General features: G+C 39.6%; 4 protein-coding genes and 1 pseudogene across 8 annotated transcripts in view; 2 read left to right on the top strand and 3 right to left on the bottom strand.

Annotated features, from left to right (window-relative positions):
* Window positions 1-3,240, bottom strand: part of LOC131349250 (CD209 antigen-like protein C) — a 7,284-nt gene extending 4,044 nt beyond the window's left edge. The window contains exon 1 of the mRNA XM_058384781.1: window positions 3,044-3,240. Within this exon, the coding sequence (XP_058240764.1) occupies window positions 3,044-3,188 (145 nt within the window). The 5' untranslated portion in view covers window positions 3,189-3,240. The remainder of the gene's footprint in view (window positions 1-3,043) is intronic.
* A 9,457-nt stretch (window positions 3,241-12,697) lies between these two features.
* Window positions 12,698-14,595, top strand: LOC131349241 (CD209 antigen-like protein C). Its single transcript, XM_058384769.1, has 5 exons — window positions 12,698-12,941; window positions 13,124-13,396; window positions 14,039-14,163; window positions 14,245-14,348; window positions 14,439-14,595. Exons 1-5 carry the CDS (start codon window positions 12,770-12,772, stop codon window positions 14,578-14,580), a joined length of 816 nt encoding a protein of 271 aa, XP_058240752.1. The 5' UTR covers window positions 12,698-12,769; the 3' UTR covers window positions 14,581-14,595.
* A 3,653-nt stretch (window positions 14,596-18,248) lies between these two features.
* On the bottom strand, window positions 18,249-21,943 carry LOC131349252 (CD209 antigen-like protein C). Of its 2 annotated transcripts, XM_058384784.1 has the most exons (5): window positions 21,673-21,942; window positions 20,033-20,251; window positions 19,133-19,275; window positions 18,880-18,986; window positions 18,249-18,610 (listed from the first exon to the last, which is right to left on the bottom strand). In XM_058384784.1, the coding sequence occupies exons 1-5, from the start codon at window positions 21,779-21,781 to the stop codon at window positions 18,469-18,471; spliced, it is 720 nt and encodes a 239-aa protein (XP_058240767.1). In that variant the 5' UTR covers window positions 21,782-21,942; the 3' UTR covers window positions 18,249-18,468. The 2 variants fall into 2 exon arrangements, with proteins under 2 accessions (XP_058240767.1, XP_058240768.1); XM_058384785.1 differs by lacking the exon at window positions 18,880-18,986 and having other exon boundaries at window positions 18,475-18,610; window positions 21,673-21,943.
* A 485-nt stretch (window positions 21,944-22,428) lies between these two features.
* On the bottom strand, window positions 22,429-41,799 carry LOC131348873 (centromere-associated protein E-like; annotated as a pseudogene).
* A 20,407-nt stretch (window positions 41,800-62,206) lies between these two features.
* Window positions 62,207-68,722, top strand: LOC131349255 (C-type lectin domain family 4 member M-like). 4 transcript variants are annotated; one of them, XR_009204052.1, is made up of 5 exons: window positions 62,207-62,701; window positions 65,676-67,049; window positions 67,684-67,821; window positions 67,942-68,048; window positions 68,321-68,722. XR_009204052.1 is itself a non-coding variant. In XM_058384788.1 (4 exons), the coding sequence occupies exons 1-4, from the start codon at window positions 62,636-62,638 to the stop codon at window positions 68,388-68,390; spliced, it is 381 nt and encodes a 126-aa protein (XP_058240771.1). In that variant the 5' UTR covers window positions 62,207-62,635; the 3' UTR covers window positions 68,391-68,722. The 4 variants fall into 4 exon arrangements, 1 of the variants encoding a protein (XP_058240771.1); XR_009204051.1 differs by having other exon boundaries at window positions 64,365-67,049; XR_009204050.1 differs by having other exon boundaries at window positions 62,207-67,049.
* The last annotated feature ends 3,367 nt before the right edge of the window (window positions 68,723-72,089 follow it).

Genomic DNA, 72,089 nt, shown 5'->3' with positions numbered 1-72,089 from the left:
TTGGATTTTTGCTCTCGGGAATGTTCAGTGTATGTCCTGCCTTTTATGTTTAGCACTTGCATGGATTATAGCCCATTAACTTTGCAACTTGGTTTCACTGCATACTGAACTCTTACAAATGCAATATTGTAAGGAAATTTGTTATGTACTTATGGATTTTTGCCCCAAGGATGGAATACTGTGTGCAAATTCAGCTACTACTATGGATTTAGGACTATTGTGCATGGATCGGAGATTGACTTAATATGCCGTCTGCCACCCATTGCTAGCTGGAACTGTTGTTTCCCATTTTGCCCTTATTAAACTCCCTTACCTAACTCCTGCCTGGCATTCTGCACTTGGGTCCCTTCTATCTACCCTGAAACAATGCCTATTTCTGTTTTATTAATGTTAAAAATACAGGGTGCCACAAATGTGATCTGTATATTACTTTAGGCTGTGAAATGGACACTCTCTGAAGACACTTTGATAAATTCCATATTACAGTTCTGTGTAAAATGATATGTTTTAGTGGCTGGTTTGTTGGTATATTTATTTAGTTTGTGTGAGTTTTAAGCCCATAATATTCATAATCAAAATCCTAATGGTTTCATGGCAAGTTTTCTCTAGATAGTAAGCATGATAAACAGAAAAGCTGTACAGTTCTGTCCCAGTTTATTTAATGCATTTTACTTTGGAAAATGTGTTTTATCTATTTATATTTACTTAGTTTCTTAAGGATGTGTCAACAAAGTGGGCTGAAAAAATCAGCTAGATTGGAGATCAAACCTAGTGGAGTGACTGAAATGATGACCCATGATAGACTGCATGAATCTACATTCTGTGAAAGACAAAAAACCAGCCTCACTTCCTATGAGTCTGTGTATTTTTGTTAATGACTGTTGGTGGTACTGTTGTTTTGTAACTAATATAATCCACAATAAGACATTTGTTAAAATCAACAAAATTAATGTAGATACTAAGAAGAAAACCTTTTTTGTTTTATTATATACACTACTCACAAAAAGTTAAGGATATTTGGCTTTTGGGTCAAATTTATGGAAAATGTAAAAAGTTGCTACATGCTACAGTGATATTATATCACTAAAGTAGGGCATTTAAGTAGAAGCATGCAATGGTGATTCAGGTCTGGAGAAAGTGCAGGCCACTCCATTTGAGGTACCCCAGCCTCCAGCAGCCGTTCCCTAATGATGCGACCTCGATGAGCTGGAGCATTGTCGTCCATGAAGATGAAATTAGGTCTGTGTTGTTCATGCAGGGCCACAATGACTGGATTAATGATGTTATTCAGGTAGTATTGGCTTGTCACTGTACCATTCACACGGTAATGGGCAGTTCTGTATTGAGTAGACACACCTGCCCAGACTGTAACACCACCACCAGTGGCTAATGCATAGCGCTCCCCTTGACGTCTCCAACATCGTTGGCGGCCATCAGTTCTGCTCAGTGTGAATCGACTTTCATCAGAGAACAGCACTGAGGCCCACTGGTCCATCGTCCAGCGTAAATGCTCCCTGGCCCATGCAAGACGATGACGCCTGTGCCCGGTGATGTGGTCAGGTACCCTTGCAGGTCGTCTAGTACGCAGACCACGCTGATGTAAACGGGTTTCGAATGGTCTGACGTGACACTTGGGTGCCTCTCACCTCCCTTAAATGTGCCTGGAGTTGAGTGGCATTCATCATCCGGTTCGGCAGGGCACTGTTCACAATGAAGTGGTCATCAACGTGGGATGTGGCCAAAGGACGTCCACTTCTATGCCTTTCTGTGACTCTTCCAGTCTCTCTGTATCTCTGTCACAATCTGCTGATGACACTCTGTGACACTCTAAGCTCATTGGCCACTTCCCTCTGAGAACATCCTGTTTGAAGCCTCGCAATGGCGAGGTACTGTTAATCAATTGTTAGGTGTGGTCTTGGTCTCATGATGTCAAAATGTGAACAGTATGATGAAGAGGACTGTTTAAATACCAATTCTAATTGAACCAGGACATTTATTGGTCGATTCATGGATCAAACACCAGTTGTGAATTTTGCTGTTAAGCACCTTGTTAGAGAACAACAAGTTCTGCAAAAAGTACTGAAACACTGAACAGTTGGACATGTGCATTCAAAAGTGTAGAGAAGGTCAAATTAATTTCACTTGTAAAGGTTATAGTGCATTTTAGGTGCATCCTGAAATTTCACCCGAAAGCCGAATATCCTTAACTTTTTGTGAGTAGTGTATGTGTTCGGGATTGAGGTGTTGGTGTTGAATCTATAATTAACATAGGTGTTGAGCTAATTTGAGTTGCTCAGGAGCTCCTGGTTACACAACTCCAACTGACTGTATATAGCTGTAGGACATTATTCATTATTGCACTCTCTGGTGTTTATGGTAATTAACACTCTCCTGTGTTTTTAATAATTTATAATCACACCTTCTGGTGTAACCCAAATGAGAATGAGGTTCCCTTTTGAGTCTGATTCCTATCAAGGTTTCTTCCTCTTACTATCTCAGGGAGTTTTTCCTTGTCACAGTTGCCTCAGGCTTGCTCATTAGCGATAAATTTAAATATAAGTCTAATATTAATCTTGAACTTTTTGGACCATATTTTTTATGTTCTGTAAAGCTGATTTGAGACAATGTCCAGTGTTAAAAGCGCTATACAAATAAAATTGTATTATGCCAATATATGATCAGATGTACTCTATTCATTGTTGATGAACAGACAATTACAGGATTTAGAGTAGATTAGAGAATTCGATGGGTCTGAACAAAGAACACGTTACCAGAACATTTCCTGGAGTAGCTGAGTTGTGACACATAGAATTGTAGTGCATAAAGTATTGCAGTAAAAACAGCAATATTGAGAAAAACATGTGATGTGCTTATACCTGATCACAGAAGCTTGTTTCACTGAACTTCCACTATATTAACTATAACTGTAAACAGATTTGGGATTTACCCTGAAATATTTCAAGACAGATCCAAATACTTATTATACTTAGTTAAGTTAACACACAGCTAATTAAATAATTAGCAAATACTGTAAAATTGTTACCTGAGGTCATAGTTCCTTTATGACTTCTGGTCACCCAAGTCTCCAGAACATCTTCATTCATATAGATAGCTTCGTATGAGTCTTCTGAGTCAGCTGATTTGTTATCTGCTGAAATTCTTGAGTTTGCATAAACATTTAAAGTCATCTCTGTTTTTAATTTCTCTGATCAGCCTAGGGTAATGCACAGTCTCCGCTCCGCTCCGTGTGCATGTTCTGTTGTTAAATATATGACTATGTCTATGCTCAGTTTTCAGGACAGGAAGTTAAGTTGAAAGCCACATAAACCAGGTAACAGTTCAATCAGACGCCCATCTCTGTGCATGCTCACTTTTGTGTCTTTGTATATTTAGACTGTGATGTGCATGTGGTAAAGGTTTGAGAATAGGATTTCATTTCTCTTTACAGATTCTGTATGTGTGTTTGTGAATGTTCTGTCTGGCATCCCTAGATTGTGGCTGTTATGTGTTATCTTCTCCTTTCTTTCTGTTAAACTTCTTTAACCCAGTGATGGTCACGTTCATGCTACAGTTTATATTGTTGATGCATTTTATTGTAAATTTCTGAAGTTTAGTATGCACCTCTACGTCACTCTCATAATGTCAGTGACCCAGTTAAAATGGTTTTGAAAAATGGCCTGAAACCCACAGGAAGCAGGTGATAGTGGTAAGTGGTATGTAGTGGTAAGTTTAAAGAATATGATTTCTTTTGTTAGATGCCACTCCTCCAAAACACACACAGATGTATTTCACATCACTCAGACAAACACACAATTCACAAACACAATTTTTTTGTATTCAGTGACAAGCAGAAAACCAGTGAGACCAGAAGACAATACAAGTAGTGCTACCATGTAAGATTTGAATTGACTGCTGGGGGTGCAATAGTGCTGTAACACAGGTGCACATTTGTTTATTTGTTGTTTGTTTGCTTATTTTTGGAGTTGGGGCATGTTAGGGGTTAGTTAAGTGTTCATGGAAGAGGTTGGTCTTTATGTGCTATGTTACCTGCTGCAATGTCACTTAGCCAACCATTAACTCCTGAATACACTTACCAGACTTGCCCCTGATTAGTTTGCACAACTTTATGCAGTGGGGCTGCCAACTTAGAAAACCCTTCCATGAAGCACCAATAGTAGGTAACAAAACCCAAAAAGGTTCACAACTCTGATACCGTTCAAGGGCGGGGCCTCTGAGCCACAGCCTCGACCATAACTGTGTCTGTTGCTCTGCCCTGGGATGAAATTACATGGCCCAAATACCGTACCTCTTGTCGAAAAAATGTGCACTTTCCCAATTTTACCTTTGGCCTGCATTTTGTAGTCAAACACCATTTTCAGTCTCTGCAGATGTTCTTGTACTAAGGAGGAAAACACAATAATATCATCCAGATATAATAAACACACACACACACATACATAGTCATTCATCATATCATTCTACTCACATAACACTGAAAGTGGATGCTTTACTTATTTTTACAGTATTTATCGTTTTTAGATGGATTCAAAGGTGCCGCTACAGTATATTTGTTTTATTCATTTTAATTGTAACACTTGAGAGCAGGTCAGGAGAATTCACCCCAAATTGGTTACCAGTCCAGTGCTTACTGACTTCTGATGAAAAGACAGGTGTTTATTTTTCTGTACACTCAGTGGATGATTATTGTGTGTATGTTAAAATTAGCTGAAAAACATTTTTGAGATTATGAATTTAGAACATATAAAAGCTGGCCTCAGAATGATCAGATTCATTTATTTAAGTGGATTAAAGTTCAATAAAATGTTGATATATTCATTCATTCATTCATTCATTTTATATGTAACACTTAGGAGCAGATCAGGAGAATTCATCCCAAATAGGTCCAGTGCAGTTTAAAACTAAGACTAAAAGACTTTGCTGACTGACTTCTGAATAAACTTCTTTTCAAAATATCCTTACATAGTGTTGTATAAAATATTTTACTTCACAAAGTGTAACAACAAAGAAAACTGAATTTTATTACACATCACAAATATTAACCAAAAGAAAAGAAAAGAAAAGTAAAGAAAAGAAAAGAAAAGAAAAAGAAGAAGTGCCAAGTAGTAGTTCTGATTTGTTAAAAAAGGAGGAAGGAGAGAGAAATGAGGAATAAAAGTCAATATTCCTCACAATTCTCATAGATTTTTCTATGATTAATTAATTCTTTTAAAGTTACCTGTGTGTAGGTCACACATGTACACATTTGCTGGGGAATACAAAGCACTTCTAAAAGTCCATTTCTGGATAAAGTTGCCTTGAAATTTTGAATATATTAAATTTAATATATTCAGGGGCGTAATTTCCACTGGGGACACTTTTCAAAATCCTGTTTGTTATGATTTTTGTTGGTTGATTCAGTAAATTAGCTCAGGTCAGGATAATCAAATTTTCATGAAGATTCTGTATAGCATGAAAACGAGTTGACTTTAAACCGCGCATTTTCTGTCAGCAATGTATGACAAGCAGACTCTGGATGCTAGTTTAATGTTAGACTCCATATGATCATAACTCAGTGGTTTTCATATCAGAGGACAGATGAGGTGGAGAGTTAGGATACGTGGAGAGATGGGATTGAATGGATAGATGGGGGACAACGTTTTTTATATTTTTTTATGTTTGTGTGACAATCGTGCATCCTGTGTACCACATAAGCAGTGTATCTATTGTGTTATCCTCTATGAAGAGAGGAGTAGATTTGGTGATCATTAACAGCACAGAGGAACAGGTGAGAGAAGAGAGAGAGAGAGAGAGAGAGAGAGAGAGAAAGACACACACAGAGAAAGACACACACACAGAGAAAGACACACACACAGAGAAAGACACAGAGAAAGATAATAAATGAGTATCTACATTCATATTGTTCTGTTACCATTGCAGGAGTTCATCAGTAAATATTTTGGCGGTACTGAAGCTTGGATTGGTCTGACTGACATTGACACAGAGGGGGAATTTAAATGGGTGGACGGCTCACCACTAACCACTAAGTAACTCATCAGTGAACTGAAATTTACCCATGATGCAGTTTTTCTCGCAGTCTGAGGCTTCACATGTGAAATAACAGACATTCCGACTCTCTTCTGGTGGTATGGAGAACCCAATGATCTTAATAATGAGGACTGTGCTATAACAGGTTATAGATGGGCTTATTCTGACATGTTGACCTGGGCTGATTATCCCTGTGAATTCTCTGAAGTTGGGATTTGTGATATTTAACTGAACAGTTTGGAGTCCAGTGGTTAAAATTAAAGGTTTTAAAATGATAATAGTTCTTTGCATGATTTTTTAATACTATCCCTGCACACAGATTTTGTAAGTTAAAAAAAATCCCGAGACAAAATCTGTAACAGAAAGTGTTTCATGTTTATGCTGGATGAAATCTGACTATGAATGCTGAATATTTTATGTGAATGAGTTTTAATTTTCACTGATCAAGTTTAGATTATTTTCATTTATCAGGCTGTCATTATGCAGAAAGAAATGTGTTATTTGAGGAATGGATCTACATTTATTGGAAAATGAAAAATACAATAAAGGGTCACAAATGTCATGAATGTTATGAATTTACTTGATAGTCTGTAATCTTTGAATTGTTTATTCATATTGTATGCTTGTGAGAATGTAGGCATCAGTAATTGCCTGAAATCAACATGTCTTGAGGAAAAAAAAGATAGTAACAGGGATTTGTCTCCACCATTTAATATAAAATCCATTTTTGTTTTTCAGTTCTTTCCTATCTATCTCAAATTCAATACTTTTATGGAAATGTCTTTATTTTCTGTCATAGAACCTGTTCAGATTCAAAAGTAAAAAAAAATATATATATATTTAAATCTCAACTCCGTCACACAGTGACATGTTTTTAATCATCCTCAGCTAAACATGACGTGTCATAAACAGGAAATATTACATCCACAATTGAGACTTGTTTAGACACAGAGAAGCAATTAACTTCTGTCTTTTTAAGTATTGTTATTTTAAGGGGTTGATCAATAAACACAATATAAATTGATTCACAATAATAAAAGTGACATAAGTGATTTATCTGTTATATTTGTATTTTATTTGGAGGTTTGAGGAGTTGTACTTGGAACCCTATGCCACAGAGGAAAAATATGGAGCACCAAGAAGTAAGCATTAACAATACAGGATGGGCTCATTCACATCCACTGTCAGTTTTAAATCTATATGAAAATTATTACAGCTTTTACAGTGCATGGCGTTATATTTCTTTTACACTTCATAGGGCCAATATTTGATCCATCAGTTATTTAGGTCTTCATATTGCTTCTGTATATTATATAATATTTTTCTGTAACCATATGTAAAGTATTTTCAATTCCCCATGACTAGGTTCCATTTATATTTTCAGCAAACACTGTGAAACAGTTCCCTGCATTCTGTGCTTAACTTCCTCTAATAAAACTAACGCAAATCAACTCACTATCCATCTTTCTTAGGACATAGGCTCTTCATTCATTCATCATTCATAACCACTTTGTTATGGTCAGGGTTGTAAATGACTCAAAAGAAGATTTTACCCAAAGAAGACTGGGATTGAGGCAGGAATACACCCTGTATGGGACCACAGATTATCACAGGGCTCCATACACACACTTTCACACCTAGTGGTGGGAAAAACTGGAAAGGACAAGAGAAGGACAATGAGCCTAAGCTCAGGATTGAGCCTAGAGGTGTGAGATGGAAACATTACCCTCTGTGTCAATGCTCCAAAGTTGAGTTAAAGTGTTTTATTCCTTCTATTCCACATCAAGTCTACCAACAAATAGATATGTTAATTTTCTTTAGTGGTGGGCAGTAACAAAGTAAATGTAATTCAGTACTGTACTTAAGTATCTTTTTCCAGTACCTGTACTTTACTAAAGTATAACATTTTTTTTAGAATTCACTTTCAATGCACTACATTTTGAAGTACTGTAACATATCGTACTTTCTATTCCACTACATTATTCCACATCTCTCGTTACTTGTATTTTAAAAAAAAAAAAAAAGAAGAAGCAGTTGTCCAATTACAGTACAGCAAACCGAGGTAGAGCGTGTGCATTATTTTTGAACCAACGTAACATCATTTTGGTTGCATTAAAATGCAACAAGCGCAAACGGTTCAGTAAAGCATTAAAACTGCAGCATTACAGCCTGAAATATGAAAGAAAACCCTGTCCCCATCCCACCACCTGCACAGTCATGGCCCTTGGCCTTACCTGCAGGATTTGTTTTAAGTTCTAGAACAGAAGAAAGACTCTTTCATATTCAGATACCTGCTCTGCCTCAGTAACATATGATTTCATCTTACTAGAATTCAACATCATGTTTGCGAAAACATATAGATGAGGGCGTCCTGTTATAATCATAGAGACTTTTTAATATGAATCTAATGTTAGCTCGTAGCACTGAAGTATTTTCTTGTCTATGTCAATAAATATCATGTCATTATATTAACTATGTTGTGCATGGCAAATTACACTTTATTTAGCTAAGTAAGCTAACGTAATCAGTAACTCATGAGCAGCAGTCTATATTAATGTCACTGATGTTATACAGCAACCCAATAACCCAATAATTTTTATTGTTAATATTTGAGCAGTCATCAAGTATAATTTATTTTTCCTATTTTTTTTATGTAAAGTTAGGGATAAAATAAAATAAGGATAAAATAGTTTAACAATTGAATTTAATAAATTATTTGTATATCTAGTTATTTAGTTTTTTTCCCCTCGCCTTTTTCTTTTTCTCTTCTTTTGTAAAGCTGCTTTGAGACAATGTCCATTGTAAATAATATTACTGCACAAATACTGTAATTGCCCATCACACACCAAAGCATTAGTTACTAAATACTGAAATATTGACTGCTGAATTTGAACTTTTTTTCCTCTGAATCTGTAGAGCAGAAGTTTCTGTTAAAGAGAATCTGCTTAGATTCTTGCTTGTCATTTGTTTAAAACTGATTCCCAGGAAACAGGAGTGTCCAGCACACATTAGTTATTCTGTATGAGTTACCAAGTCAGACTGTCCCACTGTAGAATTTCCTATTTTCTTCTACCGTGATGTATATATTTTCATTTTTAAGCACTTTATATAGGAAACAATTTACAAGCTACAGACCCTGTCTTTACATAAGGGTCCTTTTTCTTGTGTAGTGTCCATGCACAAATACCTGTGCCCTGTAAACACTGGGACACACACACACACACACACACACACACTGAAGTCTTTTATCAGATTTTTATTTGTTACTACCTTAAGAATAATATAAATCTTAGCAGGAAAACCTAATTGTTCTCAAGTCCTGCTATTTTACAGCCCCATGTTCCCATTGCACTCCTTGACTTAGAATAATATTAACTGACTTCTGTATCATGGTCATTTCTCAAACTTCTCACTTCTTTTGTAATTAACAGGCATGTGTGAGTAGAGTGGAAGATTCTTCTCACATAAAATGAATAGTTAATTATAAAAAATGACATTATAGCTAAATGTATAAATGATAAATGCAGTATTTTAAGTACATTGGGATACAAGTACTTTTGTACTTTAACAAGGGGAAATTCAAATTAGGACTTCTACTTTTACCGGAATAACATTTTAACTATATCTGTACTTTCATTTAATTACAGGAGATGTGTATTTTACACACCACTGTATTTCTTAAAGATTGACACATTACATTTGATCCATCTCTTTCATTTATTTGCAGCGGTTTTTGTGGACCATGTAACATAACATCTGCAAAGGTTCTGTGTTCACATAGATTATAGCAGCACCTATAAACCACTGTTCCCTCACTGGCCTGTTTTTTTTTTATCTCCTTTAAGTCAGTAAGACAGAAACTGCAGCTTGTCAAACTTTATAAGTATGATCACCTTAAATCTAGTACCATTGAATGCTCTCAAATTCTTAAAGCTTTGCATTATTAAACATAGTTAAAATGTGACAGTTCAAATCTCTGGATTTTGGAAGGCTTTCTACCTGCACTGAATTTATTTTGAGGACTTCTAGTGACTGAACTTGGTTTTGCATCAACAGCAAACAGCTGTGTGAAAGTGAGTGGGAGAGTGGGAAAGAGTTCACTTCTCTTTGGCTATAGCCTAGCCATGTGACCTTCCCATAATTCACCTTAACTCCTTCCCTGCCATACAAATGAAATGTGGGTTCTAAAAGGGTCTTGCATCTGGAAGCCAAGTGATTCTTCTGAGAAACATGGTTGATGTTTGAAATGTAATGGTTTGCACAAGTTCAGGGGAAAGTACACATGATGTAAAGTTGTATTAATACCAGGTCCACAATGTTTAAGAACAAATATTAAAAAGTACAATCTGTAATTAAAAAGATGGGGGGATAATGAACTTTTGAATAATATCAGACCAGTGAACTGGATCATGATGTGAACTGGAGTAACTCAATGAGCAAATTGAAAGCATATTTTATTTTGTGATTGATGCAACTCTAAGTTTAAACAATAGATAAATTGAAGTGCATTGATTGAAGCATGACCAATTTGACTGTACTGAATGCACACAGGTGGAAATACCTCATCGATGGTTTCTGAAATAATTTATTTGTTCTATTATTAAACACACAAGGACACTTTGTCCCCCAGCACCTTACAAGACAAAGTTACATACGTGCTTCCTTTTATTTATGATTGCTGTTTTTGTTTTTTTTTTTTTGTTTTTTTCACCGTATACCTGCTCACCTGTTCATGGTACCTTAATGGAAACGCTCTCATTATGTGCAAGTATGATGACTTCACCGTATGGGAGCATCCATCCTGATGTGCTTGCAGATGTGTGCTCACGGAAGAAAAAATCATTCAGGAGACTTGACTTGGCATGTGTATATATTTATACTGCAGGGAGCAAACACTACAAAATTGTGTGTGCTGCTGCTGTGTGCTCTTCTGATTGCCATTACAGTGCTGTGGATCAAATTCAACCACCTAAATTCAGAAAAAGACCAGAAACAAACCAGTTAAAACAATCTTACTATAGAGAGAGAGACCAGTTACAGACCCATACTATTAATATTACTATAAAGAGAAATAAATTATAATAAACGAGGACCAGATACAGACCAGGTATAATAATATGACTATGGAGAGAGACCAGTTACTGTTATAGATTGACAAGTTTGAGAACAGTTGAAACAACATGACAGCATTTATAGAGGTTATAACATAAAACCAGTTATAGAAGAAAACAGTGCTTTATCAACTAGATAAGTGATACAATGCATCAATAATAAGCTTTCTTTTTTAATAGAACATGAGATATAGGTTTTACGCTTTAAATAAAATTTCTACATTTAATTTTAGGTACAGCTCAGCAGAAGTGAACTTATTCACCTCCAAGAAGACAACACACTGTCCCCTCTGGCTCATCCTCACACCTCCTGCTCCACTGGGGCTCCATGATACAGATGGCCAAGGCTGTAGCTCTGCTTCTGGGAATTATAGCAATGGTTCACCAGGACCAAATCCACCTATTAGTGGTATTATTGGTGGCTCCGTACTGGCCAGTCTGAATCTAGTTCTCAAAACTAATGTCTCTCCTGGACAGACTCCTTGGGAGATTCCCATCTGGAAAGAGTTTCTATCTCAAGTGAAGAGTTTCTATCTCAAGGCATTACCACTGCCTGGAGATTTGGAAACTTTGGGTCTTGCCCCTGAGAGCCACCAGCTCACAGATTTTGGTGAGGATGTTCTGACCCAAGGGAACTGTATGCCCTACAAGGGCAGATCTATACACTGTAGTGTGAACAATGCCATTTAAATCCAGTTCACTGCTCACAGCTGGAGTTCCTCCAAGAGCACTTCTCCTGCACACTTAATGTATATTTGGTAGCCAGATACCTATTGATGGAATTTCTGTAGAGAGGCCTACTCTGATTTCTCACTTTACGTGATGCCAGACAGCTTAAGGCTATTCCATAACTGCAGGGAATTTTAAGTGAAAGCTCCGTCCCTTGCTGTAGCTTACACTGTTTGAGGTACAAACAAACAGCCTGCACCTTTTGATCGATGTAGGTGTGACGGAATATAACAAACCAAAAGTTCACTCAGGTACTACAGTGTGAGACCAGTCAATGTCATTATAGCTGAAAACTTTGGTTTCACACAAAATTACCTATTAACTGCCTTATATTCTTTTCAAATTAGTGGATTTTTATTTGTTTAAATAACTTTTTAGGTTTATCTAGATTATCTAGATAGCTTGAATAATTTTCACATTTTCAATATATAGCAATGGAAAACATACTGTGCCACACTTTCATGCTTTATCATTCTGTGAGATTTGAATGGATAGTTCTATCACAATAGGTGAAGTCAAAAGAACTGAAACAATGAACAAACATTTTTTATACTGACTGTTGTTTTTAAGGTTTTCTTATTTTCTTATTTTATTTTTGATGAATCAGTTAATATATTTATAAAATTTTCACTTGTACTATAAGGCCTGTTGTATTCACTCCTTGACTAAAGCACACTTTTTACTTCAGCTTGTGTGTGGCAACTTCCTTAATCGCTAAATGGCACCGTAATAAGGAAACTTTCATAGATTCTCTTTCTCTCTCACACACACACACACACACACATGCACACACACACACACACAGAGTTTCACAGCTGTACAGTCACTTCCTCTCAGATGTAGAGGCAATACATCAGTATTTGTCAGTCTTTTATAGATTAGAGATGTCTGAATGTGTGTATGATAATGAGATCCATATTGAGGGGCTGAACAGAGGAGAGCGAGTGGAAATTATGGTGGATATCTATGAGAGTACAGATGCTGTTCGTGGTCATGGCCTTGATGCACAGACAGAGGATACTGGCAAAAAGAGGAACTTCCAAACTTGTGACACAGGTCTTTAAAATTGTTTCTGATCTGAGTTCTTTTACAACTACTATATTATTTATTAGGATATCAGCAGTAGGAACACTCTGGAGCTTTGGAGCACTTAGTCTTGGTGTAGCAAGCGCTTTGTACGGTAAAAGAATATAGTATCTCTTAACAGTACATTAATGTCTGTGTCCATTCCCTTTCAGATTTCCCTTTCAGCAGATGTTACAGACTTACTGCAGTTTGTGTGCTGCTGCTGTGTGTTCTCTTACTGACTGCCGTCACAGTGCTGTGGATCAAATACAACATCCGGACTACAGAAAACGACCAACTCCAGACTAGATACAACAACCTGACTCTAGAGAAAGATCAGTTACAGACCATTTATAACAATCTGACTCTAGAGAAAGATCAGTTACAGACCATTTACAACAATCTGACTCTAGAGAGAGACCAGTTACAGAGGCTTTCCAAATTGGGTGAGTGATAACAATCTATAAAACTTCCACATATGTGAATAAACTTTTTGTATGCCTCGCCTGGAAAACTGTGAAAGTATCTCATACAGTATTCAAACTGTTGCTTTGTATGCTTTGGTCTGATTTAATGTTCACTCTGTTTTAATGCATCATTTTGTTTAATCTGGAATAATTTGAAGATGTACCTAGACTTCAGCATAAATTGGTTACTGTTTCTACCAAATGAATCCATGCTGCAGAATGGTCACAGACCACAGCTTTTAATGACAAAAACAAGCTGGTAGAAAGTAGCAGGTCATGTTTTATGTTTTAGAGCATTATATATGTTATATATCAAAGCTGACTGTTGCCTGCATGAAGAGTTCAACATTCCACACTGATTTTCCGCATGAACACGCTACTCACACTATTCATACTACACATTGTATGTTATTTGGGACTCGTATGTATGCTTATGTTACTATGTATGTCATGCTTATGTATGAGGTGCTAAATGTTTTGAATTTGTTTGTACAAGCCAAGAAAAAAAGTTATATTGCTACCTAGCTACTGTTCTTTTTAGTGGAGAAGAACAAAAAAATCCTATCTGTTAATAATAACACCTTTAATAGTGTTTTTCGATCTATGCCTTCATTTCTGAAGGATGGAGATTCTTCAGCTCTAGTCTTTACTACATTTCTACTGAAAGCAGAAGATGGGATGAGAGCAGACAGGACTGCATAAAGAGAGGAGCAGACCTGGTGATCATAAACAGCAGTGAAGAACAGGTGAGAGATGATGATGATGATGATGATGATGATGATGAAGATGAGGAGGAGGTGGATTTATAATTGCTCTTGCAATCACAGGAGTTCATGAAACAGTTACACAGCAGTAAGGCTTGGATTGGTCTGAGTGACAGAGACACAGAAGGCGCGTGGAAATGGGTGGATGGTACACCACTGATCACTGCGTAAGAAATCACTGAAATTAAAACTGTTCATCATGCAGTTACTGACTCTGCTCTGGGAAACATGTCTGATCCCCTGATTCTCTCATTTAGGTACTGGGGACTTGGAGAACCCCACAATTCTGGAGATGAGGATTGTGCTGTTACTGGCTATAGGTCAAATTCTGAAAACTGGGCTGATTTTCCTTGTAATACAAAGGCATATTGGATATGTGAGAAGAGAATTTTTAACTAAATAATATATCTATATATATATATATATATATATATATATATATATATAAATATATATATATAACATGTGAATCAAAAAGTGATCTTGAATATAATCTGTCACCGTTTTTTTTTCTCTCTGGCTTCTCTTCTGATTATTTCATGGTAAAGAAACAGCAAAATAAAATATTACTGCATGGATCATTGTAGCCATGAATATGGAACTTTTTTTTTAAAGGTAAAGCTTCACAGACACATAATCCAGCATTATTTTTAATTTGTTACATACATTTTACTTTTCTCTTTCATATGGCTCACTTGTTTAATCCTACTGGTTGGTTGTCTGCTCTGATACTATGCTATCATGACTTTCACAAGATGAATAAAATTTGTACATGAAATTCTGTCTCTATAGTGTTTGTAGCTGTTTTAATTTACACTACTCTGAAGGTCCAACACCTGCATACCTGAGTGGTTTAAAATAGTTTAGTAGGGTGAAGTATAATCTAGCCATGGAGTCACAGTCCAGTGACTTCTGTGCCGGTCCCAAGACCGGATAAATAGAGAGGGTTGCGTCAGGAAGGATATCCGGTGTAAAACATTGCCAAATTTAACCATGCGAATCATCAGTACTCTGAATTTCATACAGGATCAGTCGAGGCCCAGGTTAACAACAACTGCCAATGGCGCCGTTGACCTACAGGGCGCTGGTGGAAATTGGGCTACTGTTGGTCAAAGAAGTAGAGGACGGAGGAGAGTGTACAGACAGAGAGAGAAGAGGAAAGGTAAGAGTGTAGGACTGAGAATAGGAACTCTGAATGTTGGTACTATGACAGGGAAAGGTAGAGAGCTGGCTGATTTGATGGAGAGAAGATTCAAGATTCAAGATTTAAGATTCAAGAAGCTTTATTGTCATTTCAACCACATATAGCTGATGCAGTACATAGTGAAATGAAACAACGTTTCTCCAGGACCTGGTGCTACATAATCATACAACAACAAGTTCAGCAGGAAGGAAGGAAGGTGGATATACTGTGTGTACAGGAGACCAGGTGGAAGGGTAGCAAGGCTGGTAGTATAGGAGCAGGATTCAAGCTGTTTGTTTTATTATGGTGTGGATAGTGAGAGAAATGGGGTAGGTGTGGTCCTGAAGGAGGAGTTTGTGAGGAATGTTCTGGAGGTGAAGAGAGTGTCAGACAGGGTGATGAGTCTGAAGTTAGAGGTTGAAGAGGTGATAGGAGCAGATTTTAATGGACATGTTGGTGAGGGGAAGACAGGTGTTGAGGAGGTGATGGGCAAGTTTGGAGTTAAGGAAAGGAACCTTGAAGGACAGATGGTAGTGGGCTTTGCTAAGAGGATGGACATGGCTGTGGTTAACACTTCAGAAGAGGAAGGAGCATAGAGTGACACAAGAGTGGAGGTAGGAGCACACAGGTAGACTACATCCTATGTAGAAGAGGCAAGCTGAAAGAGATTAGTGACTGTAAAGTGGTAGTGGGAGAGAGTGTAGCCAGACAGCATAGGATGGTGGTGTGTAGGATGACTTTGATGGTCAAAGATAGAGATGGAGAAGAAAACCAAGTGGTGGAAGCTGAAAAAGGAGGAATTTTGTGAGGAATTCAGACAGAAGTTGAGACAGGCTCTGGATGGTCAGGTAGTGCTGCCAGATGACTGGGAAACTACAGCAGAAGTGATCAGGGAGACAGGAAGAAAGGTGCTGGGTGTGTCATCTGGAAGGAAGAAAAAAGATAAGAAGACTTGGTGGTGGAATGAGGAAGTTCAGGATAGTATTCAGAGGAAGAGGTTAGCCAAGAAGAAGTGGGACATGGACAGGACTGAAGAGAATAGACAGGAATACAAGAAGTTACAGCGCAGAGTGAAGAGGGAGGTGTCTAAGGCCAATCAGAAGGCGTATGATGAGTTGTACACTAGGTTAGACACTAGAGAAGGAGAGAAGGACTTGTACAGGTTAGCTAGACAGAGGGATCAAGATGGGAAGGATGTGCAGCAAGTCAGAGTTATTAAGTATAGAGATGGAAAAGTGCTCACAAGTGAGGAGAGTGTACAGAGGAGATGGAAGGAGTACTTTGAAGAGCTGATGAATGAGGAAAATGAGAGGGAAAAAAGAGTAGAAGGAGTGAACTCTGTGGAACAGAAAGTAGATAAGATGAAGTCAGGAAGGCTTTGAAGAGAATGAAAAGTGGAAAGGCAGTTGGTCCTGACGACATCCTGGTGGAGGTCTGGAAGTGTCTAGGAGAGGCAGCAGTGGAATTTTTAAATAGTTTGTTTAACAGGGTTTTAGAGAGTGAGAAGATGCCTGAGGAATGAAGAATAAGTGTATTAGTGCCGATCTTTAAGAATAAGGGTGACGTGCAGAGTTGCGGCAACTATAGTGGGTAAAGTTGATGAGCCATACAATGAAACTATGGGAAAGTGGAAGCTAGGTTAAGGAAGGTAGTGGAAATTTGTGAGCAGCAGTATGGCTTCATGCCCAGAAAGAGCACAAGAGATGCAATTTTTGCTCTGAGAATGTTGATGGAGAAGTATAGGGATGGTCAGAGAGAGTTGCACTGTAGACTTGGAGAAAGCATATGACAGGGTGCCAAGAGAAGAGCTGTGGTACTGTATGAAAAAGTCAGGAGTAGCATAAAAATATGTCAGAGTGGTGCAGGACATGTATGAGAAGAGCAGGACAGTGGTGAGGTGTGCTGTAGGGCAGACAGAGGAGTTCAAAGTGGAGGTGGGACTGCATCAGGGATCGGCTCTGAGCCCTTTCCTGTTTGGTATGTTGATAGACCAGTTGTCAGAGGAGGTCAGACAGGAGTCTCCTTGGAAAAAGATGTTTGCAGATGACATTGTGAGGCCAAAGAGGAGGTATATGGATGTAATAAATGAGGATATGAAGCTAGTGGGTGCAAGTGTTGAGGATGCAGAAGATAGGGATAGGTGGAGAGAGATGAATCGCTGTGGCGACCCCTGAAGGGAAAAGCCGAAAGAAAAAGAAGTAGGGTGAAGTATACAGACTGACCTCCAACATTACAGTTTATATGTTCATTAGGTTTCTATTTTTTGAGAGAACAGAAAACACAAAATCATCATATAAACTGAACAATTGTTGATATTTTTATAATAACTATGTAATTAGTGATAATAGCATGTTGTGTAGTGTTTTATTTATCTTATTTTAATACACAGCAACTGATGCAGAAAAATATGTTTTACCCGTTTGTAGTTACACTTACATGTTGTAACTCTCATACACAAATTCCTAGAAAACTCAAATCCCTAAAAATTTGTTAGGGCAGCATAAAGGGTTTAAAAGGGAATCAGTAAAGGGTTTTTGTGATAGGTTTACACTAAATTAGGTTTACACTAAATTGCTCCTAGGTCCAAGGAAGGGGTTATTTTTTATGTCACTTGTTTTAGGTGAACTTTTTAAGGTTCTTTCCTGAACTTCTAAAACATTGGGACACTGAAAAGCTTTTTTTCAAAATAAGTGACATCTGATGGTTTGTAGGAATTCTTGCAGCAATAATCTCTAGGCATTTGCACAACATGCTGAAATATCTCTTGTCTATAAAAGACTAAACTCCTCTAAAACACTGAATTACTTCTGATCCACTAAAATGGAAATCACTGCTCATTCATGACTAACAAACATACAGTGTAACACCATGGCTTGCTGAAACATTTATTTGTAGAAATTTACATTTTTTGTCAAAAACCAAGTAGAAATAAAATCTTAATTTTAATACAAGATGATATACACAAAGCATTACACAAACAATTCTGCAACTTAAATTCCCAGCTCAAGCATGTCTAAAGCTAGCATTTTTCTAAAAGGTTATGCATGTCTAAAGCATTTTTCAGTTGGTGTCATTGGAAGTCAGCTCTTATTGAAAAAAAGAGCCTAAAAATAACTTTTCTCACAGATCCATAATTCAGTATCTGAGCATTTCCTGTCATTCCAGAGCTTAGTTTTTGGAAAACCCATAATCTCTGCACAGTCCTCATGATCTTCATCATTATTCGGTTCCCCCTCATCCCAGTACCTGAAAAGCAGAAAGTTAGAAACAGATCAGTTTTCAGTTACCTTCACTTCCACACATTTAAATCAACCAATTAGCACGTGTTCAAAAAGATTCTTAACCACCATTGCAAAAATATAGTGATTGTTGTGATGTGAATATAAAAGTGAATGATCTTATTTTAGCATTTAGTTCAAAGTTGTACAGAATGTTTAATCACCACCTGGTACTTCTAAAACTCTTTGTACAAAGGAAAGAGATTTGGGAAAAAACATTAAATACAGGTCTCTTACGCAGTGGTCAGTAGTGTATTATCCACCCATTTCCACACCCCCTCTGTGTCTCTGTCTCTTAGACCAATCCAAGCCCGTTTGCTGCCCAGCTGTTTCGCGATAAACTCCTGTGATTAAGTGAATTATAAATAGTTTAAGTGTATTTCTCTCTCTCTGTGTGAACTGTTGTAACTATAACAGCACAATATGAATACAGAAGCTCACTTCATTCCATCTCTCTCTCTCTCTCTCTCTCTCTCTCTCTCTCTCTCACCTGTTCCTCTTTGCTGTTAATGATCACCAGGTCTGCTCCTCTCTTTCTGCAGTCCTGTCTGCTCTTATCCCAGTTTTTTTCCTCAGTAGAGATGTAGTAAATATGAGAGTTGAAATATTGCCACCCCTTACTGAAAAGTGAATCTGATCAAACAGATTAAGACATTTAGGACTAGAGTTGGGTAAAGTGTTCCAAGTAAATATTTAAGCTGTGCACATCTGTATTCAAACTGTAGATGCAACTACAAACTTGAGCACTGTTCAGAGTTATGCCTGTGGTGTTGTAAATTATTTATGTAAACCAGCAAATGAAGGGCATGATGTTTATCTATTATTAACAAATCAAATTTGTTAATGATGTGTTTGATAGTAACTTATCAGAGTAGATCAAAATTACATTCACTGCCCATTCATGCCCTGAGAGTAGGAGATCATTATGGCATAAGGTTCCCACAGGGTATAAGATTCATTATGTAAGTAAATAAATTGAAGTGGCCATGGAGAAGCAAACAATAGCATCAATAGGAGAAGCAAGCAAATAATATAGTTGAGCTTGCTAATAAATAGTGGGTTATTCAGTGAGTGTGTTGCAGAACTCTTGCAGGTTAAGTAGACTGTGAATAAAATTTGCTCTCACAAATTTGCTCTAGATGGCTGAAAATAAGTGTGAAAGGGTAGAATATCGAAAGCTGCCATGCTGTGCTTCCAGTATGTTAGAGACGAATTGTGAAATCCACTGTCACTAGCTGATTAAAAAAAAAATTAGGTCTGGGATCTAACATGTTGAAGGAAACACTAACAAACCTTTAAACTCATTAACTGTATCATAATCCATGATTCTGTCACTTCCTGTTCATAAATCCTGTTACAAACAATTAACATCTTTAAAGCATGTACTCACCCAAATTATTCAACATCTTCTGAAATCCGTCTTTTTGTTTCTGTAACTGGTCTCTCTCTTTAGTCAGGTTATTGTAACTGATCTGTATCTGGTCTCTCTCTGTAGTCATGGTGTTGTATTTGGTCCATATCACTGTGACAGCAGTCAGCAGGAGAACACACAGCAGCAGCAAACACACTGCAGTCAGTCTGTAACATCTGCCTCTTGTAGTCTTTCCACCTAATGGGGAATGGTCAAAGGGACATGTGTGAACAGAACTAAAAACAAAATTAAAAAATTAATTAATTAATTCAGAAAATGAATGCTGTCTTTCGAACATTTCTCATTTTCTCCACAGGGCAGAGTGTCTCACTCAAGCAGGAAGCCCCTCTCTGTTGTGGGTGGAGGAATTTGTGCAAGCCATGAACCAGGAGATTGGGAATCTGGGAGAGACCTCAAAAGGCCACCATAGACAGAGCCAACATGATGGGCAAGCCCACCAAGCCTTTTATCACCTATTACAAGGCCAATTTGGTTATATTCTCCACGTGCAAGCCCCCAGGAGAGGCCAACAAGGCGCCCTCCAACAAAAAGCTGTCTCCAGAGGCCAGCAGGGCTGCCACCAGCTTCGTAGTAGACTAGCCAGAGATTTGTGTTTACCCAGGTTTATTATCTAGACCTTGTTTTGTGCAAGTTTTTCATGAACAATTGCACACCTGTGTGTAATTAACCTGTTACTATTAATACAGAGTGTGTTTTGCAGCAACAAGAGCCCAAGCTCAGCATCACCCAAAGCTAAAAAGTGTGTTTGTTTGTGTTTTGAGTTGATAATTCCTCTACTAAAGAGGGCTGTGATCTGTTTCCTAGAAACCACACAGTCTTAAAAGTCTAAAACTGCCGTCTTAAAAAAACAGCCCAAAATAGGAAAGGAGAAGTCTTCCGTTTAGAGGAAGTGTTGATTTTGTCTTAGAAATCTGCTGTGCTTGGCTCTAAAGTCTGAACAGAAACGCTGAATATACAAAAAATATATCCTAAGTAGCCACTTTATTGACTCACAAGACTGCTATTTGTTCTTTGTTTAGCTGTGAGGTACATGAAAAATACAACTATAAGTGCATTTTGCATAACAGTGTTTCACACAAAATTTAGCTGATTGATTTTTTTTTTTTTTTTTTTTTACATTCCTACAAATGTTCATTACTTACCAATAAAACATAAAAGTTAATGGCATGGTGGTGAGAGGTGACCTGATGCAAAGCAGAGCTACTTTTACTTCCCCAGTGTTGATTATTTTCCAATAAGGGCAAGTTTTTTATTCCTCTTATACCACAGCAAATTGCCAACAGTTACGGTTTTTATTAATGCTAGTATGTCATATCTGTCATATGTGTATAGTTACATTTGTGAACCATCAGTGAAACTGCTATTAGGAAAATCACAAAAGCCTTTATCAGTTTAAAAAAACATAAGGTAGAACAAGCAACAAAATACACACCTGTGAACTATTGTCAGAGCTACTGTTGTAAAAAAAATTACTGATCACAATCAGCATGTGTAATTTAAAATCAGCCATTGAAGTCAATGTGAGTAGTATGAAATGATACATGATGACACGAGGAACTGTGTGTGTGTGTGTGTGTGTGTGTGTGTGCGCTATGTACCTGATTTCATATTTTCCCAGTTGCTTCTTTTCCAGAGAGTCTCCACTTTGTCCTCTTTCATATAAATGTCTGCATCTGATTGAGTGAGTATGCCACGACTCATCTCCATTCTGCACTCGTCAGCAATCTGGATCTTGTACTGAACACCTTACACAAATCAGTTTTAATTTAAAACTGAATTTGTCCCGACTGCTGTCCAGGTTAAGGTTTTGTTCTCAAGCTGCTGTAGTTGTCCAGTGGTTAGTCAATCAGAAAGTCAACTGCAGGAGATGAAAAATGAGAAGCTCAGGGAGAAAAAAAAAGGAACTAATACTTATAATGTAAGTAACAGAAAACAAGAGTAGTTAAGGAAGTGAATTCTGTCATAGATTATTTAATAACGCATAAGCATTTTTTAATTATTAAGAAAAATATTATGATTGGCACATTAACATGGTATAAAATACGAGAAATAATAAACTACACAGCATTTATTATATAGCTAATATCAACAATGATCTAGTTTATATGATAATGAGGAGATTTTATGGGTGTTTTCTGTTTTCTCAAAAATGGAGAGATAACTTATAAATATTATCTTCATTCACATATGTGGCAGCTTTGTAGATTGTTATCACTCACCCAATTTGGAAAGCCTCTATAACTGGTCTCTCTCTAGAGTTGGGTTGTTGTATCTAGTCTGTAGCTGGTCTCTCTTTACTCAGGCTGTTATAATTGGTCTGTAGCTGGTTGTTTTCATTATCAAGTGGGTTGGGTTTAATCCACAGCACCATGACGGCAGTGAACATAGATCTTCCCCAGGTGAACACAGTCAAGCACATCCCAAAGATTCTCAGTGAGGTTAAGGTCTTTTCTCTGGAGGCCAATCCATGTCTCATTCTCATTGAACCACTCTTTCACAATTTGAGCCAGATGGAATAAGTCCCTGCCATCAGGGAAAGGGAAAAATCCACTGATGGAAAAATCTGGTCAATCAGAATATTCAGGTAGTCAGCTGATTTTTCGGGCACATTTCATTGTTGAACCTAGACCCGACTATCTGAAGCAACCCCAGATCAAAATACTGCGCCATTGCTCCAAAGTCCAATCATTATTTTCCCTAGCAAACTGAAGCCTTTTTCCTAAGGGTTAGGGTTAGGGTTAGTCATCAGTTAATCAGTGCATCAGTTAGGGATGCCCTCTGACATATATGAATCACTATAGTAATTGTTCAATAGAAGTCACTTACCTATTTGTTTACTTAAGTCCAGATGGATATAAGGAAGGAAGTTTATGGAAGTCTGGCTTTCAAAAAAAAAGTCTAATTAAAACATAAAATGTTGTGCTTATCCTTTAAGTCGGAAGTGAAATGTTGAATATACAAGTAAATACTGATCGGCTATTGATCTCATAATATTGATCTCATACAATATTGTTTAAGTAAGGAATAAAGCAAATGAACCTTAATGAATCCATAAATAGTTCAGTATATTGTTGTAGTATAATGCTTTAATGCAATAGTGTTTCATAGATAAAAGGCAAGCAGAAATAAATGAATTGTGGCACGCAGACTTTTTCTTTTTCTTTTTTCTTTTACTTTTTTTCTTTTACTTTTTCTGTTCAGGTGTTTCTTTCCCTGTGATCTTGTAGCATTTTTAAAAAGAATAACAAAAGGATAGGACAGAGAAGAGAGCGAAAAGGAGGGCAAATGTAATGTTGAATAAACTGAGTCATTTTGTCGTTACAGAACAAAACAACTGAGCATATTAAACCACATTAACATTCATGTTTCTACTTCACTGCTGTAAAATCTGTGGCATTTCCTGAAACAAATCTCAGTGGGGAAAATAGGCTCAGAAGGAAAATCAGGCAACATTATGATGGTGAGGATGTTTCACACACAACACTCAGATCTGTACAGATAACAATGTCAATTTTTAATTCACATACAGCAATTCAGATAAAGATTTTCTTCTCACAGATCCAAATAAATGTATAATCACAGGGATAATCAGCCCAGTTCCAGACAGGATCAGTCATGTCACCCGTTAGAACACAGTCCTTATTTCCTGCATAACTGTTAGGTTCAACATGTGCCCAGTACCTGAATGAGAGAATCAAAGGAACTGCTGTGTTTCTCAGTAAGACAGGAAAACATCACCATAAAAACATTTCATTTCAGTGATTTCTTACCCATTGGTCAGCGGTGTATCATCCACCCACTTTCACACTCCCTCTGTGTCTCTGTCATTCAAACCAATCCAAGCTTTTCTGCTGCACAGCAATTTACTGTCAGGGTTGAAGTAAAATATAAGAATAAATAAGAAACTATCCTTCTCTCTCTCTCTCTCTCTCTCTCTCTCTCACCTGTTCCTCCCCCCTGTCTGCTCTCAGACCAAGTCTTCTTTTCTTTAGTGATGTAGTAATAACTGGAGCTGAAATATATCCAACCTGGATCCAAAGCATTTCAATAAAAATGGAGAAGAAAAAATACTGAAGCCTTTAAAAAATTAAATTAAAAATATAGTTAGCCTGGTTAGAAAAGACCTAATCAGTGGGATTATTTTTCTGGAACAATCCTACATATTAAAATCTGACTGTTTCCTGACTGTCTTGGGTTGTTTTGTTTTGTTTTGTTTTTTCTTTACAAATGTGACAGTTATCCAGGTTCCTTCCAACCAGCAGAGGGCGTAATCACAATTTCCATGAACACTTGCTTCATATTAATGCATGTATACAATCACTGATGCAATCACTTTATTGGGAACACTTGCATCTTCATGCAATTATCCAATCAGCCTATCTTGTTGCACCAGTGTGATCTTTTGTTAGCATTTATTATTAACATTCCTGCACTTCTGAGTTCACTTCCATCTCACTCTAGAATATTAGAAGAGCTTTATTATTCTGTCATGATGGTGAATGACAGAAAGTGTATAAAATCTCCACAGCTCTGATTTTTAGAAAGGTTTGGAATGAAACTATTAGGTAACTGAATTATTAAGGTCCTGTATTATGGTAAGCATTATTCACTCAGTTTAGAAAACTTCTGGAGTTCTTCTTTATCCCCCTGTAACTTTACTCTCTCATTAGTCAGAGTGTTGTAACTGGTCTGTAACTTTACTCTCTCATTAGTCAGAGTGTTGTAACTGGTCTGTAACTGGTCTCTCTCATTAGTCAGAGTGTTGTAACTGGTCTGTAACTGGTCTCTCTCTTTAGTCAGGGTGTTGTAACTGGTCTGTAACTGGTCTCTCTCTTTAGTCAGGGTGTTGTAACTGGTCTGTAACTGGTCTCTCTCTTTAGTCAGGGTGTTGTAACTGGTCTGTAACTGGTTTCTCTCTTTAGTCAGCGTATTGTAACTGGACTGTAACTGGTTTCTCTCTTTAGTGAGCGTATTGTAACTGGCCTGTAACTGGTCTCTCTCTTTAGTCAAGGTGTTGTAACTGATCTGTAACTGGTCTCTCTCTTTAGTCAGGGTATTGTAACTGGTCTGTAACTGGTATCTGTCTTTAGTCAGGGTGTTGTATCTGGTCTGTAACTGGTCCCTCTTTATTCAAAGTGTTGTAACTGGTCTGTAACTTGTCTTTCTCTTTAGTCAGGGTGTTGTAACTGTTTTGTAATTGGTCTCTCTCTTTAGTCAGGGTGTTGTAATTGGTATGTAACTGGTCTTTCTCTTTAGTCAGGGTGTTGTAACTGTTTTGTAATTGGTCTCTCTCTTTAGTCAGGGTGTTGTAATTGGTATGTAACTGGTCACTCTCCTTAGTCAGGGTGTTGTATCTGGTCTGTAACTGGTCTCTCTCTTTATTCAGGGTGTTGTAACTGGTCTGTATCTGGTCTCTCTCTTTAGTCAGGGTGTTGTAACTGTTTTTCAATTGGTCTCTCTCTTTAGTCAGGGTGTTGTAATTGGTATGTAACTGGTCTCTCTCCTTAGTCAGGGTGTTGTATCTGGTCTGTAACTGGTCTCTCTCTTTAGTAAGGGTTTTGTATCTGGTCTGTAATTGGTTTCTCTCTTTATTCAGGGTGTTGTAACTGGACTGTAACTGGTCTCTCTCTTTAGTCAGGGTGTTGTAATTGGTATGTAACTGGTCTTTCTCTTTAGTCAGGGTGTTGTAACTGTTTTTCAATTGGGCTCTCTCTTTAGTCAGGGTGTTGTAATTGGTATGTAACTGGTCTCTCTCCTTAGTCAGGGTGTTGTATCTGGTCTGTAACTGGTCTCTCTCTTTAGTAAGGGTGTTGTATCTGGTCTGTAATTGGTCTCTCTCTTTATTCAGGGTGTTGTAACTGGTCTGTAACTGGTCTCTCTCTTTGATCAGGATGTTGTAATTGGTCTGTAACTGGTCTTTCTCTTTAGTCAGGATGTTGTAACTGGTCTGTAACTGGTATCTGTCTTTAGTCAGGGTGTTGTAATTGGTCTGTAGCTGGTCTCTCTCTTTAGTCAGGGTGTTGTAATTGGTATGTAACTGATCTCTCTCTTTAGTCAGGGTGTTGTAACTGGCCTGTAACTGGTTTCTCTCTTTAGTCAGCATATTGTAACTGGCCTGTAACTGGTTTCTCTCTTTAGTCAGGGTGTTGTAATTGGTATGTAATTGGTCTCTCTCTTTAGTCAGGGTGTTGTTACTGGACTGTAGCTGGTCTCTTTCTTTATTTAAGATGTTGTAACTGGTCTGTAACTGTTCATTCTCTTTAGTCAGGGTGTTGTAACTGTTTTGTAATTGGTCTCTCTCTTTAGTCAGGGTGTTGTAATTGGTATGTAACTGGTCTCACTCTTTAGTCAGGGTGTTGTAACTGTTTTGTAATTGGTCTCTCTCTTTAGTCAGGGTGTTGTAATTGGTATGTAACTGGTCTCACTCTTTAGTCAGGGTGTTGTAACTGTTTTGTAATTGGTCTCTCTCTTTAGTCAGGGTGTTGTAATTGGTATGTAACTGGTCTCACTCTTTAGTCAGGGTGTTGTAACTGTTTTGTAATTGGTCTTTCTCTTTAGTCAGGGTGCGATAACTGGTTTCTGACTGGTATCTCTCTTTAGTCAGGTTGTTGTAACTGATTTGTAGCTGCTTGTTTTCTGTATTTAAGATGTTAAATTTGATCCACAGTACGGTGATGGCAGTCAGCAGGAGAACACACAGCAGCAGCATACACACTGCAGTCAGTCTGTAACACCTGCCACTTGTAGTCTCTCCTCCTAATGGGGAATGTGTTTTCATATCATTCACACATTTAGAACAGAGGAATAAAAAAATGAACAGATTTAAAACAGAAAACACACTTGCATATATATATTGTTATTTTATGTCACCCTCCTTATATCTAAAACCTGTTTGAACCACATATTAGCAATATTTACCTCTCAATTGTACCCAGAACAATATATCCTGTTCTTCTCTTTCTACCACTACTGATCAGGACTTATCCTGCCTTATGTTCATGCTGAACATTTGATAACTGTGTACCTGCAATTGCCTCTGCTTCCAATATTTGTGACAGAATACTTTGCATCTACAGGGATGCAGCTTACAGCACATGGGCAGCATTCAGAGTGGAACATCTCTCCAAGATCATCAATGCCTCCATGGCATCCACCTCCAGCACTCACACTTATTCTGTCTTACCACCAATACCAACACCTGACTCCAATGCCAATGCCCACACTTTGTCTTTGTATTTTTCCAATGGGAGACAGAAAACATCTCCCACTTCCTCAATCTGCTCAATGGCAAGACACTGAAGTGAGCTTCCACATTATACAACCAAGCAAGCAAGGCCACTGACTCCTACACTCACTTTGCTGGGCTGTTTTACAGTGTGCTAAGGGGAGAGACTCTGGCAGGAAACTCCTAATGTTCATTTAGGGTACATGCAGAGTAGTATGTGCTGGAATTCTGTATCGTCATTGATGGAAGCATCTGGAACAAAACTGAAATTTTACCAAGACCTTCACCCCAAGATGCTCACAGTCCTGTGTCGTCTGTTCAGCCATGATACGGCAACCCTGGAGCAGAGAGGGTTAAGGGCCTTGCTCAAGGGCCCAACAGTGGCAACTTGGCAGTGCTGGGGCTTGAACCCCTGATCTTCCGGTCAACGACCCAGAGCCTTAACCACTTGAGCCACCACTGCCCCCTCCCCTGCCAGCCTTTCCGCAAATCAGATCACCTCTCTGTGCTGCTTCTGCAGGCAGAAACTGAAACAGGAAACTCCCGCCCTCAAGACGATTCAGTGCTGGTCGGACCAATCAGATTCTATGCTGCAGGACTGTTTTGATCACCTGGACTGGGAAATGTTCCAGTCAGCCTCAGATGGTGACACTGAGATCTATTCAGATACTGTAACGTGTTTCATCAGGAAATGCATCGAAGATGTTGTGCCGACAAAAACAGTACGAACATACCCCAACCAAAAACCATGGGTCAACAGCAAGGTTCGCGCAGCCTTAAAAGCATGAGCATGCACTTTCAAATCCGGAAACACGGAGGAGTACAAAGAAACCAGCTATATCCTCCTTAAAACCATCAAAGATGCCAAACATCTGTACAGAAACAGAATGGAGGAACAGTTTAATACCAACAATGCAAGAAATATGTGGCAAGGAATCAACACCATCACAAAGAGAAAAAACACTCCGCTGCCTCTCTACTGAACAAGCTAAATAGATTCTACGCTCGCTTCGAAGACAACAATACTCATCTGATGGAGGGAGCTCCTGCTGCTGAAGCTACAGAGGTTAGTTCACTCTGTCTCTATAGCAGATGTAACCCAATCCCTCAGACAAGTGAATATCCACAAGGCTGCAGGTCCTGACAGCATTCTGGGCCATGCACTCAGAGCATGCTCAAACCAGCTAGCGGGTGTTTTCATGGACATTTTCAACCTCTTGCTATCTGTGCTTAACTATCTGTGGTTTCTTCGTGCTTCAAAACATCCACCATTGTGCCTGTACCAAAGAAAACCAAAGACACATGCTTAAATGACTGGCACCCTGTTGCTCTAATGCCAATTATCAGCAAGTGATTTGAAAGACTGGTCAGACACTACATTTGCTCTGTGCTGCCTGCATCACTAGATCAGCTTCAGTTCGCATACCGCACCACCCGCTGATGATGCCATCACCTTCACCCTGCACTCTCACATATGTATAGAAAGAACACTTATGTGAGAATGCTGTTTGTGGATTACAGCTCTGCATTTAACACTATCATACCTATGAGGCTTAACTCAAAACTTCAGGCTCTGGGTATAAACAGCTCTCTGTGCTGCTCGATCATGGACTTTCTGATAAATAGGCATTGAGTGGTCAGAATGGGCAGCAATGTCTCATCCCCACTCATCCTCAAAACTGGAGCCCTACAAGACTGTATTCTCAGTCCCCTACTGTACTCCTTATACACCCAGCCACACACAGCTCCAATGCCATCATCAAATTTGCTGATGACACAATGGTGGTAGGTCTGATCACTGATAATTATGAGACTGCCTACAGAGAAGAGGTGAGCACTCTGACCCACTGGTGTCAAGAGAACAATCTCTCTCTCAACATTGAAAAAACCAAGGAGCTAATAGTGGACCTCAGGAGACAGGAAAGAGAAGAGAGCGCCTGAGGAAGTTCAGCGCAAACCCCAACATACTGAAGTCATTCTACACCTGCACTGTGGAGAGAATCATGACTGGCTGCATCACCACCTGGTACAGCAACTACACTGCTCTTAATCGCAGAGTACTGCAGAGAGTGGTCCGAACGGCCTGGCACATTGTCGGAGGTGAGCTTCTCTCCCTCCAGGATATCTACTTCAGCCGATGTGTGAGGAAAGCCTGTAATATCACCAAAGACCCAACCCATCCAAGCCAAAAGCTACTGTCTCTGCTGCCCTAAGGATGGCGATACCACAAAACTAGCAGACTGAAGGAAAGTTTCTTCCCTCAGGCTGTCAGATCATTAAAAAATCAGGACTTACAGTACACAATACAACAATGCACCACAACACATCACTCACCATTCGTTTAGCATCAGAAAGCACTGCAATTTATACTCGCCAGTCGTGAACGTACTGTACCTGTGCACTGCACACCATACACTGCATATGTACATGACATTCATGCTGCTATACACATTACACTGTGACACACTGTGCAATAATACTTATTATACTGTGTATCTCATACTATTTTTACTGTACATACTGCACAATTCTCATGCTATTGTTCATACTGCACAATAATGCAACATATATTCTTATATGCAACATATATTATAACATTATTTATTCCTTATTTACTGTACTTATCAGTGTCTTTTATAACTGCAATGTCTGGAGCTGCAGTAAAGAATTTCACTCATGTCTACACTTGTGTTGTTGATGATGTGGCAATAAAGAGATTTGATTTGATTGATTTCATACATCCCTTAACCTTGTACTCAGGTACATCTGATTAAATGCACATTATCATCTAGTGCCTGCTTTATGAACAGCTACACTAATTCCTTTCCACTTGTTTCCCTTCTTCTACCTGGAGGATCCTGGTAACCCTGAGAGGATCCTGAGGAATCCAGAGATGGACCATCTTCAGCTGGGTTCTGCTGGTTTTGTGAGGATTTGGGTATATTCAAAGCAACGCTTCCAACCCTGTGTGGACTTTGAGGACGACAACAACCTCTTAGTTAATACACACATAAGATTCTACATATGCTGTATCTGCATCACACAACTGACTATACATAAATGCAGAAAAGACATTGTTCATATCACACTCTCTGGTGTCACCCAGTTGTGGATGGGTTCCCTTTTGAGTCTGGTTCCTTTCAAGGTTTTGATTTTGTTTAACATCTAGGACTTTTTGCTTTTTTTGTTTTTTATGTTCTGTGAAGCTGTTTTGAAACAATGCTCATTGTTAAAAGTGCTATACAAATAAAATTGAATTGAATTGAAAAAAAAAAACAGATGTATTTAGCAAATTCACGGTGGCAGTAATCACTTGGGACCAGGGGGCTGAGACTGTGGCCCGTGTTTTAGTGGAAGAGTGGTTCTTCAAGTTTGGAGTCCCTGGGAATATTCATTCCACCCGGGGCCGTAACTTTCAGTCCAAATTGATTCAGCAGTTGTGTAGCCTCTACCAAGTCCCGCAACACTTCTTATCATCCAGCCGTTAATGGCCAGTGTGATAGGTTCAATTGGACCCTGCAAAATTTGCTCCAAAACTTGCCAACTAAAGCAGCTGTTGTTCTGTTATAACACAACTCCTCACAGGATGGCTGGAGAATGGCTGCCATTAAGAGAGGGTGGTTAAACCTCCCCAGAATAGTGATTCTGTGTATACAGTGGCCCTGGTGAGTGATCCATTTAACATTCATCAGTTAAGATCAATATTTTATTTTAAGAATGTAAAATGTCAGAATAAGAGAGAATTCTCATTCTTGTAGACAGAATGATTTATTTCAGCTTTTCTATGAAACCTACATAGACTTTGGGTAGCCGTTCACAAACGTCTTACAAATGTTGCTGGAATATTGACCCATTTCTGTTGACAGAACTGGTGTAACTGAGTCTTGATCAGTTTGGCCCACAGATTTTATATAGGATTGAGGTCATAGCTTTGTGATGACCACACCAAAACGTTTACTGTGTTGTAATTAAAACATTAAAGAGTTAAAGAAATTAAGAAAATTCTCATAAAGATAAATTAAGGTTAATCCAGTTTTGTGGAGTTCCAAGTGAAATCAATTAACCAATTGACAAATTAATTAATTAACAAAAGTAAAAGAAAATGGTGTACGAGAATATGTCAGGAATGTGGATGTGAAGACCCAAATGCAGTATACAGAAGAGGGTTTAAATAAGAGTTTATAATAAGGAATACATAAATACAAGAAATGGCATAACTGAAAACCACAAATAATCCAACAACCGACAACCGGCAGTAAACAAAGTAGTGCACAGTCCACTAGGTGGTCCAGGAGGGATGACTGAAGTCTGCTCAAGGCAGAGTAATGCCTGCATGCATTCATTATTGTACCACTCTCCACCACTTCAGCAAACAACCTGCCTCGTGCTACAGCCAAATATTTAAAATTTTTAAACTCATCAGACCAGAGCAACTTCTGCAATTTTTCTACACCCCAGCTCCAATGTTTTTACACATAGTTGAGATGCTTAACCTTATTTCCACGTTGGAGGAATGGATTTTTGGCTGCAATTCTTCCATTAAGACCACTTCCAGACTTCTCCAGACAGTAGATGGCTGTAACCAGTCCTACTGGTTTCCGCCAGCTCTTTGCTGATGGCACTGCTGGACATCTTCTGATGTCAAAGGGAAGTAAGCATGATGTGTTTTTTATCTGCTGCATTAAGTTTTCGTTGGCCAACCACTGTGTGTGTTTGTGCGTCTTCAAAATGGCTTGAACAGCACATTTTGAAACCCCAGGCTGTTTTGAATCTTTGTCTGGGAGAGACCTTGCTGATGTAGTATAACTACCTTGTGTCTACCATGGTTTGTGACCTGTGACATGAAAATGTCTTCCACAACCTCATCTTAGTAGCAGAGATTGGCTGTTCCTCACCCAGTTTTATGCCTGCCATACAGCTGTTTCTGTTTCAGATAATGACTGTGTTTCATCCTACATGTGAAATTGATGATCATTAGAACCTGTTAATTGGTTAATCATACACCTGACTCTATGGACTAGACAAACTTTCATATTAACACACGTATACAAGCACTGGCCACTTCAGCACTATGGACAATTCAATCATTCAATTACGTTGCACCAGTGAGATCTTTTGTTAGTGGTTAATAGGTTTTTTAATAAATCCCTGCACATTTTATTTGACTTCAAGTTTATTTTATTTATTTTTTAATTTGACTTGATAATCCAGAGTGTTATAAGAATTTGTTTGCAATAAAAATGACAGAACTAAAACATATATTAAAAAAAAAGTTCTTTGATACATTGAAATGTTGGATTTTGAAACATTTCTCCAATAGCTAAAACATCCTGAAACCATATTACAGGTCAAAAGCTTGGGATAACTTGTTAATGAATGTGGTGCTGAAAGTCCTGGGATGTAGTACTTTTATGAACAAGGTCATATCAGTTTGGGATTAGCATGGTCCTATTAATACAATGTGCATCTTACAGTGAAGAAAGCTGAACACAGCATCTCCCAAAGCTGAAAAGGGTCTTTGTGTTGCTGAGGTTTAAGTTTAAGGTTCATTTTCTAAGAAGAGCCTTGATCTGTTTCCTAGAAAATAAAAAGTCTAAAATTATAAGGCAAGTGTTGATTGCGTCATAAATTTTTCTGCGCTTAGCTCTCAACTCTGAGTGGAAATGCTGATTAAAGAAATTAAATGTATTTTTAGCCACTTTACTGACTGTTAGTCACAAGACTGCTGTTTATTCTTCATCCTGCTGTGAGTTACATAAAAAACATACATCTGTACATGCATTTTGCATGTCAATGTTTCACTCAAAATTAAGCTAATTGTTTTTTTTTACATTTCTATTAATATACACTATTTAACAATAAACCTTTTATAAACAATAAACAATTAAATCCTTTTACAAATCAGCTTGTATTTAAAATTGTATCAGTCATGACTGCTGTCTACCAGTCTATGAACTACAGTTCATAGTTTTGATTATATATTTAGTAATCTTTTAGTTATCTCCATAAGTTGTAAATAAATCTGGAGGTCCTTGACCATTAAATGACACATTTGTGAGGGTTGGATTTTTAATGTAACTAGTGCTGTGGAAATTTTGAGAAACATTGCATACTTGTAGGCACAGGCAGATACACCTCTTTTCATGCAGTGCAAGAGAAAAAAGGTTTATTCATACAGTTTATTCATGCTGCTGCACAACAGGACCCAATGCTCTCCATGCAGCATGAAAAGGGAAGGGCCCTTCCCGATCATTTGTTACATTGAGTATTTACAATCAGGATTAAAACACAAAACTGGATTAAGGACAGGAAAACATTGTCAGTCATCAGAGGTGGGTAGTAACGAGTTACATTTACTCCATTACGTTTACTTGAGTAACGTTTTGAAAAAAATGTACTTCTATGAGAAGTTTTACTGCACCATACTTTTTACTTTTACTTGAGTAGATTTGTGAAGAAGAAACGCTACTCTTACTCCACTACATTCGGCTACACTCAACTTGTTACTTTTCTAACCTAACTTCTAACTTTTTTCTAACTTCTTCTAACTTTTACACATTAGATATTCTTTATTTTTGCCAGAGAAATGCAGCCAGTGGATCTACACATGACTGTGTTTCACCAATCAGACGTAGCAACAATAATCGCACGACTCCGTTTGACCACAGTAACAATAACCACATGTAGTCACATGACCTACTGACATGAACTGGTGGCATAGCGGGAAAAAAATCTTTAGTCGTGGTACAGGAACACATAAAAATGGCAGAGGTATCTGTCTCCAGTGCTACAACAGAAGAGGATGAACACCCCTGGCCTCATATACAAAGCATGTTTCGCTTACACACAGTACAAAAGAACAGCTTCATAGTGCAGTTGCCAAAACAGACAGACATTTCAGCATATAAAAACTCGACGTCTAACCTGAGGAAACATGTCACGGTAAGTTTAGCTGTTTCATTTAATGTTGCAATGTTAGCATATATAATTAGCAAATAAGCTAGAGGCTAAAAAATATAAGTTACTTAAATTCATATTTTTTCTGTTAACAGAGAGTTCACCCCAACAAAATGAAGACGTATACAGAATTAATAGACTCCTGCAGAATATGAAAGTCACAGAAACAAAAGTCCTCCTCTTGTATTGAACCACCTATGAGGAAGGCAAAACTCACAGATTCCCTCACTGGCTCTCGGCGGGTAACACAGGCAACATTTGACAAGCTTGTGCTAATATTTGTATGTGAGACCAACCAACCATTTTCTGTTATGGAGACAACATCCTTCAAGATGGTAACCTTGCAAACTCAGTATACATTAATGACTAGGAAAACGTTATGCTCAAAAATACAGGAAGCTGCAAAGAACATGAAGAGCATAATCATCAAAAAGCTGAGCACTGTGAACTATGTCGCTACCACAACAGACTGCTGGTGTGCCAGACAACATAGTTATTTAGGAGTCACCTGTCACTGGATAGATGACACCTTTCTAGAGAGGCACTCTTCTGCATTGGCTTGTAGACCTCTTAAGGGCTCACACACATTTGATGTCCTTGCTGTAGCATTAGAGGAAATACATTCTGAGTATCACATCAGGGAAAAAGTGACCAGGACAACAACAGACAGTTGTACAAACTTCTTGAAAGCCTTTCAGTTATATGGTTAGGAGAAAGAGGAAGAAGCCACTGATGGACAGGAAGATGGAGACTCCACCTTTGATGACTCAACAGAAGAGAGTGAGTTAGATGTGGAGTATCAAGATGTGTCTGCTGTTTTGAATGAGAACACGGGTCTTGCTGTAGAAAGGGTTGTGCGCATTCAGAAAGAACAAGGAGACAAAGCAATTTGCAATGTTTGCACAACATTAAAGATGAAGATGTAAGTTGACAGAACTTATATTGTTTTTAAACATTGATGCATCATTAATGGGTGAATCCACCTGTCTTAAGGAACTTTGCAAGACAATGACAATTGTTGATGATGTTAATCAAATACACATACTGGAATGACTGAAAAACCACCGGCATGTTAGTTAGTCCCCAAAGTGCACCCTAGTGGTAAATTCATCCCCCTCTAATCCTGATAAGATTATAAGCACTTTGCCGGTCTAGTTTAGTGAAGATTCTGACCTCACGTAATTGTTCCATTGAGTCCACGATACTAAATGCAGAGGTGTAGTCCACCATCCTTTTTCTCAGTGAAAAAGAAACCAGCAGCTGCAGGAGAGTTTGAAGAATGTATAAAACCAGCAGCTAAGTCACTATGGATGTAATTTTCCTTGGGGCTTTGGCTTGGGGCTCTGAGATGGATAAAGGATAAGCCCGGCTCTTAGGTGGGAAGGTATTAGGGAAGAGAGCAATAGCACAGTCCCATGGCCGGTGCAATGGTGGCTCGATTGTACATTTATATTTCTGGTATTTGGCAGACATCCTTATCCAGATTGACTTACAATTTATCTAAATTTGAACATTTCACATGTGTCTTAGATATATGATATCTATCTATAGTACACAGTACTATAAAACAACATATTAAAACAACATTTACTTATCTGCTACTGCAGAGAAGTTCATTAATATTCTTCCAGTGTTATCATCAAACACCAAAGTGTTTTCACCACAGCAGTTATGCTCAAACCTACATAGGAATAACATTAATGAAATGTATTAGTCAGGATTTAGGCACAGTTTGGTTACAGTGGTAAATTACCTACCACTGGCCATCAGGCAATTGCCTTCTCGCTGGGGTTGTTTGACCTTAGTGCAGCTTTTGACACCATTGATCAAACTATTCTAATTGATAGCCTAGAAAATGTTGGTGGTGTTAAGGGAACAGTGCTCTCCAGGCATACTAAGGTTATTTTCATTGTTTGACAAGGTTCTATTTTCGAACTGACTTTCTCCTTATATATGCTACAATTATTCACATACATGGAATTAGCTTCCACTGTTATGCTAATTACAAGCCAGATGAGAGCTTCATAAGATTGAAGAATGTGTAATGAGAATCATTTGCTAAGATAATAAATATAATGTCTATACACAATGCAGAAATACAAGTTTTCATGCTTTTGTTACCTCTGTATTGGATTATTGTAATGACTTACTGTCTGGATGTTCAAGTAGGTGCATAAAGAAGCTCCAGTTAGTCCAGATTGCCGCAGAGAGTCCTAACTAGAACCAGAACACATCACTCCTATTTTATACACACTGCATTGGCTCCTAGTCAATTTTTTTTCTTTTTGCCTCAACCTTGTTCATTAGGGATAAATACAAAATTAATTTTAAATTTTGTAATTTTTTCTGAATTTTGTTAAAAGCCCTATACAAATTAAGCAAACCTGAAGCAATCAGTAAGGCAACTCTCCACTGCTCCAGAATCCACCACTGCAGCTGAAAAGGGACTTTTCCTGTCTGGTTCAGCTGAGCAGGGCCTCTGATGTACCTTAAACACAACGTTTAGCTCTTCTATACTCTCTTTAAAATACATAAAAATGTTTTCCTAAGAGATACCAATTGTTTAACCGGTTGGGTTAATTAATGATGGGGAATTTCCTTCAATCCTTACTTGGATGCCTATACTTGGAAAACTCTTTAGCAGTTATTTCATCAGAAATAAATGTAGGGACATTGGAAGGCATAACAGTTTTTGAGCAGGAAATGTGGGGTGACACCATTAAGTTTGTTGGTTAAAAACTATACCATGCCAGGTTTGTTTGCTCAATTGACGTCATTAAAAAAATGCAGTTGCACTGTTCATGAGGGAGTCAGTGGCAATGCTCTCGTGCAATACAATTGTCTAAAACTACATTCAGAGTGGGTGGCTGAAGGAACACTGCCAAACTGACTGGGTGTGTTGCTGTTATGTTAAAACCTTATTTCCTGTTTAATTTCCTTAACTTGCAATGGGCCACAAGTGTGAACAGTGTGTTTTTTGTGGTGTGAAACTGACACTCTCTGAAAAGCAGGAAGGCTTTAATGCAGCAACATATATCACTACATAGTCATGAAAGTCATGAGAGCTATACTCTAGTCCTTCATCTGCACTAGGCCTCACCTCATTCTCCCTATTCTCTCTATTCTTTGGTTGCTCACACATTTTGTGCAGGTCTCCCATTGGTTCATAACCATTATAAGTTCAAAATTAAACAAAGTGGATTTTTTTTGGTCAAAAATCTAATAAATTTGAAAAATAATCACGTGATTTACAATTTAGCCTAACTCAGTTGTTTCTTTTACAGCTCTCTGCTGCTTGGTTCTCTACTTCCAAGAGCTCATCTCTTTCCTTCAAGTGTGCAATCCTTAAATTTCTCTATTTGCAAACTGGTGCAAGTAGCCCCTGTGGGATAATTCTTTTAGGGCTATATGAATTTGTGTTATTGTATAAGGATGAGGTGACATCATGAGTAGTTTTGAACACCATTTTTTTATTGGTTTAATGAAGTAAGGTTTTAAGAAGACAAGAAGGATGCATTGTTTAGGTGTGTCTGTTAAGCATGAATAGTCTTTGTGTAGCTAATTAATTAACAGTGACATCCTTATTATTGCAAGTCTTATCCGAAACAGACGGAGTCTACAAAACAGCATCCATTATAACGTGAAGTAACTTGAAGTTACAGTCAAGGTCAGATGGTCTGCTCAGAGCAGTGTTCCGTGGGACACCTGCAGCTGGAGTCTGGGAGAATCTGTGCATTGTTGTAGCACAATGATATAGGTTTGGGGAAAAGCAAGTTCACCTCAGGTCAAAGCTAAAATATATAATTCAAAATGCATAAAATACCTATAGTCTTAGAATAATTAACATGGAAAAGAGATGGTGAATGCGACATACCCATGATGTCTTCTCAACATGAAAATGTTTCACATTGCAAAATGTTAATGATATGTTTTAACTAAAACATAATAATAGGGATATAGGGATAAGACACCCATTATATATATATATATATATATATATATATATATATATAAATGCTGATTGGGAAATAAATAAATATAACAATGTCTTGGAAAGTCTCAAACTTTCCACAAAAGAAAAATAGGTGGAGCATTTCAACTTGAGGGGTTAGGTCATTATGTGTGATAAGAAACATGGATATAGACACTGAGCTTTGAAACTCAAGTTTGTGGGGTTGATGAGATGTTGCATGTGAGCACCTTGTAATTTGTACTCAGCACTCACTACAATAAACCTCATCTCTGTGATCATCTAGTCTGAAGTATTTGGCTTTTTCTTAGTTAGTTTAAGTGTGCTCATTAGACTGAGCTAGTCAGATAGATTATCTTCAGGAGAGTCTCACTTTAAACTGAATTATTATTATTATTATTATTATTATTATTATTATTATTATTATTATTATTATTATTATTATTTTACCACACACACACTTTAACATATACCCACAGCCTGACTTAGCCCAGGGAGCCGTCTGGACTGCTGTGAAATTCTTAGACACCTAAACCTGTAATATTTTTAACTGCTACTTTCATCCTGGTTTTCTCTTTCATATGGCTCACTTGTTTGATCCTACTAGTTTATACTGTGATATCATTATTTGCTTGAGTGTAATAAAAGCTACTGATAAAATTTTTGCTCTGTGATGGTCTTGCTCTTGCTATGTGTTTGCACCTTTCTTTTTTTTACACTAATTCTGTAAAAAAAACAATTTTTTTTACACTAAAATTCAGTAACTTAACTTTCAACAGCTTACCTGTGTGATTTTAAAAAGTATACAGACTGATATCCAACATTAAACCTTAGACATTCAGCTTTTGATCGCCTGACAACTGGATGTGCGTTTCATTGTTGCACTAATGCTTTACAATACTGTTTCACAGTTAAAAGACAGGAACAAATCAGAGATGAATGAATCATGATACACTGGCACTTTATTCTTTTTCTGTCCAGACATTTATTTCCTTGTGATTTTAATAAACGTTAATTATAAAAAGAAAGGACAAAATGAGAAAAGACAGTAGTAGTAATAGTAGGAATAATCTTGTAGTAATTTGTAGTAACATTTGATTAATTTTAGCAGATTGATCAGATTAATCCACAATCACATTCATGCTTACACATTGCTGCTGTAGAATCTATACCATTTCCTAAACAAACCTAACAAGAATAATAGGCTCAGATAGAAAAACAGGTGACACCATGGTGTTTATTAACAGTAATGAAAATGTTTTAGGCACAACACACTTCATAGATAACATTGTAAATTCAATTTTTCATTAGTTAAAGATTTTTTTCTCACAAATCCAAATAAACATATTATCACAGGGATAATCTCTCTCTCTCTCTCTCTCTCTCTCTCTCTCTTTCTCTCTCTCTCTCTCACCTGATCCTCTTTTTTGTTTATGATCACCAGGTCTGCTCCTCTCGCTCTGCAGTCCTGTCTGCTTTCAGTCTAGGTCTTACCTTCATTAGAGATGTAGTAAACACTGGAGCTGAAATACATCCATCCTGGATCCGGACCATTTCAATAAAGAATGATGATGAAAATAGTTTAATCTCAACATTAAAAAAGCAAATCTGTTTAGAAAAGACATCATTATGGCTCATTATTTGTTGTTACCCTGACTGTTTTGTTTTTTATGTATAAACACAGGTTCCCTCCGATCACTAGGGGTCAAAATCCCCTGACATTTAGCTGTTTTCCATACACACTTGCTTCATTACCATATTTGCATGAACACATGAATACAACACTGGCCACTTTATTAGGAATAATGGTATACCTGCACATTCATGCAATTATCCAGTCAGTCAATCAAGTTGTATAAGTGTGATCATTTTTAGCGGTTAATTGTTTTTTACTTCCTTCTGATTTGACTCCCATCTCACACCAGAGTAAGAACTTTATTATTCTGTCTGGATGCGGAAATCAGTTCAATGTACCAATTTATCAAGAATCTTAGAAAAAACATTTTAAAATCCTTCGGTGTATGGAATAACAGGGAGCTTATAAAAGCTACAAGTTTCTGCTCTTGGACATGTTTGGAAAGAAACTACAGTAGTGCCTCATTTTATGTCGTTTAGACTTACGCCGATTACGACTTAATGACGCTCATCCTTAAATATTACATTGAAAACTTAAATCCAATTTACGGCACTTTACACAACCTTACACTGTGTAATGGCCACCTAATGTTTTGCTTCTTTTAATGTGGTTCTTTTTCATTTTCTCATTTCATGTCATTTTGTTTTGTATTTGTAAAAAGGGGTATATTTGTTGCCTTGCATGTGCTTTTCTCTACATGTATGTGAGTGGTACCAGCAAAAACATAAAGACTCCTGGACCTGAAAGCTATCTAGAGTTTTTTCTTATTCTTTTCCAAAGTTCATCTTGACTGGGTAAGACTCTCTCTGGCAGACGCCACAGTCGGTCCCTTCGTCGCATAGTAAAAATTAAAAATGGCTAATAAAACCAAACTAAACAAAATTCTTTTTATAAAATAAGAAAATACATATATTCAATATAAAAATAGTACTAGTACCACACAGAAAATATAAAGCACTTAATAGCGGCATTTCAGACTTACCACAAAAATTGACTTATGTTGCATCTCTTGGAACCAATTAATGATCTAGGGCGGGGCATGACTGTATTAGCTAACCAAATTATGAACAGACTTGACATTGATTCTTTACAGAATATGTGACAATAATTTTGCAGTATTAAGAATTACTCACCCAGTTTAGAAATTCTCTGGAGTTCCTCTTTATCCCCATTTAACTGGTCTCTCTCGTTAGTCATGTTGTTGTAACTGGTCTGTAACTGGTCTTTTTCTCTATTCAGGTTGTTGTATTTGATCCACAGCACTGCGATGGCAGTCAGCAAGAGAAAACACAGCAACACAACACACCCTGCAGTCAGTCTGTAACACCTCTCTCCTCCTAATGGGAAATGGCACAGAGATGTGCATGTTACATATGATTTACACATTCACAACAATGTATTGATTACACTAAATCGCACTAAAATAAACAGAACATGCAAAAAAAAAAAAAAAAAATATTAGAACTTTGGAATGACATTCCATTTCTTCAATAGATAATATCCACCCTGAAACCACATTACAGGTCTAGAGCTTGGATATGTCATATCTGTCAAAAGTTTATAGTTTCATTTAATGTCGTGAAATAACACAATGCTACTGAATATATATTACAGCAGGTTTTAGCAGTTGTAAACAACTGTATGGGAGAAAGTTGAAACGAGCTACTAAATGTACAACTGTGATCTATTGTCAGAGCTGCTGTTATAAAAAAAATCTTGTTGTGTATTGTTTGAGTAATCAAAAGTGAACCCTGTGTGTGTTTGTGTGTGTGTGTGCGTGTGTGTTTGTGTGTTGTACCTGATTTCGTAGGTTCCCGGTTCCATCTGTTCCTGAGAGTCTCCACTTTGTCCTCATTTATATAAATGTCTGCACCTGAGTGAGATGTGTTATGGGCAGTAACTTCTGCCTCTGTGTATATGCCACGACTCATCTCCATTCTGTACTAATCAGTATTCCTGAACTTATACTAAACACTTTTACAGATCAGCTTAAATTCAAAATTGTATGAGTCCTGACTGTTGATGTTTCCTACTCAAGCTACTGTTAAAGTGTGTGTGTGTGTGTGTCTAACTTCCAGAGGAACTTTCTTGTAACTCACAGAGGAAGTGACAGAAGAAATTTACATCATGGCTTGATCATTTCTTGTTGCCTGCATTTTCTTTTTTGCTAATAACATTTTATTGAATATTCAATTATGAAGACAAACAAACAAATGCAAACTAATGATAAGCAAAACACAGGATAAATACGTAAAAAAAAAAAAGGATCATACACAGTTATTGATTACACACATGGCTTCAATTGACATAAAACTAATCACTTTGTCAATTATTTAACATAATCTATAGCAGCATTAATTAATTAATTAAGACGGCAAGTGGGTATGTGCTTCAAACTAACATTTCAAGATAGTCTTTTTGGTGGTGGTCAATGCTGGCTTTAAAATTCTCTTTTGTTGTAAACTAAGAGTGATGTTAGAATCATCTACTAACAAAAGTAAACCTGGGCATAAAGGAATATCCACCTTAAAAAGTATGGAAAGAAAATTTACCACATGGTGCAAAAAACCCAGGATGAATGGGCATTCCCAAAACATGTGTATGTTATCTCCAATAGAGCATGTATTGATTTTTTTTTTTTTTTTTTTTATTGGACAGTTTCAGCAAATAAGCTCTGGTGTTATATAGACTCAGACTCAGGCCAGACTTTTAGATGAAGTAGATATATTATTCCAAATAGTCTCCCAATCGCTCGACACCAGGAACTCTAAACTCTCTGGACCAGACTAAAACAGAACCTATGTCAGGATCTTTATGAGTAATGAACAAATTATACAGATAAGATAACCCTGAGGTGATGGAGATTTCTGCAGATGTTCAAGCAGGGAATGGGTAGCTGATTAAGCACTCCAGGGAACACCGTATGCTCTAAGTGCAGAGCTCAGCCTTTTCACTACCTGGAAATAGAAATTGTGCCATAGGAGAGAGGTTCTATGAAATTTACGATTATAACCAAGCAGTTTATAGACCTCAAAAGGGCAAGTTCTGATAGATCCAAAACAAAGCATTGAGATTCTGTGTGTGATGCCAGCAAATGGTAGGTCTTGTAGTCTATAGGGATAAACCAATTCTTGTTCTATAGACCAACAATATAGAAGTTTCTGGTACATTAGTGCTGACAGGAAACTTTTGGGTCTTTTTGCACACTATATGAAGTTTGTGCATAACTTATCAACATCTTTAAAAAACTGTGGTGAAGGATATAATGGTATAGCAGAGAACAAGAAATTAAGTCGGGGAACAATATTCATTTTCAATATCGATATCCTACTCATGAGATCTGTAAAGAAGACCACCTCTCCAAGTCCTTCTTAATTTTTTGCAACATATCATTAAAGTCATGCTTACAGATTTGACTAAGAGAAGAATAAATATCCACACCCAAATAGGTTTATTTTATACCCTGAGAAAGAACAAAATCTCTCAAATAAAGCTAAGGCTTGAGGAACTGAATTCTTGACATCTGAAAGGAAAAGATGATGTCATCAGCATAAAGTGAGATGTGGTGTGTGGAATTCCTAATATGTAATGGAGAAATGAGGTAACTTTGTCTGACTGCTTGAGCTAAGGGCTCCAGTGATAAAACAATAATAGTAGCATCTGGGCAGTCTCCTTGGCGGAGGGAAGCTTGGCCAAGGGCACGAAATGGACCATTTTCGAGAATCGGTCCACCACCGTAAGGATGGTAGTGTGGCCGGCAGAAGGAGGTAGTCCGTTGACAAAGTCCAGGGAGATATGGGACCAAGGTCGTCTGGGGGTCGGAAGGGGGCACAGGAGCCCGGGCTTGTGGGGTCCTGGACGATTTCTGCTGAGCACAGGTGGGACAGGCTGCCACAAATCTCTGGATGTCATGCTTGAGTGATGGCCACCAGAAACGCTGTTGGAGAGTAGATAAGGTACGGGAAACCCCGGGATGACAAGAGGCGGTTGCTGTGGCACAACTGGATGACCTGAGACCTAAGGTGATCAGGGACAAAGAGTCTGTTCCTGGGGCAGTTGCCTGGAATCTGTATCCCTGTGATGGCCTGCTGCACTCTCCTTTCGATCCCCAGATGAAGAGCACGGATGGTTACCGACGAAGGGAGGAGCTGGGTCATCCTCATCGGGGGTGAATAGTCATGAAAGGGCGTCTGGTTTACCATTCTTAGAACCAGGGCGGAATGAGAGGGTGAAGTTAAAATGCCCAAAGAACAGCCCCCAACGAGCCTGTCGAGGATTGAGTCGTTTGGCTGTCTGAAGGTATTCAAGATTTCTGTGGTCAGTCCATACAATGAAAGGCTGCTCAGTGCCCTCCAACCAGTGGCGCCACTCCTCCAGGGCCAGTTTCACAGCCAGAAGCTCCCGTTCACCGATGGCATACTTCTGTTCAGCTGGGGAAAGGCGGTGAGAGAAAAAGGCACAGGGGTGGAGTCGATTGTCCTTAGAAGCCCTTTGAGACAGGACGGCCCCCACCCCACAGTCAGATGCATCCACCTCCACCACAAACTGGCGCGATGGGTCCGGAAGAATCAGGACAGGAGCAGTAGTGAAGAGCTTCTTAAGTTGGGCAAAGGCTAGCTCAGCCTCTGGAGTCCATGAAAAGGGGTGTAGCGAGGAAGTGAGTCGGTGCAGGGGTGCCGCAATGGCACTGTAACCTCTGATGAACTTCCGGTAGAAATTAGTGAACCCCAGGAAACGCTGGAGCTGCTTACGGCTTTCAGGGCACTGCCAGTCCCTCACAGCCTCCACCCGCCTGGGATCCATCTGTATGCTACCGGCCGAGAGTATGAAACCCAAAAACGTGGTGCTGGAGGTGTGGAATTCACATTTCTCGGCTTTCACATACAAAACACATACGGTTCTGAAGCAGGCGACGGAGCACCGACCGGACATGGTGAACATGCTCCTCTAGGGAGTGGGAGAAGATGAGGATGTCATCCAAGTACACAAAGACAAACTGGTTTAGGAAGTCCCGGAGGATGTCGTTGACCAGGGCTTGAAATACAGCAGGGGCATTAGTGAGCCCGAACGGCATTACCAGATATTCATAATGGCCTGTTGGGGTGTTAAATGCAGTCTTCCATTCGTCACCCTCTCGAATACGCACCAGATGATAGGCATTGCGGAGATCGAGTTTGGTGAAGACAGTGGCTCCCTGGAGGAGTTCGAAAGCAGTAGACATGAGGGGTAATGGGTAACGGTTCTTGGTAGTAATGGCATTAAGCCCATGGTAGTCGATGCATGGACGCAAGGACCCATCCTTCTTCCCTACAAAGAAGAACCCAGCCCCAGCAGGTGAGGAAGACGGACGAATGATCCCGGCCGCGAGGGAATCTTGAATATATTGGGTCATAGCCTCTCTTTCGGGTCCCGAAAACTGGTAGAGCTGACCCCGGGGAGGGGTAGTGCCAGGCAGGAGGTCAATAGCACAGTCATATGGTCGATGAGGGGGTAAAGAGGAGGCTCCGACCTTGCTGAATGCCATCCCCAGGTCATGATAATCGGAGGGTACTGAGCTGAGGTCAGGGGGTGGTTCGTCCATGTCAGACACCTTGGTCGGAGGTACAGATCCTAGGCAATGGGCTAGGCAGTAGGTGCCCCAATCCAGAATACGGCCGCTGGTCCAGTCCACGTGAGGATTGTGCTTCCGGAGCCATGGAAAGCCCAACATAACAGGGGCAAATGGTGAAGGGATCAGAAGAAAAGACAACCACTCTTGATGATGTTCAGAGATGGTGACAAGCAAGGATTTAGTGCGTTGGGAGGCATGATGGAGGACGTGGCCGTCCAAGGCCCGAACTTGGAGGGGCGAGAACAGAGGCACCGTCTCAAGGCCTAGTTGTTTAGCCAGGTCTTGATCCATAAATTCAGAGTCGGCTCCGGAGTCCACAAAGGCAGATAGGTCGTAGCCCCGCTGGTCAACTGAGATGCGGATCTTGAGCAGTGGCTTGGATGGTCGTAGACTCGCCGCTGGCCCCTCTTTCAGCGACGAGCCTGGCCTTTTGCTGGACAGGAAGCGGCAAAATGTCCAGCCTCTCCACAGTACAGGCATAGTCCTGAGGCCCGATGCCTGTCCTTCTCAGCAGGGGATAAGTGACGACGACTGATCTCCATGGCATGGGAGAGAGGAAGGCTCCTGGATGCAGAGACAGGGAGGGTAGGAGAAGGCGGGGGGCGAGAGACAGTGGGTCGGTAGTTGGGTTGTCCAAGACGTCGGGCTGACCTTTCAGTTTGGTGCTCCCGAATGCGTCGATCGATGCGGGTAGCCAGGTCGTCGAGGTCGGCTGGTAGCTCCCGGGCAGCGAGCTCATCCTTAATTTCAGAAGCCAGCCCCCGATAGAAGGCATCGTAGAGTGCGGTGGCATTCCACCCGCTGTCGATGGCAAATGTGCGAAAATCCACCGCATATTCCGCCACGGTTAGGCTCCCTTGTGAGGCTTCAAAGAGGGAGCGTGCCGCATCCTGCTGGGGAGCAGAGGTGTCAAAGACCTTGCAGAGTTCATTGGAAAAAGACTCAAAGGAGGAGCAGAGTACAGACTGACGTTCCCACTCGGCGGTTGCCCAGAGCTTGGCCTTGCCTGACAACAGGGAGATGACATATGCTACCTTGGAGCGGTCTGATGGGAAGGAAGAGGGTTGAAGTTCAAAGATCACTGAGCATTGCATCAGAAATGCACAGCATAGTCCTGGTTCACCGGAGAAGCGTTCGGGGTAAGGCAGGTGTAGCTCCCGAAGATGACCTGGTGAGCTTGTGGGTGTCGTTGTCGCCGAGGGAGCTGAAGAGGGTGGAGTGACTGAAAGCTGATTCATGCGACGGATCAGTTCGTGTGTAGCCGAGGCGAGATCCTGGAGACGACATTCGTGAGAGGTGGAGGTCTCAGATAAGGAGCTTAGAAGGGCTTGCATGTTCTTTGGCTCTGCTGGGTCCATGTTGGTCAGATGGTACTGTCACGGGTGGCAGGTGAGGACCCAAATGCAGAACACAGTCCGAGTTCAAACTTAGAGTCTTTATTAACAACGGCACAAAAAATGGCAGAGTTCACAAAAAAACTGAAAAAACCAGGATACAGCAGGCTGGTAGAATCAGTAAAAGAAACAACCACATACAGTCCAATAATCCACAATCCAGAGAACAGGTTAAACGTAGGACAGGCAGAGTCATTAACAGCATACAGTCCACTGATCCAAATCCAGAGAACAGGTTAAACGTAGGACCAGCAGGGACATTAACAGCATACAATCCAATAATCCAAAATCCAGAAAGCAGGTTAAACGTAGGACAGGCAGAGTCATAAACAGCATACAGTCCATTAATCCAAATCCAGAGAACAGGTTAAACGTAGGACAGGCAGAGTCATTGATTGAAGGAAGGCAGAGACAAACCAGGCAGACAGGAACTGAAGAAAAGGGCAGGATGCCGTCTCAGAAGCTCAAGGCTGACTGAAGAGACCATCTGGCAAGGAGCATGGACTGCTCGCTAGCTTATATAGGACAGAGGAGCATAAAATGGCGGAAACCGGAAATGAGATCGCGAAACCGGAAGTTGCGTCCCGGAACCGGAAGTAGCAACATGGAACCCGGAAATGCATGCCTGACACTGGTCCTCATGAATCAATCCAGCAATACATGTATTCAATCTGTTAGAAAGGACTTTTGCATATATCTTAATATAAGAATTTAACAATGAAAAGGGTCTGTAACTCCCAAAATCCAGCGGGTCCTTCCCAGATTATAACAATCAAATCAGTCAAATCAATTAAGTCAAATCAGGACTGCCTTCAGTCTCTGTGAAAGTTACCAACATCAAGCGAGTGCTGAATAGACTTAAGTAGTAAAGGACCAGCCAAATCCCAGATCTCTAAAAGGAATTCCATCTAATGATTTACAGTATGTCTTGTCATGGATGCAGCAGCCAACTTTAATTTTTAACCCGAAGGACTGTTTATCATCGCTGGAGATTTCAATCATCCAAATCTCAGAACAGTGCTCCCTAAATTCCATCAGCATGTGGACTTTGCTACGAGAGGGGCGAACACGCTGGATCTTGTTTACACAAACATTCCCGGCATGTATCGTGCGGAGCCCCGCCCCTACCTCAGCTACTCAGACCACATCTCTGTGATGTTGATTCCAGAATACAGATAAATAAACCGGTTCTGAAACAGGTTAAAACCTGGCCAGCAGTAACCATCTCAGCTCTTCAGGACTGTTTTGAGTGCACTGACTGGGACATGTTTAGGGAGGCTGCAACCAACGGCGACTCTACTGACTTGGAGGAGTACAAGGCATCAGTGACCGGCTACATCGGGAAGTGCATCGATGACGTGACCGTCTCCAAGACCATCACCACACACTCCAACCAGAAGCTGTGCAGAGCAGGGGACAGGGCAGCCTTAAAAACAGCAAGGGCCAAACTGTCCCGAGCCATCAGAGAGGCGAAGCGCGCACACGCCCAGAGATCGCCCGTGGTCCACGGCCACTTCCAGAACAGCAGAGACTCCCGGCGCATGTGGCAGGGCATTCAGGCGATCACCAACTACAGGACAACATCACCTGCCTGTGACAGTGACGCCTCCCTTCCAGATGTGCTGAACGACTTCTACGCTCGGTTTGAGGCACAGAACAACACAACAGCAAGGAAGACCATCCCTCCTCCTAACGTCCAGGTGCTCTGTTTCACCATGGCTGACGTGAAAAGAACTCTATGTAGAGTTAACCCACGGAAGTCTGCTGGACCAGACAACCTTCTGGGCAGAGTGCACAGGGAGTGTGCAGAGCAGCTAGCAGATGTCTTCACTGACATCTTCAACATCTTGCTGAGCAGCTCCACCATCCCAATGTGCCTCAAGACAATGACCATCATCCCTGTGCCAAAGAAGTCTATGGTTTCCTGCCTCAATAACTATTGTCCCGTCGCACTCACACCAATTGTGATGAAATGCTTCAAGAGGCTCGTCATGAGGCATATCAAAACATAGCTACCACCCACACTGGACCCTTTGCAGTTTGCGTATTGTCCTAACCGTTCCACGGACGATGTCATCACCACAACCCTCCATCTTGCCCTCACACAACTGGACTATAAGGATACATATGTAGGAATGCTGTTCATAGACTTCAGTTCAGCATTCAACACAATCATCCCTCAGCAGCTGATTGAGAAGCTGAGCCTGCTGGTCCTGAACACCTCTCTCTGCAACTGGATCCTGGATTTCCTGACTGGGAGACTCCAGTCAGTCCGGATCGGGAACAGCATTTCCAGCACCACCACACTGAGCACTGGAGTTCCTCAGGGCTGTGTGCTCAGTCCACTGCTGTTCACTCTGCTGACTCACGACTGTGCAGCAATGCACAGATCCAACCACATCATCAAGTTCGCTGGGTCTCATCAGCAAGAACAACGAGTCAGCATATAGAGAGGAGGTGCAGCAGCTAACAGCATAGTGTAGAGACAACAACCTGTCTCTGAACATCAACAAGACTAAAGAGATGGTTATTGACTTCAGAAGAGCACAGAGTGACCATTCTACACTGTCCATTGACAGATCCTCTGTGGAGATCGTCAAGAGCACCAAATTCCTTGGTGTTCATCTGGCAGAGAACTTCACCTGGTCACCAGCTCAACACCAGCTCCATCACCAAGAAAGCCCAGCAGCACCTCTACATCCTGAGGAGGCTGAGGAAAGCCCATCTCCCTCCCCCATTCTGACTGTGTTCTACACTGTAAAAAACTACCTATAGAATCTACCCAAAAAATGTGAGGTAACAATTTGCACTCAGTTTGTTTGGGTACATTTCACCCCATATTCTTCATAAAGTGTACCTAAATAAATCAGCTATAACATGGCAATTGAAATAAGGTAAAATCTACTCAAAAAAAACCCTACTCATTGCATTACAGGGCACACTCATTCACTCACACAATCACACGCTACAGGCAATTTAGAGACTCCAATCAGCCTAGAAGCATGTCTTTGGGACTGTGGGAGGAAAAACACCAAGCAGTAAGTGGGAGCAAGACTCAAACCAACGCTGGAGGTGTGAGACGAATGTGCTAACCACTAAGCTACCGTGCCTCCAGTGTGTCTATTTGAAATTTAACAATTACTGTCACCTAAGACACTAATGCTTCAATACATGATTTTTTATGTATGCAGTGACATACATTTCAAAACATTTTGACATCAACATAAAATAATAATAAAATGAAAAACTTTGAATAATGAATAATACGTGGACTTGGGTAACTGTCCCCAACACAAGGCAAGGAAACACTCTATTCCATGAGCTTAATTTTGAGGCTGTGAACCTTCTTGAGACACTTGCCACCATCAAGCTCTGAAAGAAGTTTCTGAAATACTTCAAAAGTATCCTTGAGCTTCTTGGGATACCCAACTAATGTGTCTTAAATAGTTCATGCTAACAACAGGGCCAATGTTTTTGGGTATATATTATGATGTTTTTTTAGGTTAGTAGTGTGGGTGAATTTTACTCATTATTATGTAATTACACTTGCTGACTAACATAATAGGTAAATGGTAGACTATTTGCAAGGGTAGTATTTACCACCCACCAAAATCATTTTTTAAAGTGTACAGAGGAACCATCGAGAGCATCCTGAGCAGCTGCATCACTGCCTGGTTTGGGAATTGCACCGTCTCAGATCGCAAGACCCTTCAGCGGATAGTGAGGACAGCTGAGAAGATCATCAGAGTCTCTCTCCCCTCTATCACGGACATTTACACTACACGCTGCATCCGCAAAGCTAACAGCATTGTGGATGATCCCACACATCCCTCACACACACTCTTCATCCTCCTGCCATCTGGAAAGAGGTACCGGAGCATTCGGGCCCTCACAACCAGACTGTTGAACAGTTTCTTTCCTCAAGCCATCAGGCTCCTCAACACCCAGGACTGAACTGTACAAAACTCTCTCTCTCACACACACACACACTCAGGACTGAACTGTACATAACTCTCTATCTCTCACACACACATCCACACATCCACACTCTCTCTCTCACCTGTGTGGACACACACACTCACACACATATAACTTATATTACCTCAACCCCTGTGTTTTTCATCTGTTGCTACATTTATATTTATGTTTATTTCTATTTTGCACTACCTCAACCACTGCTATACTGTATTTTTGCACAATACATGTTGTCAGGCCCCAAAGTTCATCATCATCTCATTTTATTACATTTCATTTACATTTCATTGCACGTTCTTTTTCTTTTTTTTTTCGGTGCTATGTGTCCTGTGTTGTCTTTTTTTGTATTTATTATTTTTGCACTGTCTTGTCGTTGCTTTGTTTGCACCTAGCTGCACACTTTACACTTTATGTGGCTTGGGCAAACTTTCGGTCCTAGCTTTGTGTTGTTCTTGTGTTTGATCTTTATGTTGTATGTTTATGTAGCACCAGCTCCTGGAGAAACGTTGTTTCATTTCACTATGTACTGTGTCAGCTATATGTGGTTGAAATGACAATAAAGCTTCTTGAATCTGGAATCTTGAATAACTCCTTCAAAGTGACTGGGGCCTCCAGTTGCTTTACTGCTGTTGAGAGTGATGGAAGATCTAAAGGGTAAAGTTACAGAAGCAAGATGCTCTGACTGAGTCTTAATGCAAGGAGTTGACTTAGTCTGGGTGATTGCTCATAATATAACTGTCTAGATCTGAGTAATATGAACTCTGCTCTTGAGCTGATATCATCTTTATATTCTGCTTTTAAAGACTCTAATGTTTTAGCGCTAATTGTATCATAATGATGTTTCTGAATAATTTCTACTTGTTGTATTGTTAGTGAGCTGATTTTCTGTTTTTGAATGGTCACAAATTTAGAAGAATCAGATACAACCACCTCGAATTATGCATTTTGCTGCTTCCCACAGAGTGTGAGGATTTACATCTGATGATGTATTTAACAATATAAAGTCACTGAGATTATTCCTGATATGTTTTAAAAATTGTGCATCTTGAAAGAGGAAAACATTGAATCGCCACCATTTAAAACGAATTGATAAATGAGTTTTATATAGTGATTTTAACTGGACAGTGATCAGATATGAGCCTAGGTAGAATCAGTACCCAGAGCTGAGTTCAAAAAAGCAGCAGAGATCAATATGTAGTCTATTCTAGAAAATGCTTTATGCCAAAAAGTAAAAAATGTGTAGTCCCTGACATTTGGATTCTTAACACGCCAACTGTCCACAATATTCAAATCCTTCATGAAGGAGTTGAAGAAATTAGAAGTTGATTAGAAGTAGGCAGAGTAGTACAGGATCTATCAGAGGAATCAACTGTTAAATTAAGTGCTTCAACCACAATTATTGGAATATTACCCAAAGCTAATGTGGCGAAGGGAGTCTGACCCAATCTTACATGGTGCCAATGTAGCAAACCAAATAGAACCAAGATTTTGAACTTTCAACTAAACCGACTACGCCACCCTGTTAGGTACAGGAAACCCCTGAACAATAATTCAGGTAAGCACACAGTTTTGTTAGTTCACAAGAGGAGACAAGGTACAGTAGTGAATGCAGGAGTACAAAAAAAGCAATACTTTATTAACAAAAATAGTTCATTTTATACCATTCAATTACGCAATTTATTAAAATAACCAGGGCAAGGGATCAACCACTACAATTAAAAAAATTGGAAAGGACTGTCACCCACTTGTCTTCACACACACTCACATTCACAAATAAGCAAACATACAGTAATGACACTAGGAGCCAGAGTCAACCCAGGCCAGGCAACCCAGTTTCAACTACCTTAATTGTCTACTCAAAGGTACCTCGGTAAATACACAATCAGCTCACTCGCACAGCACACCAGTGAGATTATGCACAGCCACACAGCACACAAGGAGGGAAGCACCACCAGACAGGAAGGACAGCTTGATGACAGGATGCCGCCCCGCAACTTCAATCAGATATCCAGAAGGCTTTTTCTTTCACGTGATCAGCTTCACCTGAAAGAACAAAAAAAAAAGATTTTACATTTTGCACCAATTCATGGCAATATTTAATGCCTTATTTTACCTACTGCCATTCACCTACCAGCCAGAATTCCTTTCATACACGGCACAAGGCCAAAGGTTTCCCACAAGCTAAAATACAATTGGTGTAAAAGGCAACTGAGGGGAGGTCAGCCAACAGCCCACACATCCACTACAATGACTGAAAAACAAAACACTATAGGCTAAAGGGAAGAAAGGCAAGAGAGAAGAACATAAAGCAGTCTAGTTAGCATTGGCCAAGTAGCCACTCTACACATAAACACAGCGGCGGCCCTGAGCGATACCGGAAATGGGCTGTCCCAAAGCTATTATGCACACCAGGTGGTGCCCCATACCCCAGAATATATATACACTCACCAGTCATATTGCAATTGAACCATGCCTTGCTCATTACAGCCCAGCTTTGAAGCACAATCCAACTGTGTGACTCACTACACTAAGATTCTACATTTAGGATTGTCAAGGAAAGAGGGATCAAATGTGTTAGGAGCATAGACAGGTGTATTCCAATTCATTAAATTGGAATTATCCATCATGATGATCCGGCATCAGATATATAAGATACAACTTACATGAAAAAGTACGAGCTGATACATTATAAGCAGGAAACATGAGCATATACAAGCAAACAATCATGAGAGAAACAAAATAGCCATGTGATAATACATACATATATGTCCAAAAAAAGGGGGGAGGGGACATTAATGACTCACTAAAGCATAGCATGAACACAATTATAACATTGCTAGCCAGCCAAGTAAAAAGAACAAACTAACCTTCATTGGACTAGCCAAAAAAAGACTGTCTCATTCCTTGGAGTCAAACCAGGACAGACCTACAAAACCACAATCATACCTGATTTGTCAAACAATGAACCAACATTGAAGAATGATTTAAAAAAAAAGACCAATATCAGTAAACAATCCCAAACACAAGTGAAAAAGGTGGGGGTTATTCTAAGAGATTAATCCACATTAGCCATCACATAGGGAATAACATACCAGGAGTTTACATATTATAAACGATGCAACTGTCCTGTAAAATGTGATCAATGAAACACTGAGCCTCTCTGGGTGAAGAGAAGATGTGGGTTTCAGAGTTAAATGTTACCTTCAGGTTAGCAGGATAGAGGAGAATATGCTGAATCCCTTTCTGCCTGAAAGAAGCAATGCAAGATGAGAACGCTTTGCACCACTGGCAGTAGCGTTGGAATAATCGGCAAAGAAAAGAAGGTGAAACTGGCCATGTTGTATCTTGGTACCTGGCTGCTTGTATGCCTTCATAATGGTGATTGTTGAACTTCAGATGTTTAAAGATAAGGATCCTAGGCTTATTTGAGGAGACCTCTCGACTGTTGAAAACACGATGAGCCCTTTCTATATCAATAACTCCTCATTCAGCCAAAGATGGAAACCAGATCCGGAGTTGGCGTTTTTAGAAAGGCAATGGCATCACCCCCTTCTGCATTTTCTAGCAATGTGAAGATTCTTCTGACGAAACAGGTCTTCTGGCTCAGCAACGCGGGTTTGTAACTTAGCAGTCAGTGAGGTAGTTTCTCTAATCTGTAGCCTGTCCTGGCGTTGAGCAGTTTGGATAATATCGGTGCACTTATAACAACAATGCATTTCCATTTTACTACCAGCTTACTACCAGTCCAGCTGTGAGTTACATGAGACATTACATCTATATGTACATTTTGCATGTAACTGTTCAATCAAAATTTAGCTGATTGATTTTTTTTTTACATTTCTACTTTTATACATTATTTAACAATGAAACATTATAGTAAATGATTTAGTGGTAAGATGCTGCCTGAAGCAAAGCGGAGCTACTGTTACTACCCCAGAGGTGATTATTTGTGTTGTTATAAAAAATGTATGCTGTTATAAAAAATCTGATGTATCACAATCAGCTTGTGTAATCAAAACGCAACCATCACGGACATGATGACACTAGGAAGAATGTGTATGTATGTATGTATGTATGTATGTATGTATGTATGTATGTATGTGCGGCTTATGGATAAAATGTTAAAGCACAATAACTACAACAAAGACAAATATTAAAATGTACTTATTTGTTGGTGTGTTTCTTTTATTTATTTATTTATTTATTTATTTATTTATTTATTTATTAAACACAATGTCATTCTATTTATGTAGTGCTTATATCAATGGACAGTGTAGTCACATTTATCCCTGATGAGCTGCAAAGGAAAACGTCCGTGACAGCACAAGGATTATTTTATTCATCTTAAAGAATTTTTATTTTTTATGTTTATTTAATTTTATTTTATTGGCTGTGGAGCCTGAAGCGATAAACACAGGTGTATTCAGAGTGACCCCAATTACTCAGGATCCTCAGCTCCACCAGCTGAAACAGCTGGCTGGGACAGTCCTGAAAAACACAACCAGCCACAGTATAACACATACAGGAAGTTCTGAAAGTCAGAGTCCACTTTATCATGTGCACCTTACTGTGAGTCCCTACTGGCATTACTTCAAGAATTGTGTAATATCTTTTGTGTAATTGTAAAAATCATTGTATCTCACAGGAAGTTTGAAGGTCTGGATCGGTTCTCCCTTCTGGTCATAGGTGAATATTCCAAGACTTTTTTTTTTTTCATTATTCATGCTCTCCAGTCCCTGTAGAGTATTTAATAAAACATAAAATGTCATGTTTATTATTATTATTATTATTATTATTATTATTATTATTATTAAGCTGTGATTGTTTGGTGGACTAAATTTATTTACTAGGTTAAAGCTCAATAGATGAATAATCTACTTTATAAAAAAAGCATTCTGAAGCTTTTTTCAATTGCCATGTTGTTAGTCAGACAAGAGGAAAACACTGACACACATTTTATGTCCAATAATTTCGACTCATGTAAACTACGAAGTCTTTGGGTGCGGACATGATTTGTTGGCCGGGAGAAAGCACTCGGGGCAGGTGCTGCAGGATAACGTGGGTGATTCTTATAGGATAAAGCAGGGAGATGACCAGCTTTATATCAGCAGAAGGCCAACACAGAGACTGAGGAGAAGCTTCTCTCTGCAGGCTATACAGACTCTCAACCAGAACTCCACATAGGACTCAACTGATTGGACTTGTATGTTTCCTTCACATGTGTTGGAACACACCAAACCAACCACTCTGAACATTTGCACATTTTCACATTGCACAGGACTGAAGTACAAAAACATGTATGTTGCACATTTCTGGTTCTGTTTACATATAAACAGGACTACTGTGCACAACTGCACTTTAAAGATGGACAATAACACTGCTGCTCATCACTTAATTTCACTCCATGACCACCCCGTACTGCTGCTGTCTGCACATTGCACATTTCACATACTTTACTCTAACAAAACCACAGATTTTATATTTTTTATTCTTCCTTTGGTATTTTACATTTTTATTTCCTTTTTTCCTTTTCAAGGTCACAAACAGTTGTGTAAGCATTTCATATCATACTGTGAACAATTGTGTATGTGACAAATAAAAATTTGAATTTGAATTTAAGAAATCAACAAAAATGAGTATTTCACCTGAGAAAAAAAGTTCGGACACCCTATGTCCTAATAGCTAGAGTGTTTCTCCCCCATTGGCTTAAATAACCTCAATGAGACGTTTCTTATAGCCATCTACTAGTTTCTGACATTGACTGGAAGAAAGTTTCCCTTACTCCTCAATGCAGAATTCTTTCAGCTGTGTGATGTTTGTGGGGATTATTGCATGCACAGTCTGTTTCAAATCACCCCACAGGATCTAAACTGGATTTAGATCTGGGCTTTGACTTGGCAATTCCAGAATTCTTCATATTTTACTTTTCAGCCAGTCCTTCAAGCACCTTCTGATACAATGATGGTGTGCTGGCCAGGCCCTGCTGCAGCAAAGCATCCCCAAACCCCCAAACAATTCTACCTCCATGTTTCATAGTTGGTATGAGGTTCATTTGATGAAATTCTGTATTTGGTTTACACCAAACATGCCCTCATATGGTGTGCAAATAATTACATTTTAGACTAATCTGTCCGAAGCACATTATTCCAGAAGTTTTGGCCCTGCGTCTCTGTGTTCTTTGGGAAACTTCAGTCTTGTCCTCATGTTTTTAGACAGTTGTGTAGTCTCTTTCTGATTGTAGATTCATGCACTTTGGCATAAACTGTAGCAAAAGCTTGCTGTATAAATCTTGTGGTCAGCTCTTGGGGTGAATTTGCTTGGACGGCCTGACTTGGCCATGTTAGCAGTTGTTGTAAATGTTGTCCACTTGTAAATGCTTTTCTGGACAGTGGAATGGCTGATTACAAATTCTTTTGAGATCTTTTTATATCCCTTACCAAAGTCATAAGATAAGTCTTATAAGTCAACAATCTTCTTCCTGAAGACCTCAGAGAACTCTTTGGCTCTCACAATGGTTATACCTCTCACTTCAACAATTAAAAGCAAACCAAGCTAAGTGTCTGAAGTTTAAATAAGTCAAGCCTCCTTCAAAATGCTCTGTAACAATATTCTAATAATTTGCACCTGATGTGATACACCTGTAGGTAATTTTATCCATTTTAATTCTAAATAAATGCGGTGGTGTCCTTACTTTTTCCTCACAACTAGACAGTTATAGAAGAGCACAGAATCAACTCAATAACAGCTGAGTAAAACTCTGTCATCTGCACCTGTGGCAGGTTGAACTTTTTCAGTTGACAATGTGCTTTAATTTGCATAAAGAAACACCATAAAGTTGCCATATATGATAAATGATGTGGTCTTTTATAAGGAGACATTTACTTACCATATATAAAAGGAGTCTCCAGTGTCAAACACAGGAAACAGGGCTTTGTGGTTTTCTCATAATGACATCTAGGTTTTTTTCCCTATAAAATAAAGAACGAAAGAGAAGCTGGAGAGGGAATGATTATTTAAAGCTGCTATATTGGATAACTCTTCCCGGTTTGGCATGCCTGGAACACCTCCCCTGGGAGACGTCCAGGAGGCATCCGAAACAGATGCCCAAGCCACCTCAACTGGCCCCTTTCGATGTAGAGGAGCAGCGGCTCTACTCCGAGCTCCTCCTGGGTGACAGAGCTCCTTACCCTATCTCTAAGGGAACGCCCCGCCACCTTACGAAGAAAACTCATTTCGGCGGCCTGTATCCGGGATCTTGTCATTTCGGTCATGACCCAAAGCTCATGACCATAAGTAAGAGTAGGAGCGTAGATTGACTGGTAAATTGAGAGCTTCGCCTTTCGGCTCAGCTCCTTCTTCACTACAACAGACCAGTACATAGACCGCACTGCTGCTGCCACTGCACCAATCCGTCTGTCAATCTCACGCTCCATCCTTCCCTCACTTGTAAACAAAACCCCGAGATACTTAAAGTCCTCCACTTGAGGAAGGAACACCCCTCCAACCTGGAGGGGATAAACCACCTTTTTCCGGTTGAGAACCATGGCCACCGATTTGGAGGTGCTGATCCTCATCCCAGCCGCTTCGCACTCGGCTGCGAACTGCCCTAGTGCATGCTGTAAGTCCTGGCTCGAAGGAGCCAACAGGACAACGTCATCTGCAAAAAGCAGAGACGAAATCCTATGATCCCCAAACCAGACTCCCTCCACCACCTGGCTGCGCCTAGAAATTCTGTCCATAAAAATAATGAACAGAACCGGTGACAAAGGACAACCCTGCCAGAGTCCAACATGCACTGGGAACAGATCTGAATTACAGCCGGCAATGCGAACCAAGCTCCTGCTCTGGTCATACAGAGACCGAACATCCCTTAACAGAGGGCCACGGACCCCATACTCCCAGAGCACCTCCCACAGGATGCCACGAGGGACTCGGTCGAATGCCTTCTCCAAGTCCACAAAACACATGTGGACTGATTGGGCAAACTCCCATGAACCCTCAAGCACCCTGTGAAGGGTATAGAGCTGGTCCAGTGTTCCACGACTAGGACAAAACCCGCATTGTTCCTCCTGAATCCGTGGTTCGACTAAAGGATGGACTCTCCTCTCCAGTACCCTGGAATAGACTTTCCCTGGGAGGCTTAGGAGTGTGATCCCCATATAGTTGGAACACACCCTCCGATCCCCCTTCTTAAAAAGAGGGACCACCACCCCGGTTGCCCAGTCCAGAGGCACTGTCCCTGACTGCCACGCTATGTTGCAGAGACGTGTCAGCCAAGACAGCCCCACAACATCCAGAGACTTAAGATACTCAGGGCGAATCTCATCCACTCCCAGCGCCTTGCCACCAAGGAGCTGCTGGACTACCTCAGTGACTTCAGCTTGGGTAATGGATGAATCTACCTCTGAGTCCTCAGCCTCTGCTTCCTCTACGGAAGGTGTGTCAGTAGGATTGAGGAGATCCTCGAAGTATTCCTTCCACCTTCTGACAATATCCCCAGTCAAGGTCAGCAACTCTCCACCAGCACCATACACGGTGCTGGCAGAGAGCTGCTTACCCATTCTGAGGCGCCGGACGGTCTGCCAGAATTTCCCCGAGGCCGACCGATAGTCCTTCTCCATGGCCTCCCCGAACTCCTCCCAGACCCGAGTTTTTGCTTCCACAACCACCCGGGCTGCAGCTCGCCTGGCCTGCCAGTACTCATCAGCTGCCTCCAGAGTCCCACTAGCCAACCAGGCTCGATAGGACTCTTTCTTCAGCTTGACAGCATCCCTTACTTCCAGTGGCCACCACTGGGTTTGGGGATTGCCGCCACGACAGGCACCAGAGACCTCACAGCCACAGCTCCTGGTAGCTGCGTCAACAATGGAGGAGGAGAACATGGTCCACTCAGACTCAATGTCCCCAACCTCCCTCGGAATCTTGTCGAAACTCTCCCGGAGGTGGGAGTTGAAGACCTCCCTAACAGAGGGTTCAGCCAGACATTCCCAACAGACCCCCACAATATGTTTGGGTCTGCCAAGTCTGTCCGGCATCCTCCTCTGCAAGCGGATCCAACTCACCACCAGGTGGTGATCAGTTGACAGCTCAGCCCCTCTCTTCACCCTAGTGTCCAAGACATATGGCCGAAGGTCAGATGACATGACCACAAAGTCGATCATTGACCTCCAGCCTAAGGTGTCCTGGTACCATGTGTACTGATGGGCACCCGTATGCTTGAACATGGTGTTCGTTATGGACAGACTGTGACTAGCACAGAAGTCCAATAACAGAACACCACTTGAGTTCAGATCAGGGGGGCCATTCCTCCCAATCATGCCCCTCCAGGTAACACTGTCATTACCCACATGGGCGTTGAAGTCCCCCAGTATAACTATGGAGTCCCCAGTCGGAGCACCTTCCAGCACCCCTCATAGGGTCTCCAAGAAGGTTGGGTACTCCACACTGCTGTTCGTCCCATAAGCTGAAACAACAGTGAGGCCCCTATCCCCCACCCGAAGGCGCAGGGACACCGCCCTCTCATTTACTGGGGAAAACTCCAACACATGGCGGCTGAGCTCGGGGGCTATAAGCAAGCTCACCCCAGCCCGCCGCCTCTCACCATGAGGTACTCCAGAGTAGTAGAGGGTCCAACCTCTCTCAAGCAGTTGGGTTCCAGAGCCCAGGCCCTGCGTGGAGGCGAGCACGACTATCTCTAGCCGGTACAGCTCAGCCACCAGTTCAGGCTCCTTCCCCCCCAGTGAAGTGACATTCCATGTCCCAAGAGCCAGATTCTTTAACCAGGGTTTGGGTCGTCTAGGCCCCTGCCCATGACTGCTACCCAAAACACATTGCACCAGCCCCTTATGCTCCTTTCTGCGGGTGGTGGGCCTACAGGAAGACGGGCCTAAGTCGCTCTTTCGGGCTATGCCCGGCCTGAAGGGATGTTCAGTGACATTAACTATTATTGAATTATCATGCCTGTATTAAAAATCATCACCTCTGGAACAGCAACAGCAACTCTACAACTTTGCAATGCACCATCACATTATAAATCATAGTTATGTTTATTGTTAAATAATGCATATAAATATAGTCAGCTAAACACTGACCTGCAAAATGCATGTATCAGTTTTTCATTCTGCATCACTGCAATGTGTGTGCTGCTGACTGTCATCACAGTGCTGTGGATCAAGTTCGAAATCCTGAACACCGAAAACAACCAGCTACAATACAGTTACGATAACCTAACCCTGACCATATAGAGAAAGAGAATTTACAGAGGGAGTAGGAGGAATTCCAGAGGCTTTCTAAACTGGGTACGTAATTCATAATACTGCACAGGTGTCACATATTCTCTAAAGAATCACTGTTAAATACTTTAATAATTTAGTTACATAATAGTTTCATTATAAGATGTTTTTTCTAACATGTTTTGTAGTAAAATGGAAGTGGATTAAAATTCAGGCGAGGGCTCCCTCTCATGACCAGCCCTCGGAGGTGATGTGACAGACAGAATATTAAAGATCTTATTCTAATACTCTGGAGTGAGATCAAAAGTGCAGAACTGTTGATAAAATATTCTTACTGGCTAACAAACAATTCAGAGAATTGTGATTACAACCTCTGGTGGTTGGAGGGAACCTGAAAAAAACAAACAAACAAAAAAAATCACAATTTTTTACTTGAAATGGTCTGGATCCAGGATGGATATTTTTAGCTCCATTATTTACTACACCTCTTATGAACAAAAGAGAGAAGACAGGACTGCAGACGGAGAGATGCAGACCTGGTGATCATCAACAACAAAGAGGAAAAGTGGAAGACACAGAGAGAAAGAGGCTCTTATTTATTCTTATTTTTTACTACAACCCATACAGGAGTTGACCAGTAAATTGCTGTCGATCAAAAAAAAAGCTTCTATTGATCTGAATGACAGAGAAACCGAAGGAGTGTGGAGGTGGTTAGATGACACACCACTGACCACTGGGTAAGAAATAACTGAACTGAAATTTTTGGATTAATTAAGACTCTCATTGGTTAAGGATCCTGCAGACAGATATATGTTTTCACACTTGTGCAAACAGTCAGGTGCATGTCTGATTTCTGCGAGAGCCATGAAGCTCCTCGGCTCATTAACATTTAAATCTTTTCAATTTAAGTCTGGACTGTGATCCTGTTTATACACTCTTTTGAACTGCATTTGTAGATATATAAAATGATACAGCACTCCACCAAAGAGCTCAGCAAATACAGAGACATGAACTGCTGAAAGTGCTGACAAAATAGAATAACATGGCCTTGAATAACATTTTCACTGTTACTTCCTCTGTAAGTTACATGCACACACACACACACACACAGAGAGAGCTTGGTGTGAACCCACATGGACCCAGGATGAGCATGTGGTAACCCTGTATCCTAGAGTATAGCTCTCATTAATTTCATGATTATGTAAGGACAAATGCCACTTCTGCATTAAAGCCTTCCTGCTCTAAATGTATTCTTGGAGTGTCAGTTTCACCCCCACTTTGATCACACTTACTCCCTGTTTCATGTGTAAAAAAAGAGGAAATAGGGTTCTTTTAAAGCATCAACATGTACAGTCCTTCAGACAGTGTTCCTTCAGACAGTCACTGGGAATGTAGTTTTAGACAATTATATACTGGTAAATTTAGTCTATAAGGACTGATACCTGCAGCACTGAAAGATCAGGATTACTGTAAAGAGAACAATGGAGATGAGTGAGGAGATTTATGCAAATGCAGAAGCAGCCAATAATAGAGCTAATTCGAGTGATAACAAGCCAATCACATGAAAACGTTGAGGACAATTTGCAGACCCAGAGGGCCAGAAGCTTCAAGCAGTCTGAGAGCTCAGGTAAAATACATTCACCCTCAGCTATATCTGTATGTACTGATCTGCTTTACTAAATTGACTTGTGTGAAATATAACCATCCATTAAAAAAAATGTCAAATTAAACTTAATGTATTTGTTTTATATTTTAAAACAACAGTATGTGTTTTGAACTGAAAGCAACCATCAAACACACACACACACACACATACACACACACACCTAGCAAATGACTAACTAGATTCCAGAGCATTAACACCAGGAGCAAATAGCTGTCTTTTTACACAATTCTATAAAGGTCATTATACATAGTAAATAATACAATACAAAAATGGTACAGTTAAATACGGCATGATTAGATGTACTTTATGTCTGTATCTGATCTTGATCTGCAACTACAAAAATTTAATTTTACTCCAGTGTAGCCATCATGTTTCAAGTTTATCATGTGCATAAACAGTGCTTTCAACATCTATTTACAGTGAAATTCTTGTGCTACAGTTGTAAACTCTTACACAGACAAGGTCCAAAAATTATATGGACACAGAACAATGTGTATTAATCTACCATTTTCTGCATGTTTCTAATTGATGTGTTGAAGAGTTCAAGCTCTGGGGAAAAAAAGAATAGCGCTAGCATTAATAGTGGTATCTTTACCTATCTCTGTCTGTCTCTCTGTCTGTCTGTCTCTTTCTCTTACTCTCTCTCTCTTGACTCTCTAGAGCATGTGAAATTGATTGGCATCTAGTCCCCACTTGTTAAACATTTGGTATCTTTTTGGAGATTGAACTTTATTATTTTTAAAGAAGGTTTAGAAGAGCTAAACACTGTGTTTAAGTTCAGTGATGATGGTGTTCATCCTTGTATCTTCTGATTCAGACATGAATAGATTTAAATGCAGTAAAATAAGCCATCTTGTCTATGCCTGTCCTGAGAGACAGAGTGACCCTGGTGTTTTTGAGCAGCTAGTGTAAGTCACAGCTGAGCCTGCTGGGGCTGTTCCCTCTGAGGCTACAGTATGATTTGAATACACTCTTATGAACTGCATTTCTTGTAGGTATATCAAAGCATACATCATATGCCTGGTGTAGCTGAAGACAGTGTCTGATACTCTCAGCATTAGTGATAGTGCTTATGTGTCAAAATTTTTTACAAGGTTTCATACAAGCTTGTGAGGAAACAAGTCTTTATATCTCTTGTAAATATAATGTAAGGGATCAAGGGAACAGAGTATCTTAGATGCTTATCTTAGATGTTCCACAACTTCTAACAACAAGTAAATGTAACTATAAATGGGAAAAAATTACAGCATGTTTTGTTTGGAGAAGTATGGAAGTGGTCTTCATAGAAGAATTGCAGCCAAACCTCCATCATGGAAGCAAGGTTAAGCAACTCAACTATGCATGAAAACATTGGAGCCGGGGTGCAGGAAAATTGTAGAAGGTGCTCTGGACTCATGAGTTCAAAAATTTGAAATATTTGGCTGTAGCAGGAAAACAAACCCAAACATCCAGCCAAAGCCATTTAGAAATATCTTCAGCATAGAGAACAACAAGGAGTCCTGGAAGTGATGGTTTGGCCCTCTACAGAGGCCTGATCTCAACATCATCAAGTCTGTCTGGGATTATGTTGAGAGACAGAAGATTCAAAATTTAAACATGATTACATTACTTAATTTCTCTGAAGTTTCAGGAATCAACCCTGCAGGGAGGAAAAGTTACAGACTGACTGCAGTGTGTTTGCTGCAGCTGATCAAATTCGACAACCTTAGTGGAGAAAAAGCCAATCTGGAGACCAGTCACAACAATTTGACTATAGAGAGAGACCAGTTACAGACCAGTTACAACAACCTGACTAAAGAGAGAGACCAGCTACAGTCCAGTTACAACACCCTGACTAAAGAGAGAGACCAGTTACAGACCAGTAACTAGAATCTGACTAAAGAGAGAGACCAGCTACAGTCCAGTTACAACAACTTGACTATAGAGAGAGACCAGTTACAGACCAGTTACAACACCCTGACTAAAGAGAGAGACCAGTTACAGACTAGTTACAACAATTTCACTTTAGAGAGATGTCGGAACTCAGAGCCCCCTCCGAGTGGACATATCACAGGGTGGAATTTTTGTTTGTATCTATTTCTCTTAGCTTTCCCAATGACCTCCACAATCTATAAAACAGCCGAAATAAAAGAGATCTCAGTCAACAGATGAGAAGAAGCAGGTTTCTTTATTCAGCCATGCAGTCAACAACATGCATATCTGAAGAGAGCAGCTGGTCTCTCAAACCCCGAAAAAGTCCCCTCTACTTATACCCCAGGCGCCCCGGGGTGCCTCCTTTTCTCTAATTTAAATATTTCCAGCAATTTCCCATTATATTCAGTGTATGGCTACTTTAGTCCCTCCTTCCTTAGTTTACATACGTTTTCCCAGTTCCCATTACTTTCGCATTTGTCCCGATACCGCCCCTAAATTGATACCATCCTCCCCTTGATGACGTCAATTTTCCTCCTCCCCAGTTCCCCTTATTTTTAGGCTAAGTCAACAATTTTTAGAAAAAATTGGCGCTTCCTTATAGGTGCCACTTCCTTATTGACTTCATTTGACCGTCACCTCTTAAAGGTGCTTCCTCGGCTCATCCTGACCTCGCGCGTTGCCCTCCACAACAATGTGTAAGTACCTTGCTCTTTTCCTCTATGTCATGATGACTTTTTCCTCTACCTACTTGATCTAAGTTTTATTTACTATTTTTAAAATAAGCTGTGCCATTAAGCTGCCTCATATCCTTTTCTCTTTTCATCACTGTTGGTTGCTAGTATTCTAATGCTATTGTCTCCTCTACCTGCCTATCACTGTCATGTCACAGTGACCTGGCCTACTTCCCACACTGTGTTCCTTTTGCCTTAGTACACGCTCTCTTTTGCTGACTACATAGTCACGCAATATGCACTTCACTCATCTTCACTCATCTCTCCCCATTTCCCATTTTTCCTTCCAGCTCAGTCAGCCCACCGCGCTATCTTCCGGAGAAGTCCCAGGGGTGCTCTGCGACGCTATCGCCAGTATCAGCTATCCTGTCTGGCCATTGAACTTACTGGTTTCCTGGAGCACCTATCTGAATCCTCTATTCCTGAGTCTCCTTACCTCACTCACCATATCGTGAGAGATACCGTCTGTCTTGATCAGAGCACCCAATTTCACCCCACAACCTGTGATCAGTCTACGCAGACCTTCTACTGGCATTGGACACGGACCACCTCTCAAGGCGTCCAGACTGAGGATTTCCCTGTTGAGATCTCCTCTAATGATTCTTCCTCTGACACTGCTTCATCTCCTAATTCCCCTGACATTCCCCAACTTTCTCCTGAATTTGTGCCTATGCCTTACAGTGTTCATGATATTCCTCAGTCTTCTCCTGACTATTCGCCCCCAACTTCTCCCACTGATTACTCTCCAACTTCTCCTCAGGATCCCGAGATTCCGTCTTCTACAACTGACCCCCCGGTCCCACTGATCCCATTGGATAGGCTGGCTGACTGAGTTGTAACTCCTAACGTTCCAATAAATCTCTCCTCTTTTCTCTTTCTTCAGTCCCAGTGTGGTTATTACGCTAGCATGCTGCCATTAATAATTCTGCATGATTATTATAAAGACTATGAGGCTATATCTGATTATAATAGCTATTATTAATCAAAGTTAACTACTTAATCAATGGCTAAATAATTCTCGATAGATACACACTACTCTTAGGCAGAATATTGCTAAGTCAGAGCTTAGAGCATTGAGTACATTATTACTTAAGCTACTTTTAAAGCTAGGTATATAATTCAAAGCTGGGTATATTATTTTTTCTCCGACAGAGAGACCAGTTACAGACCAGTAACTAGAATCTGACTAAAGAGAAAGACCAGCTACAGTCCAGTTACAACACCCTGACTAAAGTAAGAGACCAGCTACAGACTAGTTACAACAACTTGACTATAGAGAGAGACCAGTTACAGACCAGTTACAACACCCTGACTAAAGAGAGAGACCAGTTACAGACTAGTTACAACAATTTCACTTTAGAGAGAGACCAGTTACAGACCAGTAACTAGAATCTGACTAAAGAGAGAGACCAGCTACAGTCCAGTTACAACAACCTGACTAAAGTAAGAGACCAGCTACAGACTAGTTACAACAACTTGACTATAGAGAGAGACCAGTTACAGACTATTTACAACAACCTGACTAAAGAGAGGGACCAGTTACAGTCCAGTTACAACACCCTGACTAAAGAGAGAGACCAGTTACAGACCAGATACAACACCGTAACTAAAGAGAGAGAAGTTACAGAGGGATAAAGAAGAACTCCAGAGGTTTTCTAAACTGGGTGAGAAATGCTTACCATAATACAGGACCTTAATAATAAGAGCCATGGAGATTTTGTACACTCCCTGATATTTTAAACAGTGAAGGATTCTTGTTTTTTCTGACACGCTTTGTAATCTGGTCTAGGTTTCACCATCTGGACAGAATAATAACTTTCTTATAATATTCAAGAAATATTATTACAGTGTTATTAAAGATGAAGAGCAACAATAGATATTAATAAACAATAATTAATATGGGAAAATATTTATCCTTTCTACCCAGAATAACAGTACATTTTAATGTACTGAATGATAATGTACTTAATGTAATGTAATGAAAATTAGGATTCTCCTAACGTGTTTGGTAATTTAGTCTTATGTATGATAATATGATATTATGAAAATACTCTGGAGTGATAGAGAAGTCAAATCAAAAGTGTAGAATTGTTAATAATAAAAAAAACAACTATTAAACTCTAACAAATGATTAGCTGGCGCCACATGATTGACTGATAGGATAATTGCAATCCAAATTATAAATGAAAGTTTGTTGTTCCTAACAGAGTGGCCAATGACTGTAACCAAACTGACTGTAGTATATTTTTAACTTTGAGACATAACAATTTTTTTTTTCTTCACCATTTTTATTTAAAGGGTCTGTATCTAGGATGGATATATTTCAGCCCAAGTATTTACTACATCTCTAATGAAGGTAAGACCTGGACTGAGAGCAGACAGGACTGCATAGGGAGAGAAGCAGATCTGGTGATCATAAACACCAAAGAGGAACAGGTGAGAGAGAGAGAGAGAGAGAGAGAGAACTGAGTTTTTCTTTCATATTGTGCTGCTATAGATAGACAATTCATAGAGAGAGAAATAATTTAAAGTTGTATATTGTTCTCTTAATCCCAGGAGTTTCTCACAACACATCTGGGCAACAGAGAGGCTTGGATTGGTCTGAGTGACAGAGACAGAGAGGGTGTGTGGAAATGGGTGGATGGTACTCCATTGATCACCGAGTAAGAGACTTATATTTATCTGTGTTAATTCCCAAATCTCTTCCCATTGTACAGATCATTAGAAGTATCAGACACTTCACTGCTGACTGATTTTCTACAACCTTGAACTATATGTTAAGATAATGTCATTCACTTTTATATTCTCATGACAACAATAAATATATTATTGCTATGGATGTTAAGGATCTCAGTAAACACAAGTGAATTTTAATTAAATGTGTGGAATTTAACGTTACTGAACAATGATCTGTTTTTAAACCTCTGCTTTACAGCTCTTGGGAAAGTGGGGAACCGAATAATGTTGGTGATGAGGACTGTGCAGTGATTTTGGGTAATCTGTGAAAAAAGGGCTGGAATGTCCTTCAATGTTTGACAAAGTTATTATGGATCTGTGAGAAGTTATTATGATTAAACAGTGGAACAGAACAGTAAAATGATATTCACAAATCAAGCTAAAATTTTGGAGTGGTTCAGTTTGGGGTTTTTTCTTAGCAATGCTTACAAACGAATGCTTAAAGATGCTTTTATTGCTTGTAATGCCTAAAGATTAAAAAGTACAAAGATTTTAAAAATAGATTTTTATTCTTTTGTGCTTGCATTTAATTACTGGATCATGTAATAGACATATTTTTTGGAGTAGTTTAATTCAGGTTTTGTGTGTATGTGTATGTAATGCCAACCCCATAAAAAATTTTTTATTCTTTTCTGCTTGCATTTAATTACTGGATAATGTAATAGCCTTATATCATTATTACACTGTAAAATGTAATAAGTTAACTTTACTTAGAAGTTTACCAAAAGTGAGGAAACTGATTGCCGTAAAATTGTAAAGAAAATTTGTTTCATCAAGTATAATTAAGTATTGATGACTCAAAATCATTGTATCACATTACAAAACAATTGTAATGTGCAATTACAAGCTTAACACAATTTCACACAGCACTGAATTCTACATCAGCAGAAGGTTTTTAAGCGAGTGTAGTTTTGGTTTCAGGGATTCATATCTAAATAAAATATAAAAAAAAAAAATGGAATGAAATTAAAAATGTTCTTTAGTTGTTGAGAGATCTAAATTTAGTGCATTTAACAGTCCAAAAAGTCACGTGGAAGATTTGACATGATCCATCACTATGGCTTCTTCTAGGATAATTGCTCTGTGTGAAGCCTCTAAATGCAGTGCTTGTGGAGAATCCTGGCTGTCTTCAGGTATCACAGGCAGAATCACAATGAAAATCTAATGGGTGACACCATCACAGTCCTAATAAAAACAGAAATAGTACAATCTTAGTTACATTCGAAATCCAAACCTCAGAAATGTGTGTGAGGAATTTTAATAGAAAACCAGAAAATAGTCCAAAACAGCAGGCAACAACGCAGTCAGTAAAAATGGCAATAAATCCAAAAAACACGGGTTCCCTCTGGCGAGGGTTCTCTCTGGCGGGTCAGAAGGGGAAGTGCATGATGCATTTAGAGATCCGGGAACTTCAGCTTACTGTGTAAAACTAATGGATATGAATCAAAGTTTGTGAATAAAAAATATTATGTTAAATAACACAAGTTAAAGTCAAAACAATGAACTATAGATGAAGATGCTTACATACAACAAAATGTACAAGGGCTTCAGTTCAAAAAGAAATTAAAAAGAAAACTTCTAAAGCAGAGTGTGTGCTACTGGTCCAAGCTAAGAGAGCTATGTTGAATGAGGCATGCCTTTATGTGATTATAGGCGTGTGGGCATTATTTGAAATGAAAGGAGATTCAAAGAAGACAGTCTTTAACTAATGAAAAACTGCAAATTGAATTTACATTGTTATCTGTGTAGATCTGTGCATTCCCTGCTTTTTGCCTATTTTCCCCATTTAAGTTTGTTTCAGGAAATGCTACAGAATTTACAGGAGTGATGTGTAAGTATGAATGTAAATGTAGTTTAATCTGATCAATCATTTTGTTCTGTGATGACAAAATTACTCAGGTTACTCAAGGACAATCTGCCCTTCTTTTGGTTTTCTTCTCTATCCTCTCTTTTTCTAATTATTTTTTTGATGCTACCAGTTCACAGAGAAAGAAACACCTGAACAGAAAAAGAATAAAGTTTGAGTGTAATACCATTAATTCCTCTCTGCTTAGTTCTTGTAACTGCCTTGTATCTGTGAAAGGAAAGTGTATCATAAAGCATAATATTAGAACAATATACTGAACTATTTATAAATTAATTAAGAACGGATTCAATTGTTTTATTCCTTACTTAACATTATTCTGGCAATTTAATCAATTTTAACTGCATCAAAATGACAGTGTAGCTCAAAACACCTAAGAGACCAGCAAATACAGAGACATGAACCTAGTGACAATGCAGGCAAAATAGAATGGTATGGCTGTTACTTCCTCCATAAGTCTCTCTCTCTCTCTCTCTCTCTCTCTCTATCTCTCTCACACACACACAAACACATTTATCCACCATACATACATTGTACAACAATATGCTGATGTAATAAATATTTCAAGTATTTATCAAGATAATTTTATGAGATCAATATCAGATCAATATTTATTTGTATATTCAACATTTCTATTTAGACTTGAGAGCTAAGTAGAGTAAATCTTTGTGACTTAATCAATACTTTTCCTGAAGATCATTTAAACTTTGATTTTTGAAATCAGAGAGCATTTCATGAGCATCAATGAGGCTAATCTAAATAAATAAATAAATCAGTGATTTTTCATGTTCCCTCAGGCCTAGTGCTTACCATTTAGGCCTGTAGGGTAGTGTTATGATCTGGAGTTTTTTCACTTGGTCACATCTAGGTTCTGGTCAGGTTATGCGCCCAATAAATGAAGTCAGCTGACTACCTGAATATACTGAATGACCAGGATTTTCTATAATAGGATTTTTTTTTCCCTTCCCTGATGGCGCATGCATATACCAAATAACAAAGACAGGATTGATCGGGCTCAAATTATATACGAGTGGTTCAGGACATTTTCACACATAGATTGGCCACCACAGAGTCCCGACCTTAACCCTAACGCAAATCTTTGGGTTGCGCTGGAGAAGACACTGTTCTCCTGGAGAAGCAGGTACAAATTAGTTACAACAACCTGACTTAGAGAGAGACCAGTTACAGACCAGATAATACAGCCTGAGTATAGAGAGTGACCAGTTACAGTCCAGTTACAAAAACCTGACTGTAGCAAGAGACCAAATTAAGGCACAAAATGCAGGCAACAAGGAATGATGTAGTCGTGACCTACATTTCTTCTATAACTTCCTCTGTTACAAGTTACCAGTAAGTTCCTCTGGAAGTTAGACACACACACTTCTACAGTAGATTGAGACCAAAACATAGACCTAGACAGCAGTCATGACTGATACAGTTTTAAATTAAAGCTGAATTTGTAAAAGGTGTTTAGTACAAGATCGGGACTGACAAGTGCAGAATGGAGATGAGTCATGGCATGCTCACTCAGTTAGATGCAGACATTTATATGAATGATGACAAATTGGAAACTCTCAGGATCAGAAGCAACCGGGATCCTGTGAAATCAGGTACAAAACACACACACATTCTTCCTAGTGTCAGAATAGTTTACAGGTGTACATTTAGTTGCTTGTTATAACTTTATACCCAACATTTGTTTAAAACTGAAAAGTTGCTGTAAAATACGTAATAGCACTGATGTTTCATGACATTAAATGTAACTATCAATGTTTAAAAGATTATAGTTAGTATTAATAAAAATTGTAATGGTTGACAAATTATTGTGGTATAATAGAAGATAGTAACAGTAGCTCCAGATTGCATTTGGCCACCTCCCACCATCACGACATTAACTGTTATATTTTACTGTTAAATAATGTTCATTAGTAGGAATGAAATAAATTTTGAGTCAAACATAGACATTCAAAAATAACAAGTAATTGTCACGGCCAGGATCCTCGCCCTAGGAGGGGCACGAACCCAGGCCGTCCGTGGTGCGCATGCCGACGCTAGCACGCGGCTGAACGCAGACCCAGACATAGGATTCAGCGAAGCGCTGCTT

Source organism: Hemibagrus wyckioides, linkage group LG29 (genome assembly GCF_019097595.1).
Source record: "Hemibagrus wyckioides isolate EC202008001 linkage group LG29, SWU_Hwy_1.0, whole genome shotgun sequence".
In the NCBI taxonomy this organism is placed as follows: domain Eukaryota; kingdom Metazoa; phylum Chordata; class Actinopteri; order Siluriformes; family Bagridae; genus Hemibagrus; species Hemibagrus wyckioides.
Note: the sequence above shows the minus strand (reverse complement) of the source record. Positions and strands in the feature narration are given on the sequence as shown.

Excerpts from the sequence above, each read along its gene's own strand:
- LOC131349255 (XM_058384788.1), top strand. The coding sequence starts at position 62,636 with ATGAAAACGTTGAGGACAATTTGCAGACCCAGAGGGCCAGAAGCTTCA. Across the intron at positions 62,702-67,683 it reads CAAGCAGTCTGAGAGCTCAG|GGTCTGTATCTAGGATGGAT; the intron begins GTAAAATACATT and ends TTTTATTTAAAG. Across the intron at positions 68,049-68,320 it reads GGTACTCCATTGATCACCGA|CTCTTGGGAAAGTGGGGAAC; the intron begins GTAAGAGACTTA and ends TCTGCTTTACAG.
- LOC131349241 (XM_058384769.1), top strand. The coding sequence starts at position 12,770 with ATGTCTGAATGTGTGTATGATAATGAGATCCATATTGAGGGGCTGAAC. Across the intron at positions 14,164-14,244 it reads TAAACAGCAGTGAAGAACAG|GAGTTCATGAAACAGTTACA; the intron begins GTGAGAGATGAT and ends TTGCAATCACAG. Across the intron at positions 14,349-14,438 it reads GGTACACCACTGATCACTGC|GTACTGGGGACTTGGAGAAC; the intron begins GTAAGAAATCAC and ends TCTCTCATTTAG.
- LOC131349252 (XM_058384784.1), bottom strand. The coding sequence starts at position 21,781 with ATGGAGATGAGTCGTGGCATACTCACTCAATCAGATGCAGACATTTAT. Across the intron at positions 20,252-21,672 it reads CTGGGAAAATATGAAATCAG|GTGGAAAGACTACAAGAGGC; the intron begins GTACATAGCGCA and ends ATTCCCCATTAG. Across the intron at positions 18,987-19,132 it reads TTAACAGCAAAGAGGAACAG|GAGTTTATCGCGAAACAGCT; the intron begins GTGAGAGAGAGA and ends ACTTAATCACAG.